General features: G+C 40.6%; 1 protein-coding gene across 1 annotated transcript; it reads right to left on the bottom strand.

Moving 5' to 3' along the window:
* Positions 1-11,713: 11,713 nt before the first annotated feature.
* Positions 11,714-67,512, bottom strand: LAPTM4B (lysosomal protein transmembrane 4 beta). The gene is made up of 7 exons (XM_026060159.1): positions 67,288-67,512; positions 55,907-56,018; positions 48,782-48,855; positions 47,995-48,117; positions 39,166-39,264; positions 31,135-31,230; positions 11,714-11,788 (listed from the first exon to the last, which is right to left on the bottom strand). Exons 1-7 carry the CDS (start codon positions 67,510-67,512, stop codon positions 11,714-11,716), a joined length of 804 nt encoding a protein of 267 aa, XP_025915944.1.
* Between the last annotated feature and the right edge of the window lie 4,577 nt (positions 67,513-72,089).

Genomic DNA, 72,089 nt, shown 5'->3' with positions numbered 1-72,089 from the left:
GGGGCCACGGCAAGCGGTGCCTAGGGAGCCCTGCGCGGGGCTGCGGGAGCCGCCGTGCGCGGAGGCGCTGCAGGGGCAGCGAGATGAACGGCCAGGTGGAGCAGGTCGCCGTTTCTCCARTCACCGCTGCCACTGCACCATCAGTGGTCTAGGTGGAAAAAGCCGGGTGTGGGATTTATATCAACGCAACTTTATTATGCAAGAAAGAAAAATATCTTGCTTTGTTCCAAAGCGATAGTCATTTCTGTTTTCTGGGGGAAAAAAAAGGTAGGAGAAGCAGTTCCAAATGGCAAAGGTGAACCGGGTTAGCCATCGCTTCCAACAAGAAAGGGATAAAATTGCTAAGCCCTGCAAATTCGGGTTACGAGAATGCATGCTGCGTGAAGCGTTGGCGAGTTCAGAGACAGTTCCTAGTACTTCCTAGTTTTACTCAAATGGCGAGCAAACACTGGAAATCAGCAGAGCTAATTTTGGTGATTTTTCTATGGAACAATTCATTGACTACGAGGTGGGTGTGCAAAATCTAATCCCTAAAAAAAGGGATGTAGGTGACTAGTAAATCTCAAAATGAAGGGGGCAGGATTCACCCCACATTTCATGTAGAACACCGGCTCTTCTGTCTCTCCTCTAGCTAGAGGAAAGGAAAAAATTAAAAAGATAGCTAAACGAACTCTATTGATAGGCATTATAGCAAACCCAGCAAAACCCAGTGCAGAACACTTCTCGAGTTCTTTTAACCTCAAGAGTTGACTGCGCTGTGGCCTCATGCACCGAGTTGCTAAAGGAAGATGAAAGGCAGGAAAGAGAGCACTGTAAAAAGAAGATGTCATGAGCACCCAGAGGCTCAGCTTAGGGGCTCCAGCTCCAACTTACACATAAGACGCCCCACTATTAGCTGTCCCTGGAGGCTGTGCAGCCTGCTGTTGTTGGCTGGACACACGCAGGGTATTGCAGCTGAAGATCAGAGGAAGGGGTATGATGGCAGTGAAGCAGCAAGATAAGGCATCTATTTGTTTCACAAGACACAGCTTAGAAGAAGATGGGGAGACGTTTGCTGAACAAGCAGTCGTTGAGAAGAGATGAACAGTGAGCCTCATGTGGGGCACGGTCACATGCCTTCGGTTTTGTGTCTGTGCAACAGATCACACCTTTCACTGCGTGTGTCAAGCTCATGGCATACATCAGAGACTTCTTGCATCTCTCTGTCCCCCCTCCTCAACAAACCCTTGTGTTTCACCTATCTCTGTTTGGAGGGCTGGCTCTCTGCAACATCCCGCTCCCAGCATCAGCAACTGTGTGTGTGCCCACCTTCTCCTCTCTGCCATAAGCCACGGGGTCTCCACAGTCCCTGCACCATTCAAGGCGTTTTCTTCTCCAGATCTTTAAGTTTATGAATTAACTTTGCAATTTATTTAATACAGTATCAGAACTTCTGTGTATTCCCCACATTACAGATTTGCATAGTCTCCTCCCTGCTCTGCTGCTCATCCTTCCTCGAGCAATCAGCCTCTATCCCCTCACTCCCTACTATTCTACTAAAACACCTTAAAAGTAGGTGTTTTAATAGAATAGTAGTGAATGGATTTTGCTCCTGCTGTTAGAGGACAGTTTCAGAATTTCCTGTCTCTGATAGCTAGACACTTTCTACTAGTTTCCAGGCTAAATGAATTCATTACCATTTTATACTCGCATTCTAGTGCCAACATTGTCTTTCAGCCCAAATAGTTCTTTTTATTCTCCAAGGCTTACCTAGCTAGTGTATTTACAGACAGGAATCATATCCCCTCCCAGCCTTCATTCTTGGTTCGCTAAACAAGCAAGCTGTTTTAATAGCCTCATGAAACAGGTTAATTTTTTCCTGGTCGTTCCTAGTTCTTTCTGTGCATGTGCTGAGCTAGTTCCTGCTTCGTGAACATGTGTGATGGATGTGAATGTGGTAGTCCGTATGAGGTCTCACCAGAACTTGTACTTACCTCTCTTTACTGAATATACTTTGTCTGGTGTGGTCTAGGATTTGTCATTTTTTCATGGCTGCGTTACTGTTGATGGCTGATGGTCATCCTTCTGTTCAGTTAATATACCCAGCTGCATCTGGTTTTCAGTGGACGAATCCTAGCTAATACATGATCTTTCATTTTGTACTATGGTATTTCAACCTTCTTCTAGTTCTTCAGTTCTTAAGGTCATCCAGTCCTTTCTGAAAGACATCCCCCTTCTCCTATTAACTCTCCCATGTTTTATCAGAAAACTTCCTCTTCTGTATGAATGAAAATGTTAAATAAGATTCCCAACTTATCCTTTAGAAATCACTAATAGCTTTTCTCTAACTATATTTTCCCTTTTAACACTCTCTCATCCCATTTTCCTAGGTCCATATTTAGCGCACAGTCCTTCTTCTAGTTTCTATTTATACTAGTAATTTCCTCTGTGACAATGGTTTGGTGAAGTGTAAATAGATTAGATCTACTGCATTTCCTTTGCCTAAAAAAAGCAGGTTAGATGAGCACAACCTAATGCTGGGAAGGTAATCCTGCATGTCATTGCTTGTTTATTTTTTGCAACAACTTTAATTATTCTTTGCTTCAAGCTTTGTCCTAAAGTCTTTACATGTTTCTGAATAAAAACTAGGACTGTAATTGTACAAATCAAGTTCCCCCAATGTATTAATTGCTGTTTCTAGGGCACCATTTCTGACCTAATAGAATTGTTAAGAAAATTTGCTATGATACCTGTGCTGTCATTTGGGATGGGAACTGTCTGTTCCCCCTGATGTGACTGTGTTTTAAAGTTCACTTCTCCCTTGCTTGTAGTTGCTGCCATTCTTGCTTATTATCCTGCCTTTAGCTGTGTTGACTATAATAAAATACTTGTTCATAGTAAAGCTTTTAGCATTGGGTAGGCAAGCAGAAACAAGCCAGGTTTCTCAGAGGCCTAGATAAATGTTTTGTTAACTTCTATCACAAACAAAAAATATTTGTGCTCAAAATAGGCACCTAAATTTAATTTCAACTACAACTTAGGCAGAATTTAGGCAGGCTGGATCTTGACTTGGTAACCTAGTGTCTTTAATTATGTTTGTACAGAGCTCTGTAGTTGAAAGGTTAAGAAGGTAACATGGCAGTAACATTTAAATTTTAATGATTTAGGTAGCCAATCCAGCCATAACCCTGGATGCTTTTGTGGGATTATTTGCAGCAGGAATACCAGCTTGACTGATCTATTGTTGTTGTGGCTGCCAACCTGAAATTTACCCTGATTTCATCTTTAATGAAATTAATTGGCTATATCACTACTTTAAAAAAAGAAGCAAACTATGCTGTAGCAGATATCAAGAAAAAGTACTTACACAGTATTCAGTACTTAAAAAAACACACATTATGCCTTTGAATGACCCAGTAGAAATATATTCTGTTAAAAGGCTGTTACGGTAATGCATATTGGTTTGCAGAGAATTGTGGCTTTTATGAACCAGTCTGGTGTGGATTAAATGTTGCACATTGACAGCATCTTTTCATTCATCCCCAGTATAGCTTTGGTGTTGGGCCCTTTTTAAGTTTGGCTAGTGAACCATCTTGAGGAGGTGAACCAATATAGTGTATGTCCACAGGGCCTCATCCAGAAGGCACCAAAACCTGTGCTGAACCTAGATTTAAGGGAGATTACTTATGGTCTTCAAGTTAAGCGTGTGTTCAGCGGCTTTGATGGTTAAGGTCTAAGGGCCACATCTGAAATAGGATTTGACTCCTGAAAGTTTGGCCCTGCAAAACCTTGGCTGTGGCAAAGGCCCCTGGAAAACTCAGTGCTTAACCTTTATAAAGCGCACGAGGAGATGTAGATGCTAATTCCCTTTGTTGCCAATCCTGTTCCATCGCGTGGAAGAGACGACATAGGCAGTGTGGCCCTTGCTGCCAGGGCCATGTCTGGACTCCTTGCTGTGCCAAGYATCCTGAGAGCCTGGAATTAGACATGTAGGTTCTTTTTTTGAACCTTCTGCTTATTAACAGACACAGGATTTCCCTGAATTACTTTGTGAATTGCCATTAAAAAAACATTCCTTTATTACTTAAAAAATTGCCCTTAAGAATTTGTCAAATACGAAGGACAGAAAAGCAGAAAACCAGCTTACTGTTACTCTGATTTTTCTGTCTGCAGCTTTGTATCATTGGGTCCTGTTAAACTTGTGGTGGTTATATTGAAGACACCTTTTATTAATGTTTTGCTCCCTATGTACTCACTTATAGAGTATCCTTAGGTGACCTCTTAAATTTGAGTTATTGAAGACATTGCATTTCTTGAGATTTTCACCTGATGACCTATATTCCAGTTCTCTAATGGTTCTTTCAGCTCTTTGCTAATTCACGCCAATGGTTTTAAACATTCTGCTTTACTTTTACAACCTGCATTACTCACAGGTTTAAGGTATAGGGGAAATATAATCCATTTTTTCCCTTTTATTGATGATTTGTATTTTCTTTGAAGTCAAAGATTAATTTTAAGCATCACAGAGTCAAAAACTGATCCCTGCAGCATTTCTCTTGAAATATACTCACTGAGAATTCTTTGCTTGCATACAGTTGAGATTTATCAGCTTTTTTTGCAATCTATTTAATGTGTGCCATGTTGTTGCTGTATCATTCTAGTTTCCTAGTCAAAACATCATGTTGTATCAAGTCAAATGCCTTAGAAATGTCCAAGTGTATTACACTTATATTCATTGATCCCTTTCATAGCCCTATTTAAAAAAATGAAAAGTCTGACAAAATTTCTTTCTCCCAGAGTTCTGTGTTCTATTATCAGTTTTCTGAGTAATCCACTATATCGCAGAATTATAGAAAAAATTAGGTAGGAAAGAACTTAAAAGATCTCTGAGGATGGTGTCTAGGCTCTCTAAGTTACAGCCAAGTATGATGAATCTTCTATTATATCTAAAGTCTTATAATTGTAAATCAGGAACTCCCCAAAACATTGAAAAGGAAGCAAACTTTGAAAAAGAAATTGTAGTGAAGGGGTATAAGGATAACTATTTAAGGTAATGAAAAACTTCTTGAAAATACCACTATACAGTTGTAGATATATTATATCTTAAATAATTTTATATGTTCCTAGTGATGCCAAAAAATAAGTCCTTGCCGACACCCCACCCATCCCCAAATATCTCAAATTCCATCCAATTTTAAGATTTTAAGATGGTATCTCACAGAAAAAGGCATCAGGCCAAAATCACAGTGAAAGAAAAACTACGGGATGCAAAGGAAGATCTGTAGTAGCCTCTTGGTATACCTTGCAGCTGAGGTAAGCCTGAGGAGGTAGTAAAAGGAAGCTGCAAATAATGTCACTGAAACCAAGGGAGTCCATCCCTTGCCCTATCATTCCATACATGTGAAATCCAACAGTTAGAGTCAAGCTCATCTTTATCTGAGCTTCGTATTTCCCAGGGGGCCTACTTTTCTAGACTCTTGGAGTGTTTGCTGTCTCTGCTCAGCATAATAATACTTTACCTCAATTGTACTTTATTTCTTCAAAGCACTGCACCAGAATTTTTTATCAAGGGTGAAAAATTGAATTGCAAAGGGGTGGAARAAGCAACCAAAAGATAACTGGCAATCTTTGTGTATTATATTGTGCTTTGGGTTTTTTTCCTACAAATTCACAAGAAAAAAAATGCAAAGAAAGTATACCTTTGAAAAGGAAAACAACAAGTTTCTAAGATTAAATTTTTGCCACAGAGTCCTTTATTAAACATCTGTAGTTAAAAGGAAAACAACTGGATTGAAAAGAAGCAGCAAATTTCAGTATTTTTGGAGAAAACAACAAATTGCTATATCAACTACTCTGACTCATTAAAAGCATTTTTAGCTKCTTCTTCAGTTGCTCTTTCTTTACCAAGGCAAAGAAGGGGGATAGCACAATAGCAGGAAATTTAAGCTGGCCTGTGCAACTCATAAAGTTAATTTCATTCTTTGGCTTTAAAGCAGTGAAGGAAATGAAATCCATTCCAATTTTCTAATGGTTTCACAGGGAGAGAAAATCATGATCTGACAAAAGATAAATATATGCAACTAATTGTCTGCTCTCACCTTTGCTTCTTTACTTTTACTTTACTTTTATTGCCCTCATGTGGGTGCATCTGATTGTGTCAGGAATGACTGCATTACTAATATGCTAAAGTTACTAAAATAAACAATACCAACCTCCTTGAGTGTCCCACCAATTTGTTGTTTATCTAGCAGTCTTAAACTGGAGTACTGGTGATATGCAAAATAAAACTGTAACAGTAATTGTCTGGCCAGCCACGTTTTCTCCACAAGAGACAGAACATCTGTTTGTGCTTGCTCCCAGCCCAGAGAAGAGCCCAAAAGAGCTACACATCTGTCTTACTATGATGGTATCTGTATTTGAGAACACCTGGCCCACGCTGTCACTGAACATGTTCAGAAGAATTGATGCTAAAAGCCTACCAAATGCTAGATGTCTGCCTCTAATTGCATTCTTGCCAGTGCTGTCATGAAGGGTCCTGAACTGGGCACTCTGGATGGGAAAACAGTCTCAAAATTACAGGCAATCAACTCCCTAGGGTTTCTGATATTGAAGTAGAAGGAATTCCCCCCCCCCCAAAAAAGAAAAAATCCCCAAACCCCCAAAAGCCACAAGCATTTGGATACTTAGGCATAGTCTATATGAAAACAACAGAAACCTGCTTGTTAGAATTACTAGCAGGATACACCTCTGTCCTGAAACGGAGCTCAGATTCTGGGCTATGAAGCTGTGTGTGGCCCAGCCCTGATATTCCTGGTCATGTTGACCTTAAACAGCAAGTAGAGGACCTCTGAAATGGTTGCAGAAGCTCCTCCATGCCGCAGCTCCCTCTCTCAGAGCAGCTTTGCAGCTCTCCTGTCTCTGCTGGCTAGCAAGCTGCTTCTGTAAGCCAAGTAGCCAGCCCTGCTGCACGCCTGATTCATCTCCTTGCTGTTTGTTCAGCCTTCCAAGTGACTCCGTGTCAGACTAATTAGTTAGTCCAGCCCTTGCTACAAAGGACAGAGACCTTTTATGACTTTCTGAAGACTCTCCTGTTTGAAAGGTTTGAATAATGTGACAGGAAAAAACAAGTTACTTTAAATTTCACTAAGTTCTTTGTTTAAAATAAACAACTGTTTCAGTTCATTGTCTGGGCTCTAATATATGCTTGTAGAACTGCCTTTTTGCTTTGGAGTGTCTTCATATTTGTCGGCTAAGTGACAATGAGATTTTTCACTCCTTTTGCTTTGGTATCCTATTCTGCTGGAGGTAAGATATGGGCTGCAGGCAGAAGGTCACAGATCTGGCTTCCACACCCTGCTGAGCTATTTAGCTGAAAAACTGGCCACATTGCAGAACCATTTTGGGTCAAATCCATGGGTGTGGAGACATAATTTACAAATACCAGAATCTTTCCCCGACAGAACTCTAATCCTGATTTATCAGAGCCAAGCCTCCCTTTAGATACCTATGGCTGCAATTTTGGGTTGCTCAGGGCTGTGAACTGGAACATCTCCTTAGCCAAAAGTCGAGAAGTTTTGCAAGAAATGCTCTGCCATGGTACCTACCTGACTGCAAATTCTGCACCTAATATAGACATATAAATGGGAAGGATGTAACAACCCCAGAGAAGTAGCCACTATATGCTTGGAGCCCTCCATCAAATGAGACAGTTAGGTAGGAATTTAATCAATGCTTCTTCACGTTTAGAAAAATAAATCTGTAGATATCTTAAGTCTTACCACAGGTAAGACCAAGGCATCATCCACTCCAGTGATGAAATTCTGAAACAGAGCTGGTATAACAGCTAACATAACAGGTTACAAGAACAGTATCACATTTCCTCCTGGCCATAGCACAGGAGAAAGAGAGCATATAAATCATCCATGCTTGTAGCAGTGAACTCTATCAATACATCTGTCTCCCTGTGCTATTTAAAGGATACACATGAGCCTTTCCCTCCTGGGCTCTGTTACTATTTCCTCTCTTCTCATTCTCTCCTTACCAGTAGCCATGTCTTCCATCTTGCAGATTTCCATCCAGTGTGCAGATTTCTTGAGATTAGCAAAAATTTGTTAAAACTGTCTGTGGTGTCCCTAATTGCTATGCTTTGGCCAATAGGGTAGTGGTGATGAATGCACCACTTTGAAAGCACAGAATTTGGAATTTGTTTCAGACGAGTTATCTTTCCCTCTGCATCCTTGCCAAGCTTTTCTCTGGCCATAAATGGATCTGATATGGCCTTTGGTAGCATAATGAGTCTGGGCTGTTTTTACAAACTAGAGATTTTCCCATGGGAATACAGACAGGCTAGCACCTAAAATAATGGTTATTGATAATAGTTTTAGAAAAATTAATGTATTTACAAGCACAAGTGACACACTGCTGGGGCACCACTACGCATTCTTCTTTGCTCTCTCTCTTGCTCTCCCACAATGCATGCATGTGTGTATGAGACAGGGAAGCTATATTCCATCAGGAATAAGAAACCATTCATCACAGATGAGAGAAATGATATTTGTGCCTTAGCACATGTTGACTTTGAGAAGCCTGCAAAATCCAATGTCTGATTTTTGAAAAATCAGAAGATTTCAGCAAAAGATCTGCTTATATTTCTGGTACAATCAAGGTTTAGATTCTTATTTGCTGGTTTTGGCCCCATATATCTGATGTTCCATGTCAACATGCCTTGGAAATATTTTCTTTCCATTCTTCAGTTACTAGGCATTATTAATAATGAACTGCCATAATAGAGTTTAAGATAAGAAAAGAAGGACAGAATTTGAGTAAGCACATGTTCCTAGTATCTGGGTGAAAGGAAGAAACGCATTTGGTGGAAGAACAGTGAGAAAAACACTGTTAGGAACAAGCAGTTCCCAAAGCACAGGATCTTAAGAAGCCAGGTTTTTAATGGATTTGTTGTCATAGATGACTGACTTTTGAAATGAATTATAGAAAAGCTGTGGTGTGAATTCACCTGAATTAGACATGGAAATGGAGAATTCAACAACTAAGGGAAAAAACCTTCAGCTRAAGTTTGTATCTCTTCTTGTAACCCAGTGAATGTAGTTCATCTTTGGGAGCGGGGGAACTCATTTCCCATGTGGATTCTCTGATGCCTCAACAGAGTTGAGCTCATGCTACATTTTCTGCTGCCTGTCTACACCGACTGCAGGAATGTCATATTTTTGATACCATAACTTCTCTGCCCCCCCTTTAACTGAAATTGGCCAAAATCCAAAAGATATTAGGAGTACTGGCAGAAAGACATATGCACTCACACTCATACACATATGGTGTGAATGAAAAAAAATCTTCCTTTTTAGCAAGCCAAGCTAAAGTTACAAAAATTACATGTGAATTAGCACAATGTTATCTCCAAGATGATAGGGAGAAAAAGAAGCCACAGCTTTCAGCAGAGAGCCCTGTTCTGTATTATGCACTTCATCAGCACCATGCAATAGGCCTGGGAAACTGTCTGCAATTCTGGACAACAAACCAAAAGCTTGAATTATGTCTTGTTTTTATTGTACAACAAATTACCTGATAAACTTACTATTCTTTTCTGCACTTATACAGTATGGAGGGAAGGTTGGTGAATGGACTGAAAAACTGTTTTTTAGTTCATTTATAGAGAAAATCCTGTCATGTTGGATTGGCTGGACAGGAATTTGTGTAGGCTTGTGCTGGAAAACTAGCAAAAATGAATTCCATAGTCTTGAGGAAACACCCCTTTATTGTAGAGAAGTTTGTATACACAGATGAGATGTATTTACAACCAGCTTTTCTCAAACAGATGACTATTTAAAATCCCTCACAAATCAATCAAGAATGAAAGAAAATGAAGCTCAGAAGCCCAGAAAGCCAGCCTAACCCCCAAATTCAGTTTAATTCTGAAAGCTAATTGCAATGAGACAATAGTACATAGAGTTATCTTGAAGAGAGCAATTTGACTGTGGCGGAGAGCAATGGATAGACTTCGAGATTAGTTCAATCAATCAAAAGCATTGCCAAGTTTGATCTCAGAGTGAGTAAAGCATGGAGTTAAATGTCAGCAGACAGATTGGGACCTGCCTTTTCCCAGGTATGTGGAAGAGACAGGCAGAAAGAGAGCCTTGCCTTTCCTCCCATGGCCTATGCAAGGACAGATCACAGTGGCAACCTCTTTGGAAAGAAGTTTTTGGTCCTGTGTTTCTCTGGAAAACTCTTTTCCAGAAAAAGGCAGGAAAACCTCTTCTTTGGTCTGCACAATGGAGTCAGTGCACAGTGGGCAAGCACATGTGTCCTCCTTAGGAAGGGTGCAGACTCACACGTCAGGCCACTTACAGGAGAGATGGCTTCTCCTGCAGGGACAGTTTCTTCTGGTGTCCCTCCAAACTATGCTTCACCTCTRCACTGCCCTTTGCCTGGCACTGTGTGCAATGGCATCAGTCAGCATGTTTAATCATCCCAAAATGCAGAGGAGGCACTATGGGAGGGGAGTGATGAGAGGTAGAAACACATTATATTTCCTTTCCTAGTTCCTTTTCAGTTAAAAGTAGAACTTTCATCAACAACAAAAAGTTGCATGTGCAGGAGGCACTTCTCAGGGGAAGAAAAAAATACCTTACGCAAACAGTCATGGATGGATGAGTCCCATGAGAAAGATTCTCAGCACAAGCAGTTCAGTCATAGAAAGGAATCTAAAATCCCCATGTTGATGTATATGARAAACACGCAAAAGATATTTGCTAATGCTTGAGGAAGTTACATGCATAAGTTTCCCATAGGCTGGGAAAATATACCTTAGTATCTGCATAATTTACTTCACACTCAAAAGAACATTGCAATATTTACAGGCACATTCCAATGGAAAAACATTTGCATATTGAGTGCCAAAGACACAGCTTTGTCACCAAACCACGTGACTTTAAAAGCATAGGTTTTGTGACTTCCAAAAGCATAGGCTTTGTGACTGTTTGAGAGGTTGCTGGAGAGGAAAAAGCTGTATAGACAGAAAATTACCAGAAGTGGGCAACATTTTTTTTTCCAACCATTAGAATGGTTGCAGGCTGGGATAAAGTGAGTCCATGTATTCCACAGATCCTGGCTTGCTACAGTACATCATAGAGCACTTTGTCTACTCTGATTTCCCATACCCATTTTTCCCAATTAAATGTTTCCTGTTAGCCAGGTTGATGAGAATAGTACCTGTGACTCATTGTTCCTCTTGCAGTCATCATCTTTCATAGCACAATAACTTAACATTTTTTTGTGGAACAGGAATGAAGTAGAATGTCACCTCTTTGGACTTGGTCTGTATTTGCAAGTGGAAAGTGGGCATTTGAGAAACACATTTTAATGCTCTGGAACTTTTATAAATAAAAAAAGGAAAGTTATACTGAACCCGATCGAGACTGCAGAGTTCTGAGTTCTCTAGCACTGCATGTCAGACAGGGTGGAAAAAGCTATTCAGTGATTACTGTAACCTTATCACTACCCAGAATGATTCTGAAACTAGTTCAGCACACTACTGTAGTTGCAGCAAATTATTAAAACTATCTACACAATTTTAATCATACAGTTTAGGTTTCAATATGTCAGCAAAACAGCAATGTATAACTCATAGAGATTATATCCTGGAAGTGAAATTATCACACTATTGCTCCAACATCTGGAAAATAAAGCTATCCTCCCTAGGTCCACAGCACATTCTCACTTAGGCTGACACGTAAGGTGGTGGTGGATCTTTAGCAGCTCCATTCACAGGATCATCATATGGTGGCAACAGCACCTGCAGGAAAGGAAAGAAGGTCATATTTTTTAAAAAGAAATCAGCTGCTAAAATTGTCAGAGAAAAAAATTAAGGCCTTGTCCTAAAAATAGCAGAAGTGAATAAATTAGTAAACAGCAGCTGTCTCAAAAATGAACGTTTAGAAAACAAAACACTGTTAGCTTAATATTCCTCCATTTCAGTTTGTGTGTGTGTTTTCATTATGAAGGAAAAAGTGATTTCTTCTCATTTCTTACTGACTCCAGTGACAGCTGGATTTCAGTCACAGATCACTGACTGCTGGTACCTGAATCTGCTAATTTGGCAGTGACAGTAGCTGCTTTTTCTGCAGCCGTCCTCTTCAAGAGCTCTTAAACCACGTCTCCTGGAAAAGAGCTCAAATTGTTAAGCTAGAGTGAGAGAAGAAAAGTCCCCAAAAGCTCTCTGGCTGAGGTCACACTGGAGTAACTAATAATTATTTTGGAGTGGGGAAAAAGACAGAAAGTGAAGAACAAATTACCCAATGTCTAACTAAATCTCCAATTTAGTGCTTATGGGGCATTCAGCTGTGAGAAGGAAGACCTAGATTCCTGTAAGTGCCCGTCAGTGAACATTTAAATATCCGATAGAAATTAGGACAGGTTTGATCAGACATTGTCCCCATTCATAGCTGGGAGGAAAGACAGCTTCCTGGGACATGGGAGTTGCAATTTTAGGCCACCCAGGGCAGAGGAGGCATTTGAACCACGGTTTCTACTACTTTAAACAAGCATGCTAGCTATCATGCAATGTGTAATGGCACCAGCACTGTCATTATGTAGCTTGGATGTGAAAAGGCACATGGTCTGTGAATCCCAACAGGGACTGAAGGTAAAATAGGTGCCAAATGAAGAATGAATGTACATTCCCTAAAATATCTCAATACTGTATATGAATATCAGTTATGGTGCACTGGCAGAGTTACTTTATGTAGCTGAAGATCAATTTTTCATGATGGAATTTCCAGATTTATCGACATCAATTATGGGTCATTAAAGGGCACATAAAGCTGAACATCTAAACATACATAGGGAAAATCCCAATCCAATTACAGGCAAGGGACATTTTGCCACGAGAAGATTTCATCAATATTCTTAAAGTTGATAGTCTGCCTTCTGCAAAGAAACTTCTGTAATCTTCCCTTTCAGACCTCATCCACAATATAATGAAATCAATGGGATTTTTTTCTATAGATTTAAATAAACTTTGGATCAGGCTCTTGAAGTGCAATTCCAAGAGTGATTCACATTATACTTCTGTGAGTTTACAGACATGCATTGATGAGCATGTGTTCAAGTACATCTGTGCACATGCTTGCTGGATTACAAAACGGATACCTTGGCACCTTCAGTCCTTCGTCAAAAAAACCTTCATTATTTAGAAAAGGAAATTCTAACACATTTGCCAGAATCATCACTCTTTATTAATACCATATGTCTGAGCTTGTAAGTGGAATATACTATGCATGCATCCAGTATAAAATCTAAAAAGCTTTGTATTAAAAAGCATTTAATATATTATGTCAACTTAAAGGGTGCAAACAACTTATGTCAGACTACATATTTAGTGAAATTATAATAACATATAGAACTTTAAATAAATATTATGATAAAAGTCTTAAATATATGGCACAATGTAACCTCGGTAAATCACACTGCTAAAACATGTAAACTATAAATGACACTTGAATTAGGATCCTCTCCCTAGTGCTGATCATTTGTTTAGTAGCAAGGTCTCTAGTAAAATCCTTGTGTTACTAAAAAAGGCACTAGTTTCTGAATTGTACTGAAATGTATTCATTAGTTGATTATGAAGCACTATAATTAGTAATTAAATCTGTTCTGGAGATGAGCCTGAAAATAAATCAAGTACTTTTTATGATGATTTAGCCCTCTTATTGCACTCTTTTAAAGGCTAAGCCCCAAACTGTGGCTTTTTCTTTTCAGATTCAGAGTCTGTTTCCTCAGGGCTGATAAGAAATGAGAGTGGACTTGATCCAAAAAGTTGTCCATTTCCCAAATCTATACATCTCAGATGTGCTCAGATCCTCTTTTAGATCAACGTATCCTAAGACTACTGTAGTTAATCAATATTACTACTTCAGCATTTAGGATACTGTCATTTTCAAGAGGTCTGCTGAAGGGTCTACTGATACAAATGATATTCTTCACTCTCTGAGGCATTCTGCATGAAATGAGGTCCATTAGGTAGGAGAAGAGCCTCCTAGTGAGGCTCTTCCCATGCTCTTGGGAGGTGAACACTCTGCTTTGCTCTATGGACGCTTCACTCACACATGGGTCAATGACCCCAAGGAGCCTCAGAAGACACCTTCAGAAGACACTTTAGCCATTGGCAAAATCCTAAGGCATATGCATTTCTATAGAAATATTCAATATGGGGTATGAATTTCAGAGGTCACTAAAAAGGTTCAGAAAGTTCACAAGAAAATATCTATGTTGGAAGGCTCAAGAGTGGTTGTAAAATGTCCRTAAGGGTAGGGTCACTCTATTGCTAGAAGAGGTTATTTGTCTGAACACTTCTATTACTGATGAGCTTACAGGCTTACTTCCAAACCAGATTATTGGTTATTTAGGTACCCTGATCTTGCATTTCCTTGACATGAACAGGATAGTGAGCTGTAAAATATAACTAATGCAGAAAAAGCAGGATGCAAAATTACTACCTCTGCCTAGCAGTGTTTSAGTTAGACAAAGAAAGTATGGACAGAATATTACACAAAGGTTAGGATGACTGAAGAGGATGGACAACACCTGGAAGAAAGCACTGAAGAGTTTGTGGAATGCATGGGGCCAGCTGTGATGCTAAGTACCTCAGCATAACTTAGTTCAGCGTCCTCATGTCGTTGGAACAGTAAAAGTCCTTTTAACTAATTTAACTGTTTTACTTTCAGTCAGTGTGCTCCTGTTTTACTGTACTTAATTGTTTGCCAACTGCAAGTCAAAATAGTCATTATTAAGTTACCATGACAATTTGAACAGCTCATCAACCAGTCCATAATTACAAATTATTTTTGACTTACACAGAGTTTCATGCCATTACTTTACATTAATACTCTTTCAGTCTTTTCTCAGTTAAGTCCATTTTGGCCAAAGGGTAAAATATGATAAAACCTGAATTATCTCAGCTTTTAACTGTTTACTGTTGAGCTGTTTAACAGTTCAAAAAAATCCCAAGGAAAAGAGAATATCATTAAAATTTTAATCACTGAATTTATACCAGAGATGCTAAGATGAAAATCTGGACCACAATAGTTATCTCTTCTCTTGCATTAATCTTAAATCTCAACATGGTTTAATGGAAGCAGGTAAGTGCCTTGGACAATAAACAGCTTAGCTGCTCAAGCAATACCTTATGCTGTCCAAAGACTATTAAAATAGAAGCCAGTCACTGAGGAGGTGACATTACTCGCTCTTTGTATAGTTGTCTAATGATAAAAGCATTGACCAGAAACTGTGAGACCAGAGCTCTAAGGGGATTCAAACTCACAGCTCCCACTGCTCATATGAATGCCCCAAACACAAGGTTATCAGCTGGGCTGGCAGGGCCATTTTCCACCCTCCTGATGAGGCTGAGAAGAAACTCAGGCACTGTGAAGCCAGGTATGCAAGAATCCACGGGGAGAGAAAGAAAGAAAGAAGAGGAAGTGTGGCTGCATAGCCCCATGGTTAGGGTACTCATGTGGGACAGAGAGTCCTGGGTGCTGAGTCTTGCTCCCAACACCATTTAAGCATTTTGTTATAAGCAGTCTTGTTGTGTAATATACAGAAATAATCCAGAACTCCCCCATGAGAAATCCTGGTCCTGTTTTAACTGATGTCATACAAGTTGTTTGGATAATTGTGTTATGTAAACCTCTCTCTATTATAAAGCACATGATACAGGATGACCTTCTCTGGAAGAAATAATTATGATATGATTTTCCCAAAGGCTATGACATACTCAGTTAATATAAGCATATGTAATATCTTAATTTTTATGTCCTGTTTAATATATTTTGGGAGAATAAACTTTTAAAGATATTGTTTAGAAATATGCCTAAGAAGAAACACGGGCAAATATCTGTACACTAAAACAGTTTGGAATTAATCTTGGCCCCGAGATTTCTTGGCATTTGCATCATTTCAATGATCCTCCCACATTTTTTGCAGCTGTTTCCACATTTACATGAACTTCCAGTAGAAAAATTTCTTTCTTCAACACATGTACAGGTTATCTAGCATTGCTGCATTTTTTCCTGTCTGAACTAAAGATCTTAGGTATATTTGGTTTCTAAAACACAAAATGTATTTAGTTCTGTATGGGTAAACGTAAATATTTGATTAATTTATTATTTCTGCATTCTTAAGGGTCTCAGCAAAAACCCACTGAACTTTATAAATATCTTGCTGTGTCTTCAGAGAGCTTTGGATCACATTTTTCCATAGCCATTTGCATTCTTCACTGAGTGGAATGGTACAATTGTCACATGAAAGCTCCCAGTTCTAAAACAGGATTTTGGCTGGTAGCTGTATGGATTTCTTGTGAGTTTTCATAGCAAAATACCTTGTTGATGTCTTGTTAGAAATGAGCATTGTTAGAACCAACCCTAAAATACTTTTTTTCTAACATTTTCTAGAACAGAAATGCACTTGATGATGCCAAAAAAGCTATAGATTAAAAATTGTAATGGTAAGTGCTGATGGTGGTAGGAAGCATTCAATAGGTTTTCTCARACTTTGTTTTCCAGATGCATCAGTTCTTCAGTCTCCTTTCTATAAATCAAAGATTATTCTATAAATTGTAGAATAAATTTGAAAAATTCCTTCTATGCATCAGAGTATATAAAGAAATCCTAAGACAAACACAAATTTACATCAAAATAATTAAAATTCTGATTTTTGTCATATGAAATAAAGTGGACTGAGCTGCTGGCTAGTGTCTCAAGATTCTTCCTGCAAACATGAATGAGATATTTCTACTTCTCAAAATGAATGGTTTATTCTGGTGCTGGTCTTATGAATTCTCAGCATTTCAACAACTGATGAAGTTGATGAAGTACAGGAGAGATAAGTCATCAGTGAGGCGGACTGAAAACTGCCTGAACTGCTGGGCTCAGAAGGTTGTGATCAGTGGCATGAAGTCCAGCCAGAGGCCAGTCATTAGTGGTGTCCCCCAGGGGTCGACACTGGGGCCAATACTGTTAAACATCTTCATTAATGACCTGGATGATGGGACCCAATGCACCCTCAGCAAGTTTGCTGATGATCCAAAACTAGGAGGACTGGCTGATACACCAGAGGGCTGTGCTGCCATTCAGAGGGACCTCAGCGGGCTGGAGAGATAGGCAGAGAGAAATGTCATGAAGTTCAACAAAGGGAATGGCAAAGTCGTTGCACCTGGGGAGGAATAACCCCATGCACCAGTACAGGCTGCGGGCTGACTGGCTGGAAAACAGCTTGGCAGAGAAGGCTTTGGGGGTGCTGGTGGACAACAAGGTGACCATGAGCCAGCAATATGCCCTTGCAGCAAAGGTGGCCAAAGGTCTGGGCTGCATTAGGCAGCGTGTTTGTTGCCAGCAGGTCAAGGGAGGTGATGCTTTCCCTCTACTCAGCTATGGTGAGACACATCTGGAGTGCTGGGTCCAGTGCTGGGATCCTCAATGCAAGAAAGACTTGGATTTACTGGAGTGAGTTCAGCGAAGGGCCACAAAGATGATTAAGGGACTGGAGCATCTCTYATAGGAGGAGAGGCTGCAAGAGCTGGGACTGTTCAGTCTGGAGAAGAGAAGGCTCAGGGGGGACCTTATCAATATGTATAAATACCTGATGGGAGGGTGTCAAGAGGATGGGGCCAGACTCTTCCCAGGGGTACCCAGTGACAGGATAAGAGGCAATGGGTACAAACTGAAGTACAGAAAACTCCATCTGAACACAAGAAAACCCTTCTTTACTGTGAGGGTTGTTGAACCCTGACGCAGGTTGCCCAGAGAGATTGTGGAGTCTCCATCCTTGGAGATACTCAAAACTGACTAGACATGGTCCTGGGCAACCTGCTGTAGGCGACCCTGCTTGAGCAGGGGGGTTGGACCAGATGATCTTCAGAGGCTCCTTCGGACCCCAACCATTCTGTGATTCAGGCCTTACTCTCTGTTTACCTAAAAAGGGAGGGAGAGTAACCACAAAGTGAATAGTGGTAACCAGATGGAGAGAATAAGCCAAAGCCGTGACAGGAATAGTGGATCTACTGCTGCTCTGTATTGCAGGTAAGAGTGCTGAGCCTCAGGAATTTCTTTGTCCAGGAACTTCTCCAATACGTAGCCCCTGATATGGTGATTGAAAGAATACTAACAGTGCTGAAAGCTGAAATAAAGAGTTACTGCATGTCTTCTCTCTTGTGGCTGGTCTTTTTTTTCTCTCCTTTCATAATTTGGGATAAAGTTTCTCCTTGATGTAGCACAGAGCCGATGCATCAAGTTCAGTGACAATTTAGTTGAAATATGAGGTTTTAAGTAGCACATGCTTAGTTGCACCAATTCTCTACTCGGGGTTCATTTCATCTTGGTGAACACAAGGCCAGCCACCTACTTGTACCAATCTGATGACAGGCATTGCCAAATGTACAGTTGTTACTGTTCTGTTGTTTGGAGTGGTTTTAATGAGTGTACAATCAGATTTACTAATTTCATGTTTACTTCTCTGCTCTCCTGTTATTCACCCAGCCAAAAGGAGTGGAATTTCCTTCCACAGCTGTGGTGCTTTGAGAAGCCTTTAACTGCAACCTAAACTATATTCAGCTGCAAAGAAGCAAGCAGCTAGCCTAAAAACAGCTATAAAAGGAAGGCTGCTGACATGACCACCTGTCCAGTTCAAGATAGTCCCAACAGCCCTCTCATAATGTTGGGATCTTGACTGCACAAATATTAAAAAGATCACCTAGGGAAAAAGAAGATTTCTGTGTTCATAAACAGCTATAGCTTGCTGATTGCTTCACTCTGTATACAGAAAGTGCTGAGAATAATTCTCTCTTTGCAACATTTTCCTGATGAGTTTGACGATGTGTTTTCTTTTTTTTTTCCTGAGAAGTCTGAGATTATAGAGGAAAATGTAAAATTAAAGGTGGGATAACCCAGGGTGATTCTGGGTAGAGTCTACTTAGTAGGGTGGCTGAAAATACCATTTTTGGTATGCAAAAATATTTTGTAAGAAACCCTATCTATTTTTTGCTGAAAAATTTCAGAAATCCAAATCTTCTCAGCGGAGCCCTATTCCAGAGACCTAAAGCACCACGTGGCAGCTATTTCCTTTAATACTATGTATAATGATGAGCACCAGACTGTGTGTAAATATCAGTGACATAATTAACTAACTATTGCATTTTACTTAGAAATAAGCATATTAATATAGCACACATTTTATTTCTTCTACAAATTTACTGAATGTTACTATATATACTGATTTTATTGAGGCAAACTGTTCAAAAGTTTCCAACATTTCAGTACCTATGGTGAGAAGAAGCAAAGCCTAGCATGAATTTCTGAAAAAATGTGTTTTTTTCTAAAATGGGTGCCCAAGAATCCTGAACCCCTGGGACTTTTGAAGTATCTCAGAATAAAGTCACCTGAAGTCTTTTGTTACTTTTAAAAATTCATTTCATAAATTGCAAGTGGAAATCTTCTGGTCATCTGATCTGGTCATCTCTGAGGTAACTTCAGAAAAGTAGGGAGTATTTGGCCTGGAAGAAGAGTAGATCACAGACTCAGATTATCAAGAGAGAGATTGACTGAAACAGTTAGGAAGTATTAAGACTAAATCCATTGGGAACTCAGAGAAAAAGCATTTTAACCCACTAACATGAAGACACATTTTACCCTTGCTGCATGAAAAGACTGATAGCCTTCCGGAGAAAGGGGAGCTTTTTCATCATATTGAGGAAACAGGAAAAATGATAGTAATTCTGTGGTGAGAAGCATTCATTAAATGTTGCATACAAGATAAGCACTGGAGAAAGAATTGTGGATTAGCTTTCATCATACTGCAGCTAAACCTGTGCATGTATGAACAGCTCTACTGGTTCAGGTGAAAGGTCCATCCAGATGACAGTGATCAACGATGGATGTTGAAGAAAGAAAAGTGCAAGAAAGAATAGTCAAAAAAGGGAAGAAAGAGCAGTGTAAGCATATATAGTCCTGACTTGCCCGGAATATTCTCCAGACTATCAGAAATGTACATGTTAAGGATTGTACTGAATTGCTGGTCATGTCTTGGGGAATTTTTCTTTCATTGATTTTTCTAGCCTGTATTTGAACCCATGTAAACTTTTAGCATCCATGATGTCCTCTGGCAAGGAGCTGCACAGTTAATTTGTGTGTTGTGTGAAGAGATACCTTCTTTGGTTGCTATGAAATCTGCCACAAGCTAGTTTCACTGAATGTCCCCTAGTTATTTTGCTAAGACAGTGAGCAGTTGCTCCTCATTTACTTTCTCTCCGCTACTTAAGATTTTAAAGACCTCTATCACGTTCTCTCTTGTTCTGTCCCTCTTCCATCCTCCGTTTAAGCATCCTTGCTTCCCTGCAGTACAGTCACAATTAACTTTGTGATATTAGACAACTTGAGAGTTTGGGGTTCGGGCTGAAAAAAGAGCTCAAAGAGCAGACATGATAGAGAAGCATTACAGTCAGGAGTGGGGCAACTTGCATCCCCAGCTGGGGAGGGAGCTGACCTCTGTCTGAACGAGGTTTACTTCATGCTCAAGAGAGACACGTGCACTGTCAGGCACTTTTGCCCACCTGACTTGCATTAGGTATATTCTTCCAGATGAGATAAACTGCGCCCTAGAAGCAATTCTTTTTCTCTGTTGCTTATAAATATCTACCTCAGAGGTGGCTGTTTACAAAGTAAATCACTGCTCTGGTCAAATGAGTCCAGGCAAAGCAACGATTTCTGAGGAAGTTAGGCGATGTTTACAAAAAAGCTGCCCACTTTTCTTTTTCTCCTCAAATTAAAAAAGTCCTGTATAGGGCAAAGCTTCTTCTCAGAGCCAAATCATTCTCATATCAAATGAGAAATATTTTACTTTTCTTCATGCACAGATGCATTTGCTTGAAGAGTTTGTCTGAAACACACTAGTTAGTTACTATTTGTTTAAGTGTTTCATGATATGTTATCTGTCAAATAAATCCCAGGAAACCTTCCTCTCAACATGGACAGGAAGTATTTTCATGTTTATATGTATGCATTTCCATTAGAAACCACACTAGAATGATTACAGATGGAATAACTGGAAGCAGAATGACTCTGAGATAATTTATAACCCCCAGTCAGTGAAAAAGTAGGCCTCAGTGCTGCAAAATCATCTGTGCAGAGTTATAGTTGGTATGTTTTGTTTTCCTTTGACAAAACTCCTCATTTTTTTCAAAGCCACCAGCTCTCTAAAACATTATTTAGGAAATGTTACTTGAGCTTATGGATTTCTATAATGAAACAACAGAATGTTTTCAGCGCTCCAGATAGATGAATAAGTGTATAGATTACAAGAACACAGCAATATTTAGGGACAGATTGTGATTGCTCTTGTGTGGGAGGAAAATTGGATTCAGGAAGCTATTGTCTTTTCCCCTCATGTGCAATCTCATAAAAGTCATCCAGAATAATGGTTTAATTACTCTCTACATTCAAAGGGATGGAGGGATAGTTCACCTCAGGCCACAAAAGTCTTTCCTGTATCTTGGCCAGGACTCCTCTGCTTCATCTCTTGTTGTGCATCATGATCTTGTATGGACAGAACACATCCTTCAAGCTTTCAAAATGAGCATTTGCTGAACGAGCATGTGCTTTCTCAGGGAGTACTTGCCTGCGGGTCACCAGCACTGGTGACTTGGAAGATGTATACTCTGTGCAGAGGAATGGTTGATGTGCGTTGTTCTGACTGCAAAGACTATAACAGAGCACTAATCTTTTGATGATCTTTTTAATTACCAACCTGCATCTCTGTATAACGATACTCATAGCAAACTTGTCTGCTCTTACAATTTTATATCGCACTCAAAAGTCAACCAACACAAGAACTTATTAACAGCTCACACAGGGCAGCCAGATTGTTTAATAGGAATGGTCACCTCCCAGGAGTACTCTTATCACATCCGTGCTTGCGTTATGGATAATGCACTGCTTATTCAATTGTAATTGTTAGCTTGCATGACTGGACTTAATCTTACCAGATGGACCGTTTTCCCTCTCTATATGCCTAGGAATATGGGGTGACTCAATATAGGTCTTTGGGCACTACAAGACAAATGGGCCATTTGTAAAATTTGGAGGTAGATTTTGAAACCTCATTCTAATGTTTGGGAGTGGTTAAATCTGAAACTTTGAGTTGACCAGTCTCTGGTTCTGTCTTCCATAAGTATTTTGCACTAATTACTATTTTTTCTACAACTATTTTTTTATATTGTTATTAAAAAGTAAAGTATATTATTGCCATATAAACTCTAATTTTTATTGCACATTGCACTTAGGCATTTCCTAGTGAAAGCTGAAGGAAAGCCTTTGTTTATAAAAGAATTTTTATAATACTGTTTTAAAATGACAAAGCTCTAGTGTCATGAAAGGTGATGAACTGACAGCTTGAGGAAAAAATCCTATGTTTATGTAAATCCTTTTAATGTTAATAAATTACATTTGTATAGCACCTGCCAACCAGAAACTCTCATGAATTTTGCAAATCTTCTAAGTTTGGCACATGAATGACAATTCAGCTTGTTTCTTCTAAAATTAAGCAGAATTTGTCATGGAGTTCATTAAAGCATATTTCATTTTCCCCACTGCTCATAAGATAGAGGACCCTAGCTAGAAGTGCAGTGCAGCCCTGGACAGGGCACAGCAGAGGAAGTCCTATGTCCATAAGAAGTCCTGAAGGCAGTTTGGGAAAAAAGCAGTTGTTCCACTGCATTTGATACTATGCTTAGCACTGGTTTAAAGCAATCTCTAAGAGAACAATGCCACCTACTGAAGCACCAGCAACAACGTCTTCCTCTAAGTTACAGCTGCTATTATTTCTGCTTCTGCACAGACTATGATATTGGGTAAGTTTAGGCACAGAGGCTCAGGGCTGGAGGAACTGGGATATGCAAGGAGTTACTCCACCACTTGGCAATGGCCAGGTTTGCACTATGTACAGGGACATTGTGCAAAGATACCAGATGGCACTAGCTTTGGAGCTGAAAGCAGGATTGCAGCACAGCACAGCGCTGTCTCTGGCTAGAGCAGCTTTGCGGAAGGGCAGGGCTTGCGAGCATGGGCCAACTTCATGGCTATATAGTCACAGCGTGGCTAACTGCTGCCAGGACTTGGCATCTTTGCACCCTGCTGCATTGCACTGCTTGAACAATACCAGCTTGAGTGAATTCAGGCCTCTTCACCCCATGCTTCATTGCACAGTAGAGTTATGACTTGACCTGACCTGGAAAAGCCACACCTGGCTCAGTTTATACACCTGTCTATCCTTGGCAACAARGATTTAAGTTGTCATCAGCTTTTGCTGCACTGATACATATCCTTGGAATTATACTGAAGACTTCAACTCATTTCTGAAGCCCACAAAACAGCAGCTGTCRGATGGTAAGGAATCAACCCTGTTAGAAAAAAGGGTCTATAAAGGAATACTGCAACTTTATAAACACTCTATTTTTTCCTACATTGCAACACTTCCAATTACTGAATCCAAAAAGATTTGAAAGATTTAATTTACCCATCCCCATTTCAAGTCTTATTTTTAATCTAATTATGAACAATGAGAACAGATTTATCTCTTTCTATTGCAAATCTCTCACTATTTTTCACATATTAGAATAATTCCAGTTTTTGAATTGCAAACATAACTAGAGATTTTTTTTGTTTAAAATAAAATTCTACTGTGGGAAATAGATAAAACCCATATTTTGATCCAAATTTAACCTGTATATAAGTACAGGTTATGTAACCTGCACATAACCCCATACATAATTATGTAACCTGTACATAAATGTACACTGAGATGACAAGTGAAAATGTTTTGGAAGTCTTACTTTTAGACTTCACTGGGCATTTGCCCTAAATCATCATCATTAATAGCCTGTCCCAAACAGCACAGCTGGCTTCTGGGAACAGCCACCTAGTAATAGGTGAAACCTGTTACAAGACGTTAGATTAACAAATAGCACGAAGCAACAGAGCAAACATGAAGCAATACAGACCACAGGGAATGCTGCATTTTCAGACAAAATCCTTGCATAAACAAGGAAGTAGTGGAAGCAAGAGTTGAGTATAGCTGATAAGATGGGAAAGGAAAAGAAAACAAGAAGAAAGAAGAAACACTAACTATTAATTAAGGTTAAAGGAGAAGGAACAAGGGGTGAGACATTACTGCAGGTAGAATGTGAAATGCTGGAACAGCCAAATAGGTGTTTGTTGACAGAAGCAGACTGTCACAATATTTTTCTGCAACCCAAAATCAAACCGAAGAAGAGGAAATGCATATACATATTAGACACAAGTCTGGCATCCCTGTGGAACTTGAGCCCATTGAAGATTCTCTAATTAAAGACATTGCTTTGGGAATGTGCAAGTCCAGCTTATAAGAGCAATGCTGCAGAAAACCAGATCCAGTCTTACAGCAACACTTCTGGGTCCCATGCAGACTATTACATGCGGCTAATAACTAATCACTCCCTTTACTTCAAGTGCTGTGTAGTTCTGCTCATATACCTTTTGGGTTTTTTTTTCCTGCTGCTGCTGCTGCTGCTTCTTCTCTGCCTTCCATTTTACCAGCTTTCTCTTTTGCAGATTTTATCATACTGTTTCCACAAGGGGAGGTTGGAGCTCCTCTGCCTGGACTCAGATGGAGACTTTGAGAAGGGCTCAGGGTGTGAGTCATGCCAGGGTATTCATTTGTGGTGTTAGCTCACTTTAAAGTATGTTCACAGTTACCACTCACTGGAAAAAGATGCCTCTGGTCTAGTGGCCTAGTAATAAAACTTGCATACAAACTACCACCCAAGACTTCAGCTACCTGGTGCATGTTGCCAAGTTTCTAGTATTTCTCTGCAACAGTATGGAAAATATCTTTAAAGCAGGATTTTTCTTGAAGTTATCCTCCACTTGGGCATGTACCATCTCAGAACTGGGTCAATATTTAGAAATCACAGGTCCCGCAGAACCCATCAGAAATAAGAAGTGCATGGTCTGTCTGCCTCTGGGCTGCTTCTCACACTTTTGTCTATTCAACTGGCACAAGCCTAAGGATCCTTCTCTCCCACACCCAAACTGATCRACTTCCATACACATAGAATAACGCAAAGAATGGCTTTTCCAACCTTACCACGAATATTCCTTCCTCTGCTCAAGGAATCATCCAGCAGCAATGAAAGACCTAACTCTGCATTTCTCAAACAGGTCTTCTGTAACTTTGAGAAAAGGAGAACAAACGAAAGGGAAGTGTTGGCAGATTAATTACAGACTAGTTATTTGCTGTCATGCCCACAGAAGGAATGTAGCCCGACTGCAAAACCAGAGAACTTATTTAGCTCTTGTGGATAAATGTGATGTCTCAAAGGACCCACTGGAGCGATTTGGCCAAGTACATAAGGATCTAAATCCCACTTTGAAGGGAGATTTACGGCTTTACATTTTATCCTCACTGGCAGTATGACCAGAGATGAAACTTCCATTCGATTGGCTACTGTGAGAGTTAAAAATAAACAAAATGAAATTCCCTGGCTGCCCAAGAGCATGAAGATGCCCCTCCTATTATTCAGAGCAAAATGTGTAACTACAGGTTACCTTCTGCATTCATTTCTAGGCTGGCAGTTTTTCCAGATTGGACTAGCATTTCCATGGCCCTGCTGTGAGAGTTTAAATTAGTGCAGAAAACTGATCTTCATCCATGATGTGCTCAAAGGAGTTGGTAGGAAAAAGAAATACCAGATTGGAAAAGTGGAAAAATAAGCTTCAGGTGACCGTGGTTCACTGTGGGGGAGCCACTTTACTGCCCATGCCAAAATCTCCCTATACAGCTACCTCCAGAAATGGACGGGAGGGAAGTACTGGGAAAAATTGAAAGAAGGGAGATGACAACATATCTGTGAGTGACTTTGGGGCTGCTGTGACTAAACTATACAGCTGGACCCCAAGGTCTTGGCATTATCCACTTTCAGAGCATAAAAGGGTCACTTCTTCCCATGGGGTCAGGCACCAGTTGGTCCCTCTGTCCCATATCATAGCCCATTCCTGGAGCCACACCAGATACATTCATAAAGAGTCATACCTAGATCAAGGGCCACAGAGGGAGAACCTCTCACTTATAAGGGATAATGGGAATATTGCATTCACGGCATGCAGTGGGAAAGAAATTCATGTTCCAGACGGCACACTTGCAAAAAGTATGGCTTAAATCACTTACACTGAGTGACAAAAATCAGATTATCTGGGAGCTGAAAACTCTATTTGTCAGGTTAGTTACAGTTCAGACGTATGGGTGTTATTTATAATAGAACCAGTTTGATCGGGGGGAAGCTAACTGGCAGTTTCTGTGCTGGAAGTTTTTACGCCAAACAACTAAGACAATCCACACTTCAGATGTACAGCAGCCTGGTGTTTTTCCGAGGTATGAAAATTAGACAGCTAGTAGGAAGGAAGTGAGGCAACTGACTGTTTTTTAAAATGAAGTATTACTGATAATAATAATTATTGGGGGCTGTAACAGAGAAAGATCTGTAGTGCGGATCTCACAAGGAGCTATGAGAGAATGAAGTCCAATAGATGTAGGAAAGTTACAGTGACAGGAGTTGGCAGAGCAATTCTTTATGCAGCTAAAAACCACAAAAGCTCATCTCTTGGAAGGCCATTCCTGTAGCTTTTTACTACCTGGCAAGCCAAGGAAAAGATAGAGGAACATTGCTGTTGAGACCTATACACTCTTAACATGAATTAACAAATCATGATGGATTTCCCATAGATAGAAACAGGGGAAACTAATTGTGAGAGCAGTCAAGGACTTCTTGAATCCACAGAACTGAGGAACAAATCAGTAACAAGAAGTAGACCCACATACTGTGCTTAAGAAATTACCCATGCTCCTAATTGAGTTTGGATATAAAGTTTAAGTGTGCTTATGCACTTTGCCAGTGGTAAATTAAGAAATACAGTAAGATTAAAGATTATCTGATTGTTATTTACAAAACAATCTTCTGCTTTTGAGAACCAATTATATACAGTCACAATGCCTTTCTCTTTTGAACCAAATTTTAACGCTGTATATTAAAGAAGTTTCTTTTTTTCCTAAGAAAGGGACCTGCAATCCAAACATTTGAGAAAGGCTCACAGATGCTGCAGCCAGGTAATAACTACGGACCTTTCCTCCCTCTAATGGTGTAGCATCCCAGTCAGTATGGATTTGAGTGTTTTTCTCTAGAAAAGCTCAGTCATTAATGCCATATTTCCATTTAAATTGGAAGTTTTAGATATATTTTCAAGATTGCTGAGGAGGTAAAACAGGCAATCCTAGTTCAAAACTTAAAAGAGGGAAGACAATGATCTTGGTAAAGCCATAGGTAAATTCGTATTTATGGTACATCCAAGAATTTCATTTTGTCAAAATTTCAATAGACCAGAAACCAGATAATTATTGTAACCAAAATGTCTCATCTTACATCACACATGGGTCTCTCTTTTAAAATGGAATACAATAATCAACAAGTAATCATAACAGCTACAGTTCAAGCATTTTTTATGACAACTTAATGATCAATAATAAGAGCTATTAGAGAACATGAGTTTACCTATCTCCTTCCATTTTCCATGCAAGTCTTGCCAGTATACAGCATTTTGAACTCAATGAAAAATGCAGTGTCTGCCCCTGATGATGTGTTATTGAAGGCACAGAGATTTCTTACTGGTACCTTTTTTTTCCCTGAGTGCATATTATGATGGAAATAAGATACAAATTTCATTTTTTGGATTTTTTTCCAAGACTGCACTCCTGAAAAATTGTAAGACACAGTAATAAAATGTTTGCAGTACTAAATATCTTAGCTTTTTTGAAAACATTCATGTAACTACAGAAAGATTTTGAATTCCTAACCATCCCAATTCATAAACCAGATCTTTTGAATTTAGCAGTAAACTAACCATACTCCAGCCTGTATCTAAACTCCACACTAAATGTTTTTAGTAGTACAGTATCTTGGATATCTAATAATTTTTTTAGATCTCCTGCTGCTGAGTGAAGGTAAGAGTCATTACTTACTACGCAGTACAAAAGATAGTAGCAGGTAACAGCTGGGCTGATCTGTAGATTTTGGAGGTATTGGGATATACTTAAACTTTCTTATTCTGAATTGCAGCTATTGTGTCCAGTCTCATATTTAAGCTTAGATTTTCACTTTCAGTTGCAGAAATTTTTGCGTATTCTTTCAGTTAATTCTATATATCAAAACAACCATCCCTGAAGATGAGAATATGCCCAACAGGTATGACCTACAACTCAGCTGGAATTCAGGTAGCAGATTTGATTCTAAAAAATGACACATTTCTTTGAAAGCAGAGGGCAAAGATTGGCCCACATTTTTTAAGAAACATGTAGTTTATAATTTAAAGACATGTCAGGGTGAAGCAGCTCTGCCTGTAGAAGTTTCCCAGCATCAAAGAGAATGAAAACCCATCGTTTTAATACATAAGTACACTTGAGTGTTGGGGGAATATTATACACTTCAACAGTGTACTACAGCAGTGACCTATCTGGATATTTCAAAATTTCATGTGTTTTCTTCAAGGGTCCTAAACTCTCAAGGGTCTTCAGCACTCAACTTTCAAAGCCCTATTCTTCCACACTTCATTTTGAAACCACTTTTATCCAATTCTATTGAGTTTATSTTTTAAAATCATGTGAATAGGTATTTTTGCTGATCTCTCTCAACCTAGACATAGAAAAAAGATCTTTTTCAGTCTGTGCTTTGAGGGGTGAAAAGAGGGAAGAAGAATCTTCTGTTTCACAATGGAAAATAACTGGGATTTAACCCGACAAGCTGTCGTTCCTAACTGAAGCTCAGCAATGAGCAGCAGAAAGAAAGGGGCCTGCTGCGGAGCACGTCGGCTCCTCCATCTCGTCCCTGACTGCAATGCGCTGGCTGGAGAGAGGCAGTCAGACAAGGGTTTGAGTCTGGCTTGCCTCTATCCTGAATAAGTCATTCAAAAAACAGGCCATTTGTGTCTGTCTCTCCTCCTGCTTCTCCCTGGCTTTCTCATCCGGCTCTGGGCCTGAGGAGCTCTCCCCCAGCAGCACCTTCCTGTCCTGATGAACAAGCGTTTTCTGGTGAAGTTAGCTGCGAAATTCCAGAAGAGCTCTTTCTAGGGAACCTGCTCTAACGGCATCATACTGACCTTGCTGATAAAGAACAAACAACAAATCCATCACACCTGAAAGCATGACATTCTGACCATATTCACATTAACAGAATGCAAATATTGAGGAAGGAGAGTCCAATGGTCAGGACACTAGGTAGGAATTCAGAATGTTTCTCAAAGCCTGCCTCTCTGCCATAGCAATCTTGTAAGATAAAGATAAGCATAGTTAAACTCTCAGTGCAAGAATGTCTCATCTGTAAAAAAGGATAATACGACTTCCTTTCCTCACAGAAGCACTTATAAACGCTTTAAGGATGATGAGGCAGCTGAGGTCACTTTGGTAATTAATAAATACAAAAGTACCAAGGAGATTTTCAGTAACCAGGCGTCTCTGAAAACCAGAGACTTCTGCTTTACAAAGGCAACAGTGGGATAGGTGGTTTTACAGAAACTTTCAAAAACATTGTTAACTTTAGTTTCATAAATAAATCAGCTGACAATCTCCCACAACCAAGCCTGCCAATTCTGTGGATTATAAAGTTAACAGTGTTTGAAACTGTTACGACTACGTATGGGCTGAACAAAAGAGCTGTCAAAATTATTTCACATAAAACTCCTGGTTTTACTCAAAGTAGATTCCAGTAAAGAAAGTAGTATTTCTTTCAGTTAGCTTTCAATAAACCCATATTTTTATACTTAAATGTCCTGGTTGCCAGCCCTGATCATAGTCTGCAAAACTTCTGATGCTTTTCTTAAAGCTGCAGGTACTGAGGACAAATAGCTATGTGAGAGTTACAATTTTTATGTAAAAAAAGTAGTGGTTGTCTAATCCTCGTGGTTGGACAGGAATCATTCATTATAATGGGTTTAAAGTTGGTGCTCTAATACCTCAACATGCAGAGGCCACCCATGCTTTTGGAAAGCCTGAGGCATGCAGTCCTGAAATTTCACCCAGACGATCTAAAGGACTAAGTTCATGCTGCTGTAATTCTGTTATGTAAATTATATAAAGCTCCTCTTTACATAAACCAGGGGTGTCACCCCAAGGATTAATCTGGCGTAGTGCTCTCAGTGCAGGGCTTCGGTGGACCTGAGTATGCGTAGCAGCTCTGCAGAGGTATCACTGCAAACAGAACCAGCACTTTCCAGGGACTCTTTCTTTTTGTATTGCCTTCTACAATGAGCAAGACATGGCCTAGTAGTAGTGCCCTCTAAATATTCATGTCAGAGCTAAATTACTGTGAAGTGAACTGACGCCTTCCCATTCCTTGTGGTCAAAATCTGTTGATTCGTTCCTTCATGCTGAACTTTGTTTCGTTCTGTCTCCTTACTGTGCAAAAAACGTCATGTGCTGGGAGATGAATCACTGACTTTGCATTGGTTTAAACCTACTTTAGACCCTCTCTGTGATGATGTAAAACACTACACCAATTGCTGAGTGTACTACTAAATCACAGTCTCTGCAACTAAATCCACATTTCACAGCAGGTGTGGACGATGGCATGCCCTGGTCCTAATCAGTCCTGGTACTGTCCGTATCATAGCTCCACCTGGGACATGTCATGGGATGGTCTCCCAGTCTAAATGATCAGGGTTTGCTCCTCACAGCAGTGGGGAGACTGTGCCAGCTCATGGCTTGACTTGGGATTATCATGTACCTGGGAAGCTCAGAGCTGAAGGTCATTCCTGGATCCACTAGATTAGCTGTAGTTTATGTTTAACACAGATTCTTTATCAGACTATATGCATAAAATAAAACCAGTATTTTGGCAATAGATGCCATTTGTAACCACTGCACACTACATTGTTGAATGTCAGGTTTAAACACACCCAACAGATGAGGACTCTCAAGGGAATTAAGATGATTAAGGGGTCAGAACTGAATAGAAAATAAAGATATTAAATGCAAACTATTAGACATAATGTTTGCTCTGCATCCTAACATCCTTACCGCAGTGTCATTGGTGGTAATGTAAACCAACACATCCGAATTGTTTCTACTGTTAATGTATCGGTAACAGTTCCACACACAGCTTATCAAGTAACCCTGCAAAGAAAAGAGATTTATTATTATGTGCAGAAAATAAACCATATAGATTTTTCTGCTATAGCTTTGTAAATTATCGAACCTGGGCTGGTTAAAAGTCCTGGTTTGACAGTAAGAACAGAAGGAAAGCACAATTACTGCATGTTCCATACAAAATCTCCCCTCCTTCCCCCCCAAAAAATAGTTATTAGGGAAAAAGGGTACATATGATTATTAAATTATTCCTTTTGCTAGAGAAATCTCAGTTTCTTACTCTTTATTCCATGCCTTTAATGAAAGGCCATATCACAAAGATAGCTTTCCATGATGCAATGTAAATTGTGTGCTTGCCTAAATCTCTTGTGATGTTAAGTGATAGAAGGAACAGGCAGAGCAGTGCGGCGTGCAGAGCAGAGTAACATGCTCTTCAGAGCTCCTTTTAGGAACCAGTGTAGTTAAACAGTAAAGTACAGATATAAATAAGAATATGCGTCTGACAGAAACACAGGATAGTGACTTTGCTTGTTACAGTTGACTGTAAGGATGTGTAGTGATTCACTAAGTATTCTGATACCCTACCTCTTACTGAGCAGGAGTTTATGGAGAATGTGTTGGACTAAGTGTTACTCAGTTTAGGTAGATACTATAATCTACACCTATCTGAGTGAAGTTTACTATTCCAGATATTTAATACTACAGCATATTCAGTAGTATATTCAATTTAGCATAGACTAATTGCTTTGAAAACAAACGGCAATTTCTTTCATCCTGAATATAGCCAAAGTAACACCTTTTTGTGTATATAAGGTCTGTTTTGCTCAAATGAGCAGGTCATGTATGCTAGCTTTCTTTTTTACTCCTTTCTATAAATACAGAGAGATGCGAGTTCAATCAGAGGTCTCATTACTGTGCATAGGATACTGCACACCAATAGGGGGGTAGTTTCACAATATAAAACAAAGTATAAGTCAGACCATGACAAACAGAAGAAGGTGCTGCAGACGCAGAATGTCTCAGGAAAGAAGGTAAAAAGTAAACAGAAACCAATTTTGAGAAAGTGGAAGCAAATCTCAGTAAAAAGAACACAAGCAAGGTAGGAACTGAAGAACCATCAACCAAGTCACAGGAACCCCTGCCTTTCCTCGTGAGTGGAAGGCTGGCCAGTGACTGTGATTAAGAAGCTGACAATCCCATATATCATGTGCATTGTTTTGCTACTCTGTTTCACTTAATCAGGCAGTAATTCAATGTATTCTATATGACTGGAATGCTCTGGTGTCTGACTATTTGTGCCTGACCAGAGAAAATTGCCTGCGTAACAGTTTTTATTGAAATCTGAAATTATTTCTGACCTTTTAATCATTATTACAAATACTTTTTTCAGTATAACGCACAAAAGTTGTTATTGAAGCAGTAATCCAATTATAGGACCATAAACTTCACTGTTTTTGTTCTTGGAGCTCACTTGGCTCAGGATAGGGTTGCTGCCTGGCAATGAACTAGTAGCCTCCATTTTTTTTAACTGATTAAGCAAAATGTTCATATCCATCATCTCCTCTGCCAGCAGGAGGGGCTCCAGCCTGGCCAGCAGAGACGAACAGAGAGGCTGGAAGGTAGACAGGAGGCAGGAACACATGTGGAGGAGCAGGAGTCAGATCCTCAGCATGCCAGGGACAAAGCTGGTGGGACTAAGCAAGTGGGTCACTCTGGTGCTTTCTGCTTCTCCACCCAAGAAAGTGACAGAGAGAGAAATGCACTTTGATAGTGCCCAACTTATCTTTTTAATTAGTAGTTTCTGCATAGCAGTTCTTTCACAGACATAGTGTGTGCAAATTAAACTGCCAGTGCTGATTGGATTTGCATGTGTATCTCAGAGTGAGTCATATTTTTGTGACTCACTTGCACTGATGACCTTCCAAAAGCCTCTTATCCTCTTTAGCTGCCCTGTGTTTCCACCCRCTCCAGAGCTGTCACACAGGAGCTGTGTTTTTCAGGATGCACATGACTCACTGATTGCTTCCTTGCAGATCAGGAAGCAGTTTTTCCACTGGGGCTGAACTGGCTGAAATCTAGTAAGTTTGCTTCCTCTTCTTTATGGCGTCTTACAGGTCCTGGATGAGTTGTGTCACCGACTTTGACAATACTTTTACCACCAAATGGAGAGGACAAAAGACTTCTGGAGTGAACTGAGCCCTAAGGGAAGGTTAGACTGGCTCTACACCCCAAATTACGGGCTATAAAAGCCTGCCATAGGCTACTGAAACAACTGGTGTAAAGGCATATAAATGAGGAATTGAATCTTTTGTAGAATCAAATGCCATTGCTGTTAATTATATATAATAGTAAGTAGTTCAACAGCTTTCAGTGCTCAGATACTATTCACTGAGAAAGGCATAAGAGCTAGAGACAACGGAGCACTGAATACAGTAGACTTCTGTGGAGACACTGAACCCATTTTTATAAGAAACCCTTGTCCATTAAGGCTACCAATTTGCAAACAAATTTCTGTATTTCTTTTGTTAAAATCCGGTTTTAGAGGTGGTCAGTTTCAGATAATATAGGCTTCTGGGAGAAGCTAACATGAGATTTATTTTTTAATTCTCTCATTCTGTTTTACGTGGTAAATAAAACATGTTTAACGCCACAATATACATGTGCAGCTGTTCCATCCCTGAGCTCTAGCTCTGGTCTGCCCTGCTGCCTGAATGCAAGGGCTGTTTTTCAGTGGGTGAGGTCTATTTTAGCCCTTGAATTAAAGAGGTCACCGGTTAGCACACAGCAAGCATTTGGCTCCAGGACACTGACCTGCRTACATCTGAGAATAGAGGCAGCTCAGAGCATTTCACTGTCCAAGTACTTTGGACRTGTGTTCCTGGCCTGCTAATCACAACTCATGGAAACTCATTTTGCTCAAGATGTAATGATAACCCTATAACTTTTTCTTTAAACTTGTTCCTAATCACTGTCTTATAGTGATGCTGCTGCATCATTACATGGAATTGCTGATTTAGTTACAAAATTTTTTCCTCAAAGACTTGGGTGGGGCTTCAAATACTGCTTTAAAATGTGTGGCTGGACAGCACAGTAAAATGGTCTTCTCTAGGGAGACCAATGTTCACATTTGGAATAGGCCCTAAAAGGCATTAAATGACCTCAGTCTTACCCTTAGTGGTATTCATGACTACCACACCACAGGCTGCAGACAGACTCATTTTGGGGTGGCAGCCTTTATTCCAGAGGAGCACAATGAAGTAGTGACCACTTGAAAGGACGGGTGCATGAGAAGGGCTTAGTGTGGAAACAGGCACCATGCCTACTTCTGTCAGCTTTCAATCTTTCCATTTCAAAGGCAGTAAATAACTTTAGCCTCTATGGAACTGAAACCCACAAAATTTTATAACCCTGCCTCTCACAACAGTTATTTCATATGCACTTGTTAAGCGTGTATAACAATACTAATGTACTGCACAATTCCTACTCATCAGACATGTGCCTGACCAGCTGCTGACCAACAGGTTTGCRGAAATTAGAGGTTCCTGTATCCTGCCATTTCTTGCAACACAGCAAGGAAGAACCTCGGATGATCTGGGTCGCAGCAGCCCTCTGGGCAGTTCCTTAGTTAGCAGCCAAGCACAGGGCAAATGCCATGGATCTGACAGAAGGTGCTCAGAGTCAGGGTTGTCTGCAGAGAGTACTATTTTAGACTCCATTTATTCTGAATCTTCTGTCTATTCACAAAACTCGGCTGGTCTTTATTACTGATAAAAATGAGATAAAGATTGCTACACAAACTGAAATTTATCATGAAGGTCTCAGAGGGGTGCTAACGAGAGACCAGTTAGCCATTCATATTTCTCATTTCAATGTTGCAGGAGAAGAAACAACACAGATTTATGAAATTGCTATACTGATGAAATCTGCAATTAAATCTACCTTGTCAGCACAATAGAAAGTATTCCTTGTGAGTATGAAAAGGCTGCTGAACAAGAACCATTCTTTAAAACTGCAAAGAAATGCTGCACTGATTGAAAAAGAATTAATATAAAACCAAACCACTGGCCCACAAGTTTTTAAATAGCAGCTTATATGGGCCAGGGCATCATCTGCTATCTCACAATCTCACATATTTGGGGTATGTAACTTAAAACTAGTGACCCATGCTTTAGAGAGGCTTCCTGCATCTTTTGTAAGTACTCTGCTGCCAGCAGGCCCAGTGCTGGGACCTCTAGCAGCCTTTTGTCAAGAGGGTGGCAACATCTCCTGGCTTGGTGCTGGCTGCTCCTGGGTGCAGGAATCAGAGCTTGGCCACTGGAGCCCTGTGTTCACAGTCATGATTGCTGCTCCACTTGCCAGGGCAATGTGCCACAGGCCAGGGTTAGCCCTGCCAGCAGGATCCCACCACACTAAGATAGTAAATCTCTCAGGATGAGCACAAAACTTCATTCTGCGTCACACCTTCTTCTTTGCTGAGGACACCAGGACACACAGAGTGGTCACATACCCATGCTCAACAGTTCGTTCATGCAGCCTATAAGCATATTACAGAGACCAGTGTACTATTCATTGTGCTGGAGGTCAGCTTGCTTCCCAGAACTGGAATACCTTTGGGCTGCCTCCCTGGCAACCACCTCTTCCAGAAAAAGAAAGAAGGAAAAAGAACAGAAGAGAGGCCATATTCTGCAGCCGAGGAACACTCAGGGCAGCTTGGGGAAGGGTTTATTATAGCTGTGTTTGTGCTCACCTGAGTCTGGTCCATTTGTGCACTGGGGGCTTTGCCCTGGCTGGGAGGGGAGGTTGAAGCCTCACCCTTTCTATCCTGGCGGCTGGGGACGGCCAAAGGAAGCCGTGGCCCTGCTCCCCAAACCAGCTGCAGACAAGGGTGCGATTCAAAAGCCACTGTGTTGGTTATATGCCATCCAAGTTCCTTGTACATATATACAAATACATTTATGCTGCTGAATGTCCTCCCTCAGCCACACAGGAAACACCTATATTTCATGGTATGTAACTCTGGTTCAGTTTCTAGACAAACACAGTAAGTGATATAACATATTTTGGTCCACTCTGTTTTCAAAAAGATTCTGCTTGGTGAAAGCACCTGAAATATCCATTAGCTGCTTGGGATCCAAGTGAGTAACTAAGATTAAAAAGACAAGTGCTTCTGCGTGGTTAGCTGGCTTTAATTTTTACTATCTATCTCCTCCTCCCTGCCCTTTTTACAATGCCATGATTGCAAAGCACAAAGTCACCATCTAATACATCTGTATCTTGATTTCTGCTCAGTATTGCTTTCCTTTGTATGTAGCCAGTCCTGAAATAAAGTGTCATGATGCCAAATATTTTTGATGAATTATGTGATTCTGTTTCATATTTCCCACCAACTGAATACAGCTTTTCCTAAAGTAGCTTTTCCTAGGTTACAGTGTTTTGGTTCCTCTCTTTATTTCTGGTCAAAATCCAGAGGGAGCTCAAGCATATTTTTATGCACAGTACCTTTCCAGTTTCAGTATATAAACCTGGAGCTATCTGTTAAATCTATCAGTGATAAAGTGTGATGCATCTAATAGTACCCAGCTTTCTTTTCATGTAGCAGATTCCATAAATCTGCATAGCAGCTCTTCTGGAAACACAAGAAATTCAAATTCAAATGCCAGTGCTAACTGGAGTTTAGTGGCTGTTTCTGTGTGAGTCATAGTTTTTGTGACTCATTTGCACGATAATATGGTGCTAGAATGAGTATTAAGAAAAGCAAGAGTCTGTAATAACACTGGCTGTAAAGAGTTCAAATGAATAAAAGAATGGGATATCAATTAATACTTCAATCAACTAGCTACTTGTGTTTTTGGAAATAAGAATATGAATATGTGCTAGCAACTTTAAAACAGAATAACTTTTGTGCTATCAATTTCTTAGGTTTTCTTTGTTTCCGTAATAAGCATTTTTGCCATTTCAATTTTAGTTGCATTTCTTTACAAGCTTGAGACAACCTTGTCATATTTATCCAGTGAAATATCAGACTCATTTGGGATAAACAGGAGGTAATCCTTGCACATGAGAATTTTAAGGAAAATGTCACTTGTGTCATCTGACAGGTCTATTACACTTATAAATATTTCTTAAAGGTGCAAACAAAATCAACTGTACTGCTGTGCACATACATTTCACGCAAAGCCAGCAGGCTAAATTATATTTCTAAGCCATAAGAAAAAAGTGAGTGTCACTTTCAACGGCATCTTAAAATACCCTATCTTTTGTTTTCTATTTCAAAGCAGTTTCAATAATTTAATCTACCTTTTTTGTCACAATAACTTTCCCTTCAAATGTTGTCAAGTCTGTTGTTTGTAAGCAACATCCCAGCTGTCATCCTGCCACTTCTGGACTTCTCTAACCTAAAGCATAATTGCTCTGCAGATTATGATTTAGGGCAATAACTATTCTGAAAAAAAAAAACCAACACAAGTAATACAAGACTGATGGCACTGTGCCAGAGCAAAGGTAGATGCAGTGCGGTACCCTGTCTCTGACAGTGACCGCTATAAGAAACTTGTGGAAGAGCATGAGACTACTAGGATACTTTCCAGAGGCCCAAAGCTCGGGGACTACTTGAGCCGTAGGCGATGTTTTTTTCATATGTGAATTTGTCTAATCTTATTTTAAGCTCCTTTTGGGCTTCTGGCCTGCACAGCAGGTGGGGCCGACCTTGCTGTGCTGTGAACCTGGTGCGGGGGTTTCCCACGAGCCCTTTCCGGCTGCGCTGGGCAAAGCTGCACCTCCCCTCGCCTGGAACCTGCCGCTTCCACCCCCACCCTTGAGTTTCACCTGACAGCAAATAAATCGCTCCCTATTCCCCTTAGCCATCCTGTGTGATAGTCCTGTATGTTCTCCCTCCCAGGAGGGACAATCTGAATCTATCTAGCTGTTCCTCATACAGAAACTGTTGCCTACTTCTGATCATTTTTGCTTCTGTCTCTGCAGACAGGGCCTGCAACTCCACAGCATCCTTTTTGAGCTGGGGCAACCAACCAGGAGTGAACTTTTGCTTCGAAACATCAGTGCACTGCAGACATCAAAACTGGCATAGTAATGACTTCTGGTTTGTTTTCTATTCCTTTTCTGATATTCTTAACATTTGCTTTACTTGTTTGACCATGACTGAGCACTAACCTGATATTTTTACAGGTCTATCTATTATAACTACAAGATCCCTTTTTAGAGTGGTCATGCTTAGTTCAGAGTCCACTGTAGTGTGTGTGAAACAAGGATTGTATTTCCCCTATGCCATCACTTAGAATTTGTCATCATAGAGTTTCATCTGCCATTTTATTGCTCAGTCACTCAGTGCCATGATACCCTTCTGTGATGTTTTCTGGGCTGTTTCTTTTCCCTATTTTGAATGTTATTGCAAAGAATGTTGTCACTTTATCTTCATCCCCTTTCCCAGATCATTTATGAATATATATACATAAAATATATATATATACACATACACACACACTCTGCATGGGTCTCACTGTTGTAAAGACTGATAATTTATCCTTACCCCCTATTTCCTAGCTACAGTCTAGGAAAGGACCTTCCTGCTTATCCCTACACATCTTTTTTTTTTTTTAAGGTTTTGATGAAAGACTCTGCCAAAAGTCTTTTGAAAAAACAGGAAGACCATATCCACAGGCTCTCTCTTGTCCACAGGATCCTCCACTCCTTAAAAGGCTTGTGTGGCATTAGCTCCCTATGCAAGAGCCACGCTGACCTTCCCCATTATGGCATATATGTTCATGTGTTTGTCCATGAGATTTTTTTTTTAAACCTGTTCTTTTTTTAGTGTCTATCACTTTGCTTTGTAAAGCTCTCAGACTGCCTGGTCTGTAGTTCCCTAGGTCCCTTCTGGAGCCAGGTCTCCCAGCAGGGGACATTTCACCCATGACCAGAAGTAAATATACACAGTAATGCACTTACCTTAAAAGCCAAAATGATACTTATGAAAAGAAGTATAATCACAACCAGACAGGTCGGGTTCACAGACATGATCTCTTCCTTGTAGGGAAAATTGGTGGGCTGCAAAAGCAAAAACAAGGAAAACACTGTAAGTTAATCTCAGGAGTCATTTAAGAGCCATTCAATTAATGCACTCTGTAATTAATAGCTCACAAGACTTGTGATGTACTAAATCAAGAGCCCTTTGCCCAATGACCAGTTTCTGAAAGCCTGGCTGGTGTAGGCAGTACAGGGGCAAAGGCTCAGCCTGCCCAGCGTTCACTGGAGGGCTGAGGGATTTGCTTTTTGCTTGGTATAGATTGTGGGTTTTTTTTCCTTTGTGCACATTTGTTTTGTGCCTCAGGTTCTTCTGTTATCTCATACATGAAATGGAAGTGACAAAATTCTTCTTCCTTCTTAGAACAGGCTCCAGTGATTTACAATTGTGAAGCACTTCAGGATCACTGTCTGAAAAGCAACCTCTAACAATATTTTACTATATTCTTTATGGCTCAAAGAAAATCATGCCATAGCTGTCCCTCTAAAATGAGTGTTCCAGATTGTTGTGAAATATTGCAATGCACAACTTTCTGTTTCAGTTAGAATAAATTATAGTGCATAGATAAAGCTGTTCTCCACAAAAGATAACTTCACTGCAACACTAGTTCATTATAGATGAATGCATTAGCCCCTTCTATACGCAGCTCCTTTGTCTTTACAGATCTAATTAATTAATCAGGTCTGCTCTGCATCCTTCTCTGGACAATTAACTAGAGGAAGCTATAACTGTGTTCTCAGCTATGGTGGTGTAAATCCAGAGCAACTCCTGAATACCACTTATACCAGAACTTCGCCCAGTGCATCAGGAAATTCTCTTTTTTGACAGCTGTTAGTGAGAATCGTTCTTTAGTGCTTCCATGAGCTGTTATGACTGGTTAACATCAACAGCTGCTGTAACCATTTGAAGCTAAATGTTACATAAGCACATTTTCTGTTTCTTGACAGCAATGTTTCTGTTCTTGTATTGAATTTCATGACTCAAGTTTTTATCACTTTATCTTCTTTGTCAAGGTACAGTATTGTAGGCATCTAGCTTGCTATAATTCATTGAGTTACTTCTTTTTTCACACAAAAAGTTTATTGCTAAACATAGTGGATGCAGTCACCCAGAGACCAAGAAAGCAAGAGCGTATGTCAATGAAAGATGCACCGAAAAATAAACACAAGCATTATATGTGGAAAATTTAAGAATTAATGCCATAGCTGACCCTGCTGCTTGCAATAGTGGGGTCACGTATTTGGTTAGTACAGTCAGTCACAATAAAACTGCTCAAATACAATTTCATTTAGTGCTGACCTACTATTAAAAAATCAGTCAAACTGGTTTGTGAATGGAATAAAAACTCCTAGTGAGGCTTTGGCTCTGTTTCAGTCCAGTTTTGGGGAACCTGAGGGAACCTGTCACCAGTTTAAGATGGGACAACGGACCTGCTGGTGCTCTGTTCAGAGCCTCATGGCCTGTTTCCAGACCCAGCTCAACGGGGATGTACACGGAGGCAAGAAGAGGGTGGGAAAATGACCAGTACAGTTCCTGCTGCCCTAAAGAGCAGGAGCGCCTGCTGGGTCCATGGCCCCGAGGTGGCCAAGCCCGGAGCAGCACATGCTGCTGAGCGGCTCCGGGCTCTCCCTTGCGCCCGCTGGGTTTCAGCTGCAAGGATGGTAACTCAGCCTCGAGAGCAACAAGTCAGGCGAGGACGCGAGGAGTGAGCACTGCGGTTTGCGTCGTTCAAGCTCGGCTGGCTGTTTTTCTTTCCCAAAGAGATCTGCCCTGAAGGGAAGCCTCCACAAGGCTTCCCCTGGTCCCCCACGGCGGTGGTCTGGGAGCCTGCGCGGCAGCTGCCCCCGCCGCCAGGCTGCGGGCAGCATATGGTGAAGAGTGTGAAGACCAATGTCAGTCCCTCCTGGGTGCTTCCCATCTTGCCGCGTGACAGGAGAAGCCTGCTGGGGTTCACTGAAGAGCGTAGGGCCAGCGGGTCAATGGGGAAGAAGCTCCCCTTGCTTCCTAGCATGGTTGGTGGCTCCCTGGCACTGTGGCCTCGGTGTCCTGACGGCTGCCGGGGAGGTTCACTGCACACCAACGGGCACCGTTCCTCGGGTGGCCACTGTGCTGCGGAAATGTGTTATACAAGGGGTACGGTGAAGGCCTGAATTAATGTTAGGAGGAGAAATTATGGCTGGAGCAGGCAGCAGGGAGACAAGAGGATGCCAGGGGTGCAGCCCCGGGGGCTCGGTGTGCTCCTGCGGGCAGACAGCGAGGCGACCTCGGCCTCTGGCACAACCGGAGCTGTCCCACCAGATGCGCGGCACCCGATGCACCCCGTCAGGCTAAGGCATCATCCCACTTGTTGGTGGGACACGTCYCACCTGGATGTGCAGAACCTGACGCATCCCAGTGGGCTAAGGCACCGTCCCACCCGTCAGCGGGACACGTCCCACCACGGGGAGCAGTTTGCAGCATCTGCTCTGACTGGCTCCTTCTAAGCAGCAGAAGTTTAACACTCTTCTGCCCTCCATTTCAGATCAAAGTAGGTACCAAAAATGGTTCAGACAGTTCATTCTCTAAAAACACCCATTGCCCTCCCCGATGCTGTTTTGACCTCAGGTATGGAGGTAGGTGTATGCAGTGGGAAGGGACAAATTTCACTCCCTGCTGCCGTGCTGGAGGTTTGTCCCCCATGGTGAAATCAGGAGGTGAAATCCTGCTGGGGGAAAGGCCCGGGCACAGGGCTCAGCATGAGCACGCAGCGAGGGCACCGGTGCTGCAACTCCATGGGCAAGCTCCATGTTAATTGTTGGGCAAGATTTCATGAAGCTGAGACAGAAATCCAGCTGGGTGGGGAAAATCAAGCCCGTCATTAGACATACACAAGTGATTTTGCAGCGGGACATTATGCAATTTTATACATGAACAAAGAAGTAGTTGTAATGGTGTGGGACCAGCATGCTAAAATCATCATTAAAGTGTCATTCGTCATATTGTCATGAACACTGAGAGTGCTACAGACATAATAATTAACCTGGTGAACTTTCAACTTAAAAAAATTACTGCTCACACATAGCAAAGTTCTGGTATTCACTTAAAAAGAATCTAAAACTTACATGGAAAGGATATTTCTTTTATATTGTACAAATCCACAACAAAAACAAAAAACCCAAGCCTCTAGCCCCATTGCATTCTCTCAATCTGTTTGCATAACCTTTCATATTTTCCTTCTGCTTGGAACACAAAAATGCACTTTAAAACATGGCATGGATTCTCATTCAACAGTTATAATCCTCTGAGCATTAAAATCTTATAGAACCTAAAGAAAACAATGTTTCTGTAGAATTTTTTAAGCCGAGCTATGAATTTAATCGTACTCCTACTTTGAAATTATAAAATGATATTAAAAAATGTCAGAAAGGATATTCCCTATTTAAGATATAGTTCATAGGAATAATTTATTTAAGTTTATTCTCTTTTACATTCTATAGAAGTTTCCCCTAGAATTTAAAAGCAAGACTGATACAACCTTAACTGTTAGACAGTAGTACTCCAGTTAGTTTCATAGTAAAGCTATCTAATATACTTTGAAATTTTCTTTAAATGAACTGCAATAGTTCAGTACTTTAATAAAAAACAAGTTTGCATATGTCAGCTGCAGACTAGCCTGTTCTGCACCTCTGGTTTAATTCTTTATGTATACTGTATCAGATGATAGAAGATTAAGTGCTTAATTCTAAGGTTTTAGAAAGCACATATGTGAAAGATTTAGTCGGGATAAAGAATTGTGCTTTAGGTCAAACTACTTTAGACCCTACTGCTCCAAGAAACAAAGTAATTTTTGTTTTATACATGCAGTATTTACTGTAAGGGAAGAGTTTTTGCCCTTATAGTGACAGTCATAACTTTACAAAGTTTTATGACATGTCATTGCCGTACAACATTTCAAATGCTGGATTTGTAACAGCTACTTACTTTACGTGACTCTTCATGTTGAGATGTTCTTGAAATTTATGGGTATTGTGACACACCTGTGCGCAACTAGATATTAGAAGGTAACAAAAAGTTTCCAAAGACACTTGCCGCTCTGAAAGCAGCAGCCAGCATAGGCTGACATTACAAAATAGCCTGCAGACATAATGTTCTGTATTTCAGAATTGCACCATTTTTAGCTAGAGCTCAGCTTACACTATTGATAGGTACTTTATTTATCGCCCTGCTGAAAGTACATGGAGCATTCTACAGAAGCTCCCAACTCACCACCAATAGACCTAAACCTGTGCACCAAAGTGGACAGATAAAATAATAATTCCAGATACTAGCATGGGGGAGTAGAAAAGGTTAAAAACATGGGGTTTTGACCTTAGAGTGACCATTGGCATTGTAAGAAAATATGGACTGAATTTTTACTAAAGTTCCTTCATGACAGCCAAAAATACTCCATTACCAAATGCATACATTCTTCCAGCTATTCAATAATGGATTTGCAAAATGACTGGGATTTTTCATTTCCTTGATGGAGCTGTGTCCCCTAAAATATCACTCCCCAAATTCACAGCAATTTTAGATGAAAAAACACTGTAAGAATGCCAGGAAGAAACACAACCCAGTCCTGTTCTTTCTGCCTACMTTGGCAGGCCTCTGCAAAGGGCATGTGTGCAAGATGTCTCTAGGGCTTATTTATAAGTCATTGAGAGTCATCCTGCCCAATTTGCATGACTAAGATCTCACCCCTGGGAACAAGGGTATTAATTACAGTCTTGTTCTAAGCATAGTGCTTAAGACTACAAACATATCTAGCACAAACATTATTAAAAGAGGGAAACAAATCTGCGGTACAAAGCTTCTTCAACAGTATTTGGGTTCTAGCACTGCATTGCTGGCATTGTTATTAACCAGAAAGGCTTGTTTTCAGTTTTGTCTTGTTCTGTATCTGAATATCTGATGCCAGCAGATGTGATCTTCACCTGTACCTTTTGCTCCTGCCCTCTCAAACAGAGTGTGTTTGCTCTGGACCAAATGTGATGTCCTTCTGCTGACTGATGTGGACCTTATGAAGAAGTGTCCGAACAGATTCCTGCTGAACTACTTGGGCTTGAGGCCACAGCTAAGACAGAAGAGGGGTAAACAGCTTCAAAGAAAGTTATATAAGATAATCAAGACTATTGTACATCAGCTGAAATTAACTACAAAATTCACCACAGCTCTTTGTAGTTTTTGCCAATCACTAATTTCCACTGTGTCCAGTGAAATAAAAACAGGTTCTTGTTTCTAACTGAACTTGACCTGGATTAGTTTTTAACTACTCATTCTCATTATGTTTCTCCTCTAATTTAAAGAGCCTTTCAATACCTAGTTATTCTGCACACGAAAACTGTAACGACATCAACTCTCAGTCTCCTTTCTTGACAAGCTAAGCAAGAAAAGTTGATTGTCTCTCATCATACAACATTGTATCTAATTTTCACAGAGTTTTCAGAGGAACTTTTTTGCATATTCTCTAACTTTTCAACATTGTTCTTAATGCCCAGACACCAGAAATAGACAGATGCAACCAATGACACCAACACAAAAGGAAAGTATCCTATTATTGCTCCTATTTTTTCATGTCCACAAATCCCATGAACAGTTTTTGCAAATAGCAAAAAAAGAATTGGACGCTCCTGTTTAGTTACTCCTTAGATTGCCTCCAGAGTCACTGCAYCCCAGGTACAGTTGCCATACAATAAGATCATCTGTATTCCTCATTCTCAAAAGCATTTCTTTATGTTAGCAGTGTAACACACTGCTGAATGGACTCAGGTCCCAGTCTGTCTAGTTCACTCCGAGTAATGGCTCTGTCCTTAGCGTTATTTACTTCTCCATCAGTCTCTGTGTCAGCTACAGATTTTATTAGAACTGATTTTGCTGGGAAGAGTCACAAGTACTTACTCTGGGCAATGCAGGGATAAAATCTTTCTGAGAGTGATGCAGAATAGCTAGATTAGGTTCCTGGCTGAACCTCCTTCTGGAGGACTTGATTCATCTAGACAGTGAGCCTAGCAAAGCTCTCCTGAGGCTGAAGTGAGCCTTTGTGAACAGCCTCATGTGTACCAAGATTACTAACGGAAATAAGAAAGAACATGAAACCAAGGGTCAATTCCCGGAGACCTTCCTCCACCCATGAGAAAGACCCATTGGAAGATGCTTGACTTGACCATTACCCTTTGCAGTCTACCAGCTAACCTGTTCTAATACATTTATATATCCTTTATTGATCTAGTGCTTTATTGTTGCTCTGAATAACATGCTGCAAAGTCAAACATCTTACAAAAGTCCATTATGCCAGYGCCCATCTTTATTGACTAACCTAGTAATCTTGTCAGTGAGAGAAAATGAGTTTGCCTGCAGGACTGATTTTCCATAAAACTGTGCTGACAGTCATTAATCATATTCCTCTGTTCTAATCCTTTATCAATTGAATCTCATCTCAGCACTTCTGTTACTCTGCTTGGTAGTGATGTCAGGCTAATCAGCCTATAATCACCCTGGAATTTCCCCTTGTTCTTTTGAGCACTGACAGTTCAGCACTCAGGCAGTCTTGTGGAATTTCATTACCAATCCAGAAAGAGATTTACATCAGTAAGACACAGATCTGTGCAACCAGGCATTTTAATGCTCAAGAGTGCAAATTATCTTGACCTGCTCATTTAAAAATTAAGTATTCAGAGTAAAAACTGTCTAAAATGTTCCTTGACTGTCAGTGAATGGAAAGTACTTCAATACCCCATGCAATATAAACATGCTATATTGCTTATTTCCAAATGCAGAACAGAAATAGCTAGTGAGCACTTTTTCCTTTTCTGAATCAATAATTTCATTGCCTCTGCCCAGTAATGGCCTCTCCTTGGATTAGGGTTTTTTTTCCTTTTTTACTTCTAATATCCTTATGCTAACTAGTAACCTTTTGTCCTTTCCAGCTATAGATTTTTCTCTGAGGTGTTTAGATTTGTCAATTATTTTTTACTTCTTGTAACTTCTAAAGAAGGTTTCATTAATTTCAACTAGCCAGAAATAAAGCATCTCAACAGCATGGCAAATTCTTAAAAGGAGATTAGGAAATATCCACCTTTCTGCAAGTCAAACAGTAGGACCCAGCTCTGTGCCTCAGCATACCACAGAAAAAGCTTCCATGGACGGATGCGGACAGCAGACGGTGGCTACACTGGATGGGAGGGAAAAACATGTCCTTCTTGGAGTTATCAGTAAAACATTGGAGTTACCTTTAGAAATGTAGGTCRAAGTAGCAACATGGCTCAAAAAACATTCTTCTACACAGTTTGAAATATCTTGCAAGGTGTGCTCCTTATATTTCTGCTGTGGAAGGGTTGTAAACTACAGGAATGACAATGATATTTCAAAAAACTTTTTGAGAGAATCATCTCTTCTTTCTCCTCCTTTGTGCAAATCCCAGCTGTGGCACCAGACAATGGGTTTTCTGCAGAATAGCAGTAACTTTTCTGTGTGCAACTCTCAGCCTGTTCCTGTCCCCAGGCTGCTGCTTTCCCCCTTACATTCTTGCACAGTGACCAAGACAGAGTTAAACCTGGTTACAACTAACCCTCTGGGAAGGGGGGAGAGTTAGCTCCAGAGCCCCAGTTCATCGTGCAAGCATACAGACGTTTGTGCTGCCCCAAGTGAGGGGCTGGCACTGAGTTAGAAATGAGGGACCGCAGGCAAAGGACAGACAGGTGGGCTCCTTCTGGTGGCAGTGCACTTAAAGCACTCACCAAGCTATGACCTTAATTTGCTGTTTTCCACTCGTATCTCTGGGTATCTTTTGAATTATTCCTCTGCTTCTCTTCCAATGAAACATCCTCTGTGAACACAGGAGGGTGTTAAATAAGGCAAAGGATAACACAGGCCCTGATACACTCAGCTCCCGCTGGCTTGACACATTGCCACTTCCCACAGATCTGTGAGTGACTGCTTATCTGCCTACTGTTTCTCATTACCTGCTATTTATACTTCCCTAGTTTTCTATCCCCATAACAAAGTTCATAGCCAAGCTAATCTGAATTCAAGTTCTCAGGGCAGATTTTCAGAGACAGTTGCAGCATTAGCTGCTCCCAGAGCTCTGTAACTCCATCTGAACGCACAGGCCAAGGTCCTGTGATGAGAAGGAGGTCAATAAATTTTTGTCTTCACTGTAGGTGGTTGCAATCACATCATGTAAGCTCACACGATCATGACTATGGTTGTTTGGCCAAAGTAGATCATGGCAAGAAGGGAGCCTGTAATTGTTCCTAAGAAAGAATTTGATAATATTTTCTAGCAAAACCAAACCTATCTTGAATCAAACTCCTGCCTAATGAAATCTGTGCTAAAGTCACCAAATTAATTCAAAGGAGCAACAAAACATCCTTGAAATAGTACCAAAACTAAGCCACTAACTGATCAACTCTGTATATCAACACAATAACTCTGAATCCAAAAGCAATCACTTACTGATCTGTGTCTTGAAATACAGTTCTCATTCTAAATGAAATGGTGCTTAGAGCTTTCACAACACTGCCAAACTCCAAAGCTCTGCACAAATATTGTAACAAGTTAATAATGCAACCTCACAAGGAGGTTGAATACAGACAAGCAAGCTCCATCTGAGAGGACTTTTCAAGGACTGCATAGGAAGTCAACAGTAAACCATTGGCTGGAAATAAAGGACAAACTATGCATTGTTTCAGTTTTCCCTAAAGCCCCAAAAGATTTTTGAACATCAATTGATTTACCAGCTGGCGGAGGTAGTCCTGAACTGTGCTGGGATAGACAAGTACGCTGATGGCAACCAATGTGTTGAGAGCAAAGTCAAAGATCTGGTAACAGAAGAAAGGAATGATCCAAGCTGCATGTTGCTAAAAAGGAAATAAAATAAAAACTCATCAGCCACAAGCTAAAAATGAAGGAGATATTTCTTTCTGCACTAAAATCTAAAGAATATTTGACAGAATGCAGTGTTACACTTCATGAAACCAAAACAGAAAATAACTCTTTAAATGAGCTAAAAGAAACATGACATTCAGCCAAAAGAGTTGGCCAAGCCAACTTGGCTGCTAAACTGCTATAATATGGATGGTGTAAGTCCCATGATTCATTTAACTGTGACATGTAGAAACCACTTAACACCACCCTCACTTTCTTGGACATCAGTCTCTCTCTTTTTTTTTTTAAATTAATGGGATTAATATTGGTACAAACCCCAGGTTTGAGAGGTGAATGGGAAAAAATTCCCTTAACTTTTATAGGAACAAGATTCAGATCTCTGAAATCAGAACTTGCCTGGAGCTTACTCATATTTGAAACTGTAGACAGTAAACGTAACTGGGCAGTCTTCCTGCCTTCAGAATGGGGCCGCGAGATATCACAGATTTAAACAATCAGTTCTATCTCTATTTTTTTTTTGCTGTTTTCAACTAAACAACAACTAAAGAAATTGTTAGGAAGTAGTTTTCTTAATTTTGTTTCTACAGAGTTTTATAAGTCACTTGATGCATACCTTTACTGACTATAATGAATTACCTTATATGCTCCATATGTAGCCATTGCACAGATCAGAATCATAAGGAGGGAAATTGCCGTAGCTATGCACATATCTGGAAGAGAAATACATCAAAATGACTGCAGATAAATACAGAGTTCAGTTCTGTTATTTTGCCATCTGCCCAGTGCAGTGCATCTGGAAGAGCAAGATGGTAAAGTGAGGTGGAGATGGGGGCAAGTAGAACATTCACCCTACATTGGATGAAATCTCTGGCTCCTGTGGGAAACCTCCCAAACAAAATGAGAAACAAAGAGCAACAGCTGATGAACACATCACACTGCACAAGCATCTGCAACTTCTACCAGGCTGGGGAGATGCCATGAATATTTTCATTTTCTGAGTATTTTCAATAGTCAGGGGAAGACTTGACTAGAAGACTATTTTTGCCTGTGATGATGACATATGCATCTGCAAAGTGTCTGAACTGTAGTGAAAAAGTGACCATCGCAGATAAATCTGAGCTTACCAGACCCACATGAAGCTCAGCAGGAGCCAGCTGCCTGGCTATTACCCACCCCCTCTGGTACATTTACAAGCTGCATCAAACTCTGTCTGCTGTGACACATCTCCCAGTATCAGCACAGCTCATGTGGGTCAGCAGGAACTACTGTCACATCTTTGACCACCATTGTGGACATGTCTCTCAGTCTAAAAAAATTCACAGCCTTAAAAGTGATGTCCATATTGATCTAAATAGCTAAGTTCAAATTAACCTTAGCAAGACCGGGATCTTCTCATTATTGCCATTCTTACTCTGTGACTAACCCAAAGGATGGCCAAGCTAAAATGGATCTGGAAACAAACAAAAAGAGAATAAACACCATAGCTTGTTTTTGCACTAATAGCTGCTGTGCACCATTGCTCACATATCTCTAAAATCTTCAGAAAAGCAGAAAGGAATTTTTAAAAGGAAAACTGGACAAGGCAGGAAAAGGCATCTTAGAGTAGAAATCCTGGAAACTTTAATTTCAACTGAGAATAATACAGAGTTGTACTGTTTATTAATAATATAAATTCATGACTGTCTGGAAAGGTAAAGTAGTATGAAAAGCAAAATACTCTTCAAGGTTTTGATTGGAGCAATTACAGGAGTCCTTTATTTTTCTTCCATGGCCACTGAGCTTTCAATTAACTTCTCATTACATTTTAGGAGATCCTAAGCCATGAACTGCTGGAAGGAGATCCTGGGGGAAAAAATAACATTTGGTCTTTTCCTGTAGACCTCCATGGATACCATTACTGGCTGTAGTCAGAATGCCAGAAGAAAGACAGTATTTCTGAGCCTGACGTTGCATTATTTGGGAATGCAACAAAACACTGCATCTACTTTTCAGAGGCTAAGAGAGCATACAAAGAGAAAAGAGGATGCAAGGTATATGGGACATAATCTCTAGAATTCTCAGCTGGCCTGTGAGATATCTGCTGCTTACAGCTCTGTTACCAGGTGCTTTTAAACTACCTTCCCTGATGAAGCATCAGGTAGAACTGGGTTACACTGAAGTACAAGACAGATATTCAGACAGTTCACTATCCATCATTGCCTGACTCTGGAGGCATTTAAGGTGCTAAAATGCCTCCAYTTGATCACAGAGTTGCCATGGCATCTAAATATGAATTCCAGCACATGATGAGAAGCATCCCATAGCTAAGGGATGCCTCCCTGGCTGCAGCAAAATGTGGTTCTGTGTAGGTGCCCTTAAGCCTGCAGTGAAGTCCCTCAAAGGGCCTGGCTTTAGCCATAGTGCAAACACTTGAATCTTTATATTATTATCAAAATAAATAACTTGTGCCACGGTCGAATCTCATCCAGGACAGAGGCACCCAGCACTCAGCCCTGAGTTTAGCTGCACCCCAACACTCAGTGTTTCCTACCAGGTGGCTTTAAGCAGCTCATTTTGTGGATGCTGGGAACTGCCGTATGGAGGCACGTGGGCTCCCTGCTTGTGATTCAGAAGGGGCTGACACCTCCTTAGAGCATCCCAAATTGCTCTTTGGAGGAACCTCCTTCTCCTCACTGATTGTATAGGGAATACCAATATGCAGCTTAGGCATCTGAGTTATATTGCCATGACCAGTCTCTAGCTTTTTAGGTGCTGTAATAGCTGTAATAGCTGTGCCTATTACAGGTAAGCTGAATTCTGCCCTCAGGAGAGAGAAGCACCTAAAAAACAAGCCTGTGCTAATAAAAGTTGCCACAGTCTCCCCACACTCTTATTTATGCTGTCAGTTACTCTGATTGCCCCGTATGCATCATGTGAAATCAAAATGATTTTGAATAGACCAGGTATGATCAAGATAATGAAAGAAAAGAAGTGGAAATGGTTGCTTACAGCCACTGACCCAACTGAAGCTCTCAATAAAGATACTCTTGGATCAATTTTGTTATTTTAAGTCATCAGTTTGAAGGTACTGCTCATTTATTTATTCCAACCATTCTTAACCCCAGTCACCTATTCACTGTTTCCAAGGGGAAGCTGCTTTCATTGTCAGTGATGGCAGATGCAGCAGGTTACAGGCCTTGCTTTACTTATGATCATGGCAGTACGAAGCCAGAGCCTAGTAAATTGTTATAAACTTGACATTCAGGCTTTGTTCTGATACACTCATGTTCCCAGTCTTTTCTGCCTCTCTAGCTGTGCTCTGCTATGCCAAGTCCAACTTGGCTTAAGCTGGTTCTTTCTCATTTAAGACTTCACTGGGTTTATTGAGCTGTGTTGGCTTAAATTAATGAGAATGAAACTAGATATGCAGCACACTAAATGAGAAGCTGACAGGGGTGTGGGGGTTTTTTTGTAGCAACTGCTCTTGCTGTACTTTCCATGGTATTCATGACTAGAAGAACTGTATTTGGACTACTACAGTATTTTTATACCCTACTGGTTTTGATGGCTTTTTGAGTTTTTTGTTTTGTTTTAAGGAAACCAGTGAATTTTTTTCCTCTTACATTTTGCAGTGAGATCATACCTTCTTGCCTGTGAGGACTCCTGTTTCCTACTTCAGGGAGAAGACATTGCCGGCGCTGGGCAGAGCTCCTGCCATGTCACACTGACTTGCATGGAGCAGCTCAATACACCCAGACAGTGCAATGCTGGGAGCAGGACCTGATGGAGGGGTGGGAGAGCAAGGCTGAGAGCACCCCTGCCAGAAGTGTGAGCCTCCCATTGAGGCCAACACAGGAGGCATCCCACCGCAGGAGTTCCCTACTGGCCCCTCTTGCGGATGCATTTCCCTGCCTGCGAGAGCTGCCTTCCTCCCTGCGTCTCTCCCCGAGGAGGGTGGTGGCAGCTGCTGCAGCAGTGGGGAAACAGTGAGGAGCAGCCAGGGGGGCCAGTCGCCAAGCCRGGACAAGCACAGAGCAAGAGAGATGTCGCTTCTCCAGCTCATCGCCTTCCCCAGCCCTGGAGTTCATTGCTGGCTCGTAGCTCCTATGGCAGAGGCTAAAAAGCTCCTGATCAGCAGCCTACAGTCCTCAGACAGTTTTGATCCCCCCCAGCCTTATTTACCCAGTAGCCTGGTCTCTTTCCAGCTAGCTAAGGATTATTTGTTCGCTCGGCGTATCCTCCAAGCTGCCGTGCAAGCTCTGTGCCTCTCCTCCCGGCGGCTGTGGGCCCGATGGCATTGCTGCCCCAGAGCAAGCCGTGCATCGGTGGCATTTTCTCTCCAGGACGGGAGGGAGGCCAGTGGGAAGGAAAGAGCTTTCCTCACCTTTGAGTCCAGCTCATTTCCTCCAGAGGATGAGGCTAGCCAGGAAGATGGAGCCCTGAACAGGCTAAGCTGGGGCAGGGATATGTTTTTTTCCTCTCCCCATGTCATGGGGCTTATGCTACATTGGAGATGCTGATGGAGAGGGGCAGGAGGGTACCTGCTCTACAGTTTCCCTTCACTCCCAACAGAAATCCAAACCTGCTATCTGCAGGCTTCCTTAGAAACATATTTGTATTTGAATTAATCTTTTTAGGTCCCAGATGCATGTCACATTCTCCAAAGAGACCATCAATCAGCGTACGCTGCCTTTCGTTCCCCTGGGCCCTGCACAGTCCCCTCAGTTGTCTCATTCACATGTCGCTGGGCAGGGACGCTGGCTGATTTTGGCCTCATTCACTAACACTGGGGTTGAAGTTCTCATCAATTTCTGCAGGGCATACAGAGAATTTCAGTCCTAGTTTTCATATGGTTTTTGAAGTATCACATACATCTGCGACACTGTGGAGGTAGTAAATAAAAACAAGCAACACAGCTGCTGGGCTGTTAAAATGTCAGGATCATGGTCTGTATATCTGGACAAGCGGAGCAGGAGTCTCAGGTGAAACCCTCAGGAAAGTCAAGATGATTTATAGGGCTTTTCCATCTTCTGCACAGAGATTATTAGTCTTTTAATAGCAGAGGTATTACCAGCTAACACATTTCTAGTGTTTCCTAGTGCAGCTTCTAGCTCATAAACTCCCTCAGGCCCTAAGGAAATAACTGGACTAGCGGAATATCCAGTAGAGTAGGAAGCCTGGAGTTCTCCCTAGTTCCCAGATGTAAGCGAGTCAGCCAAACCACACACACTGGTGTCCTCACAGTACATCCATCTGCCACATGGCAAATCTTGGTGCTTTTTTTTTTTGTGTCATTGTTTCCTTTCTAAAATAGAAGGGAAAAGCTATAATTTACAGCTGTTTATAAGTGCTCAGGTAAATATTTCCTCTGCTTAGTAAAACAGTCATTTCAGACCCTATGGTAATGCTATAGGAACCATGCTAAATCCTGAAATTATGGATGAGCAGTCATTTGCAGAAGAACTGATGCTGCATTGGCATTTTCAAACATATTGCACTAGACTGGCTCTGCTTCTCTGCATGTGACAGGAATTTTTCCCACTGCAGTAACAGAAGTTTGAAAATACTCCATAAACCAGGCCTGTGCACACTTATAAATAAATATGAATATAAATATTAAGGGAATCCTGCTTTCTTGAAAGTCAAAGGCAAATCTGTCATTAACTTCATGTGAGCCGTAATTCCACTACTATGACTCAGTTGATAAGTTTATTTTCAGATGATATTTTCAGATGATATGTCAAAGAGCCTATCTGAAGAGGGATGGAAAGGGAGTGACAATTTTGCATGCAAAGTCTGTGTCTACTTTTTTTTTGTTTGCTATTGATAGAGTAGTATTGAGAATAATGGCTACTAATATTTCTGTCATTATTATTTGTCAGCACAAGTACATATAGTTAACAACTCTGGGACCTCCATTAGCATAAAAGTTGGTGTATCCTGTAGCCTTAACTTATTGCATTTTGCATACATGGTTTCACATAAGAATTTCAGTACATGTGACAAACCTAGGGAACATTTCTTCAGAAAAAGACAAATAAAAACAGAACATGAGAAGAACATGTGAAAGTTTGTCTGATGTTTTATCTCAAAAAGAAAATGCTTCTTTAGATCTGAACAAATGTAATCATACTGCAGAAAAAAAACCCCAAACTAATTCTCTCTTGGCAGCTATTTCCAGTAACTATAAAAGCCAGTAGCCTGATTCAGCTGCCTTTACTCAGTAAGGCATTAAACCTGAGGGAGTCAAAGAATAAAAGGAGACATGAATTCAGATGTTCATTCGTAATTTAACTGCCTGGGAAATGTTCTCTTTACCAAATGGAAATGAGGTTGCTTGGCCCACAAGCCATCCTTTTACTGTCTTTCAGGGTTCACTTAAGAAGCCTCAATAAAAAATACAGAAAATACAATTTTCAAATGTAGATGGAAATCCCCAATGTACTTGATCTGACAGCTATAGCCTTACAAAACAGAATTACTATTTTAAAGCCTTGGGCACCTGCAGGCCTCTGATGTCAGCTATATAAAACCACACTGACAGACAGTCATTACCAAGGTTAATCTCTGAGAATTAGGACAAGGCAGTCAGTTTTAATATGTCAGAAGCAGCTAGGAGCCCATCTGTATCTACTATGGTCCTTACTTTCTTAAACCCAGTTATATAAAAAGATTTTTACTCAGAAGCTATAGCTGCTTTCAGTCAAGACAAGTAAAGTAGCAATTGCCCCTATGCCCTCAAGTTATTCCTTAACTGATGCCCAGGAGCTCTGACACACCATGGTCATAATTATTTTTCTCATGTTTGAAGCTATTCCTTCTCCTACTGATATTTTTATGGACTTTAGTAGGAATAATGAAAGGACTTAAAACCTTTTGCCGTGGATGTGTGTCATTCTGAGCCGCAAGACACCGCTATAACTAGTACGAGACCTTATTTCAGATTACAGTGAGAAATGTTGAATGTATCAGTCTTACAGCAGAACTGCAGATGAACAGGCATTTTTATCAAAATCACATAGAGGAGAAAGTTTTCTAGATACTACTCAAAAATTTAAAACAGATGAACAAGCAAACAAACCAAAGCACCATCAAATCATTTAAAACAGTCATGGAAGAAAGAAGTATTTTTCCTCACAAGGGACAGCAAGTTTTTGTAGGAGACATAGATGGGCCTAAATCACCCTTCCCTGAAACTTTATTGGAGCTTTGCTACATCCTTTGGCAAGCGAAGGAAGCAGCTCTGTATTATCGCTAATACATCTATGACTGTATGGTTAATATTTATTCTTGCATCTGTTACAACAGGCTTGCACAAGTCATGCCATATGCACGAGGGGTGTGTAAATATACGCAATGGCAATGAACACTTTCAGACGATTATATAAATAGCAGCATGTATCTTTATGCATGTGCGGGCACTAAAGGACGTGCTGCATGGAGGTCCAGAGACTCCACATCACCCTGTGTCCCGCAAAATCCCACTGGGGGGTTCCAGCATCACTTGAGGGATAACATCTCCATGTCAAGGAGATGTCAAGGTTCTGTCCTCACCTAGTCAGATAACAGCATAGCAGATAAGATATTACTAATATAACAGACAAGGTTACTAATACGTAACCTTTTTGAACTGTGCCATAAATACACCTTTCACAATAAAAATGTAACTATAAGATATCAAGGTGAAGAAATAATTAAAGCATAATAATTACTGAAATGATAGAATAGCTACATAAATGCTGGAGAGCAATGAGTGCTAGTAGTTAAACATTATGTACTTACTGGCATCATCCATAAATTCAAATTCGCCCCCTAACTCAGCACTCGTTAAGTGGTACTGGTCAGGATCAGTCAGGGCGCTCAGCAGGATCAGCAATACCACCRAATTGATAATCTACAGAGAGGAAGAAGGAAAAGGGTCAGGCTGTGAAAGTACCCTGGAAAAGATATGCCCACAGCAGGCTACGCTAACTATGGCAGAGGCTGTGTTTTGACTGCAAAACTGTAAGTATTTAACTGACACTTTAATTAGTTTCTCTGGGTTTGCATAAACAGGATATATTTCTTCCCCAAGTGGCAGGAGAATGAAGCACAGCATAGATTACCCCTTTTCCTTCAGACTCCCTCCCCACAACATTGGACAATTTACCACTGCCCTTTCAGGTTGTAAAACATGTTAAAACATCCATTTCAGTTTGTTCTGTTGCAAAAACTAAAATCAATTAAAAAACAATCATTTTGAGATTATTATAAATGAGCACTGTAGTCAACAATTATTAGCGTGGCAGAGCTGGAATTGATGACATGTCTTGTTAAATTGCTAGGTGATCAAAGAGGAGCTGATTTGCTGGAAGAGACTGAATTTTAAGAGAGGCTGTGGGAGATGAGCTGATTCACACGAACCTCCTAAATCATGTCACATGCCACAGACAGAAATTCACATACACTAAGACTTTGTATATGAGATGCAATAAGTGCACAAAAAGCAAGAAAATAATACAGAGAAAATCAGTAGAAACTAATTGCCAAGTATCAGACATTAGAGGAATGCAGAGGTAGCCAAGACCTGTATTTTAAAACAGATCTGAACAAAATGCTCATATCACATTGAGGTGAGTAGGACTAATTGTAGAAAAAAAGATTGCTCAGTATGAAATAACACAACCTGGCTAAAAGATTATTCTCCAGAACTAGGAAGATAACTGATCAACAGGAAAACTATTAAAAAAAAAGCTGATAATGGAGTATGCTGGGAAAGCTAGATTTTTATTGCTTTGGTTCTCACTTTGAAGTCATCCCAATCTGATCACAGGTTACTAACAGCAGCAAAAAGGGGTAAAAACACAGGCTATAATAAGACATGAACAAGCTATCTTGGGTGAGATAAATGCTTTCTGATGGGTAAGTTCCATCAAGTTCAGCCAATTTCAGCTCTGTTAGCAATGATCTTTGAAAAACAGTTGAGAATAGATCAGATTCACAAGACACGGAAAGGGCAAGCACAGTGTGTGCTTTAAAAAGAAGAAAGGCCACACAAAGAATTGCTTGCTGGATTGTGAGATTTAAGAATAAAGGAGCCCAAGAACAAATAAACAAGCAGTCTCCTTGATGGCACTCAGAATTGGTATGGTCAGAAGCAACAACCAGCATGGATTTGTCAAGGGCAAACCATGTTAAACCATCCTATCCTCCTTCTCTGACAGGCTAACAGGCCTTATAGATGGGAAAAGTGGCAGATATCATCTCTTTCCATTTTAGCAGGGCTTTTGACATTATCCTTTGTGAGATTCTCATAAGTGAGCTTGGAAAACATCGCTTGGTTGGAAGTGCAGGCAGGTGAGCGCTCAGCCAGGTGGGCAGCTGTGATGAAAGAATAGTTCTCATGGATTCACAGTCAACATAGAAAATATATTGAATGGGGTTCTCCAGTACTGTTGAAATACTCAGTACTGTCACTTGTGACTTGTATCTTTGTTTAATTTGCAGCCAATGCCTTGCAACTGTAAGCACTTTAGGAGATGCAATTAAAAAGATTTTGATCAACTTTAGCAGAAGCCTGAGATAAATAGAGCATAATTCCATAAGGGCAAGTGCAAAGCATCACATTTGTGACAAACAACTGCAGATGTACAAGAGGAAAAATAACTGAATAGGTGATAGTTCTTCAAAGAGGGGTCTGGGTATGACAGTGAATAAACTCTGACTGTGACTCAGTGCCATCCTGTTAGCYCCTCTCTGCAGCTGCATCATTCTGGGCAGTATGGCAGGAACATGAGCGTTAGACCTGCATGGCATCCTTCCCTTTGCGGGACCACAGYATCCCCCTCAGAGGGCTTCAGGAACTTACCTAGAAGGACCCTGGGGAGGATCCAACCACGAGAACAGAAGGTCATTGGGCTTGCAAAAAGCATGACTGGTGGAGAAAATAACTGCGGTTGTCTAGTGAAGATTAGATGGAGGGAGGTGGAGGGATGATGGAGTCTTTCATATGCAGGAAGGCAAGGAAAAGAAGGTAATAAACACTTCTCCAGATACACTGGGAGATGAGCAAAATAACACATTTAAATTACAGCAAAGGGAGATTTAGGTTAGACAACTTGCTGAGCAATAAGAATAACCAGGCAGCAGCAAAGATTGTCTAAGGGTGTTAAGGAGTCTTCATCATTGCATTTTTTTATAGAACACCTAGATAATTTTGTGTTGGGAGCGCTGTAACCATAGAAGGTCTTGTCTTGGCATTGAAGATGGATCAGATGATCTTCAAGATCCAAACTTATATTCTATAAGTCCTCTCAATTTTTAACATTATTTATAACTTTATACTGCAATCCAGTTATTACTTTATATTCTTTTGTAGGATGATAGAGGACAGATGCCAGAAATAAATGTTACTTAAGAGAAGAGAAGTACTCAAAATAGTCGTGCAATCAGGAATTACAAATGTATATAATGCTGATATTTTAAAGGCGTACAAGTTTAATCTTTTATACAGATACAGACAGAAAGATTCATAAAATACTGATCTAGGCACTCTACTTTCTCCATTTGGATACGTCCAGATTCAGATTACGTGTTTGTCAGCGCAGTCTTTGTGTCTCTCTCTAAAACACAGGATGTGTTTGCTTGATCTAAACCCTTCTGCAGTCAATGGGAATCTCTCTAATGCTATTAGTGCAACACTTTTCTTTTCTATCAGGTTTTTATCCTGAGCTCCTCATAACGGTCTCTGAGCACCTTCCAACTGTACTGTCATCAGGGCAAGTGAAAAGCACCATGCATTTATTCTCTCAACTTCTTTCTCAGAGAAAGGGTGCACAGTTGGATGAATTGTATTTGGTTTTTGTTTTGAAAGTGATGCAACCATAGAATTTTGAATAATGTTTTAACACAGAAATTTAGTATGCCTAGAAACTTACTGATGTAACAACTTCCTAGGAGACATAATCAAGCAAAAGAGCATAAAGTAATTCCCTGCTGATGTATGCAGTTGGTAGGAGGCTTGAAATCTCTGTTCTAGGAAAAGCAAAGTAGGTTTTGCTCTTCTCTCAGTAGGGCCAAGATTTCCTTCAAGATATTTTATATTACTTCAATAACAAATAATGTAATGACTAATCAACATTATGCAATGTTTCAGGAAGAAACTAATCCCTATGCCTCCCCTATGAGACATGTTGTCCTCCTTTTACAGATGGAAAAATAGAAATATGTTCATGAACATGCATCAGGTTGGTGTTCAGCAGTGAGAATAAAATGCAAGATTTTCCACTCTCAACTCAGAACAGTGACCAGTTGGTCCTACTGCTGCTTATGGCCACAGTGCCACCCAGAGTGACAGGACAGGGCCCCGAGGGCACCGACAGCCCTCACTGTCGCTGCCGCCCCCCGGGCTCCCCCACCTTGCCCTGGCCCAGGCCTCCATTTCAGCCCAGCCCAGAGCCCTCAGTCCCTGCCCTGCGACGCTGCAGCATTGCTGGCTCCAGCCCCGGCTCCTGGGTGGACCTCTCAGACGCACACTGGAGCTTGTCTCCAGGCCCGCCTCTGGCCCTGTCCCCTTTTGCTGCTGGATGGCCCCTGGCCCTGGTTCAGCGCTTGTGTCAGGGGCTGTCGATGGACCCCATTGCCAGCCCCCGGCTCAGCCCCCTGGGACGGCACCCATTGGTGCTGGCACAGCCCGTGCAGGTCACCCCCATCCCGGCTCGTCCCCTGTGGGAGTGGCCCCACTCCTGCTGCTCCCTGACAAGATTTTTCTAAGAAAAAGGAAAAATTCAGCCCTTTTTTGGGAGGGTCCCTGAAAAGGAACAAGTGAAAAGATGCTACCCTCTCAAGGCCTTGCTCTCTGGCTCTGCTTGTGGACAACTTAGCACAAATGTGACTGAGAACAAAAATGTGAAATTATATTACAGCTAAGCACTGCATTCTGCATAAAAACAAACAGGGGAGAGCAAAGTTGTTATGGATCATGTTGTGAGACAGGGTGACTTATCTCAGGCTGAAGAAATAGCTCTCGAGAGGGACCGAAAGTGTCCTAACAAGAGACTACACATGGGAGGCAGCTCACACAGAGTCGTAAAAGCGCCTAACTGTCCTCTTGCCCTAATACAGGCAGAAAAAAAATTTTGCTGCTCTGGCAAACAGATGAAATATATACACCTTCTTGTCAATGTAGAGGAGGAAAAGAACATGGTGCTTTTGCACAGAGCCCAAGACGTTTAATGAAAAGAGAACAATGGATTTTTCCCACTATGTACAACAGGAAGTATTCTGGAAGAGACAGCTGGTCCAAATAATGAAGCATTACTTGGATTTCCTATTTTGGTCTTATAAAACACGATTTCAAATTTGACTACAAGACATTTTAAATAGCACCAACCATGTGTGAGAATGTGCACACAGGCATGAGAGAGAAAGGCAGCCTGTGCTGAGAGCAGGACTGGCACCGCCAGCCACTCGTACTGCTTTCACTTCTGCAGCGATACAGACCTAGAGCTCGGCAGCTGTGTCTGACCCCAGGGAGCTCTGCCTGAGGGAGCGTGCAGTGTTTTGGAGGCAGCATCCAGAGCTTATAAACTACATAATGCACTAAAATTTCAGACCTCTGCCACCGCAGAGTTAGTTGTCTTCTCTGCCATATCATTTGCTTCAGAGATCAGCAGTAAACTATGGGGGCCCGCAGAGATAAAATACAGGAGAAAGATGGTGTCAGGAACCTGTGTATCAAAGGGGGATGCGAGAATGAAAAACACTGTATCATTTCAGATTCTTCACAGAACTGCATGGTATTCATCCCCTCTTATCTAAAATTAAACTAGTTCCAGTAGCTCCTAGGAACATACCATTAATACAGATCTTTTTCTGTTTCCTAACTCAAAATAAAAGGGAGAAACATTCAAGCCAGTGGCTTAGGTATAACTCCATAAATACTAAAAGAATTGTCAGGAGTTACATTAGGCAAATTTCTTGCCACTTCCATCCAGCTTACAGTCAAGTGTTGAAATAAAACGGCTCTGATAAAGGAGTTTATAACAGGAAATATTAAACATACTTTAATTTGACATGTTGCATTAAAAATACACCAATGTTTCTGTTAAACTCCACAGGGTCTGTTGCACAAATATTCTACTACAGTTCTCTCAACAATTTCCAATGTGGTGAAGAGAGTTCCTTATATTTATAGGAAAAAACAAGAAAGAACTAGCTTTATTTGTACTGAGAATTCAATTTATTTGTATTGAGAATTCAACTGGATCCATGTATGCAACGTTCCGAACATTGTCTCTTTGGTGGAGAGATTTATGCACACATTTAATTCTGTGGCTGCCTTCAGCCTCACTGAACTCACGAGAGATCAGCTGAAGCTCCTTCCTTGAATCTCCGCTGTGGGGGAGCACCACCCCGTGCCTGTGTTCCTGGCCGGCGGGGTCCTTTACAGCTCTAGAGAGCTGGTCCGAGTTACCTGGTTTAATGACAACAAACACCCCAATAATCTGTAGGTAGAAAACCATTCGTTTAGATGAGGGAAGAAAAATAGAAAACTGGAAAAGGAAACTTTGCCGTTACGACATAGAAAATAACGAAAAGTTAGATTTAATGAAAACAGTCATTCTGGATTAACCTCCCCAACTTTCTGTAATCCGTATTAGTGAATTAAAATTGATTGATACAGGGGGCTAATTACCATAAACATCACCACAGTTGAGTCCATAGTCCTCTACCTGACACAGTATTACCTACCAGATACAAGAGGAGATGGCATTTATGAACAAAAGTGGTTGTGACTGAGCAGTGAATAAGAGCAGATTTCTACAAAGATTTTGAATAGTGGACCATCTCTGGGATTGCTAACCAAAACACCTAAACCTTGGCTACATTTTGAATTAGCAAATACAATTCTAGCAGACATTAAAAAAACACAAAACTGAAGGATTTAGTTTGCTATCTCTACAGAGATATCACTGAAGGAAACCAGTTATTACATTAATTTTGCTAGTAAGATATCCTAAATGTTTTTAATAAAAGTGAAGAAACTCTCAAGCAAAACCCCATATACTCTGTCCCCTCCAAAAAACTCTAGGTAATTTTATGGCTGTAAGTATCCATCTGCTATAGAAGCAAAACACCACTCTTAAATTTTTTTGCTCCTTGAACCTAAGTTAAGTATTTTATACTACTATATAGTACAGTAAGTATCTTATACTACTGTAACTATTTTATCCTACTTGGATATTTGAAGTCAGTATTACTATTAAAAAAAGTGAGAATTTATAGAAAATATATAGTTAAGGTAATCTGAACATCCTTAATTCTGCTCCATTTAACTTTTGCCTCCCATTTGGCATGTTCTTTGCATTTTTCTTGCAAGGAAATGTTTAACATAAAAGACATTAATAAAAACAAGAACACCTTTTTCCATTAAGAGGACACACAATCCTACAGCAGAAAAAACCTTTTCACATTCAGGTTTTAACTCAACAGTCAGGCAAAGCATATATATTTTTAATTCTAATTAAAAAGAAAACAAGGATGCAATTTTAGGAATAACATTTTTACAGCTGTCTGACCACTGTGGATAGGAGGGAAATGGTGTGAGAAGGAACAAGCTGTGTCTCCTATCTGCCCAGGTTTCTTTACAGATCTTACGACAACGATTCATCATCTGCCTCAGAGCGCGTAGGATCCAGGAGCTGTATGTGAGCACATGTCCTTTAGTGGTTTGAACTCCGAAGGAAAGAAGGAGCAGGAGAATTCTGGCTGTCAGAGCAGATCCTTCTTGCTTCATTTCTCTGCTATGGAGGCCTTCTGCCTCACGCTACTTAAAATGTATCTATTCTCCAATGCAGAGGGTAGGGACAAGCTACAGATATGTTAGTGATACATGAAATAATGAAATGGTACAAGGAAGAAAACCCAGCCACATTTAGTTACCTTTTTACCTAATGAAAGCATAACGCTCTGAAGGGAAGCAGAAAGATGGCCATGCAAAGATAGGTTAAAAGGAAATCCTTCATGCCATTTACTAGTGGAACTCATTATCAGACATTATTACTGAAGCCAAAAGGTTGGAGGAATACAGAAAAGGATGAGCTGTTTATTCAGAAAATGTATGTGCTTAGTCATATTACAAATCATCTTAAAAAACAAAATATAAGCCCTAATGCTTCAGGCTATTGACCAACCTTAAAAAATAATAGGGGAATAAAAGAAAATGCTTTCCCTGCACAAGTCATTCTTTCTTACTACCCTGTGTGGCTTCTTAAAGCATATGTTTCTGGCTGCTATCTGAAATACTGCACTGCAATAGAGAGAACATTAGTCAGATCAGCAGTAGCAATTAAGTTTTTATGTTCTTTAATCTGGAGAAGACGGTTGTGTCTGGAATTCTTTGGCTTATTTTTTTTCATATTACTCATGAGAAGTTAAAGAACGGTCCAGGCAGGCTCAGACTAGCATATTATAGAGAGCATATTTTAGAGAGCTGCCTAAAATCAGACTTTATATATAACATCAACTTTGATTATTGTAATGACACTAAGCATTGAATTTTAAAGTCTATGCTGATTAAATTGATATAGGAAGTCCAGCACAATTTATCAGCACTCTTCTATACAAATGACTCAACTAATGCCTACTGCCAGCCTTTTAACAGTCCTAAAACCCCAACCACAAGAGGCCTTTCACTAATGAAATATGGTAATGACTAAATTTGTAAAGGAAAAATTAGATGGACAGACTGTGCAGGATGCACACTAGAGATTTCTGCCTCCCTAGAGATACAGTTTAATTTGTTATATAGTTAATCTTAGTTCTTTCACGGTTTAAGGAAATAGGATATTTGTATTCAAATTTATTGGTGGAGTCTTCGTTATTTTTACATTGTACTTCCTGAAAGTTAAACGTGTGTCTGAGCAAGGTCCTGCAAATGACTGCTGAGGCCTTCTGCTCGGACTGGGGGAAATATAATCGTATTCCCATGTTCATATTGTAACATTGACAGACTCGCTCACAGTTTTTACTAAAGCACATCTTGGTTCAGGATGCTGTGGAGAGCTAGCAAAGAACCAGTAAGTATTAAAATCTATTTAGAAAAAGAGTTGTTGAAACCATCAGTTGGGATTTGTTTGGTTTCTGCATTTGTTCTTTATTTCCAGAAATGGATTGTTGAGTTTTGCAGGTGACTTGGGAAGACTGAGGGCAGACCTGTCAAAATGTTGTCATTGGTGAGAGTTATGGCAGCTCCCAGGGGTCGTAACCTGAATTTGGACTTGTGACAGAGGATGGCCCAGCCCGCACAGCTGTAACTGGGCAGCTGAGGGTGCAGATGGCATTGCCAGAGGCAACTGGCCCTGGCTAGCAGCTCGCGTGCCCCAACCGTGTCCCTGGAGCTGCCCGTGCTCAGGCTGACCTGCAGCCTCCTTGGACAGGCATTGCTGTCCTGAGGACAGAAGTGTGCCCAAACTTTTGACACCAAGCCACATTCTCTTAATTAGAAAAAACATCAAAACTTTGATCAGTTATTCTTATGTAATCACCATAAGCAATACCCACGGAAAGCATGTAAGGGTTCAGGCCTCTCGGTAGTAAACACATCACATCACTCTGCAGCCCAGCACAGCAAATTAGTTACGTGAGGAAGAAGGGAGGATGCCACAATGAATGGTATGGTTGACTAGAACCAGATAATTCCTAAAAGAGTAAACAACATGGTTGCATTTACCTGACCTGTCTGGGCACAGCTGTTCCACAGCTGGAAAATGCACCTTCACAAGGTGAAAATCTCCCACAAATCTGTATTTCTGCCAAAAGCATTTGTCTTGTCCATTTTAAGTAGCTTAATATATCTCCTGACAGAACAGACCTTGTTCAGCATAAGCCAGAAGTGAAGTGAAAAACAGCCACAGCACTTTAAAAAGCTCTTTGAAGCCAGAGGACTAAAATCACTGTAGTCATAGCTGACTGCAGACATATGAAAGAGAGCAGACCCAGAGGGGGTCCAGGAACAGTGCACTGGGCGCAAGCCCAAATCATTTCTTCATTGATGCCTTGCTGGCAGATTCAATATGTCTGATCGACCAGGACCACTTCCTTGCTCCCTCAGCTATGAGGTTGATTTTTCTTTATTCTAGATTTTTTTTTTTTTTTTATCCTGCTGTTTGGAGATTTGGGGCTATAACCTCACATTCAGCTGCAGAACAACACAAAAACTTGCCTGCCCGCTTTCAAGCCTTAGTAACTTTAAACTTTCATAGTTTTACAGTCAAAAGATGACCCTAACAATAAAATAGAGAAAAAGAAAGCAATAGAGGAAACTAATCACTGGCTATTTTGCAAYATCCGTTCCATATGTCCAGGAATACATAAGACTAATTGCATTTTCACTGACGTCAGCCTAATCAACAATCAGTTTACGAAGCTTAATGTATCCACCTCTGGGTCACTAGGAGATACATATTAACCTTCAACGGAACTTCTAAACACATTTTACTTGATTAATGTAATACATCCCCTCCTTTCTATAAATATATTCATGGTGTTCATATGACATCTTATAGAAAACAAGTGTAAATACAGTGTATTGTACTCTTAGTGTGTTTATTTTCTTTAAGAAGCATTTATGTAAACTTTCCTCCTCTTACAACCAACCATCTGTTTTCTCACAGGAGGGAGACAACTGTTCCTTATAATCCCAGTGAATTTATTACCCCAATTGAAGGGCTTACTTAAAAAAGGGGTATATTTTAAAAAAAGTTTTCATTTTCTGAATTGGTAACAATATTAACTGGAAGAGACAACACTGTGTTATTATCCTGGACAGCTGATGCAGATTATCAGCTGTAGCTGCATGATTCATATACTGCGTGAAAAATCTTGGTGTGGTATTTGGGGATATAAGAAAATGTGGATACGCCCAGTGGTAAGTGCTTAAAGAAGTTTACAGAAATCCTCATGTTGTGTTACAGGCTAAGAAACAGTTTGGTAAAATCATGTTTCAAAAGACACTTACAGAGAATTTTAGCCCTCCAATGCCTTAAAAAAGCTTTTAAAATAAAAACATAGATACACTGATACGTGACAAAATCCAGTAAGAGTGACAAAATGCTGTTTCTGCTCTTTTGTGCAACACAACAAACACACGAACCTGGTTATTTTCACTGAGAAAAGAAAACACAGGTAACTTGGTATACCATGTGGACCCATGAATCCATCCTTTTTTCAAATAATCTTTCTGGCCTCTTCACAGTTTGAATCTGTCAGCCACAGGTGAATGAGTAGGATCCTTGCAAGCAGACTTATTGATTCTACACTTTTAATTTCTCCCAGATGGTACTTTATTTTGTAATTTAACTGAAAAGGCCCTCAAGCATGAATTGGAGTGAGGAAGAAAGGAGGTGGAACAAGGTCCTACATTACAGACACTAACCTGGGTTTGTGCGTGGGGGGCTCTTTAAGGAGTTCTCCTTCATGAAGCAGACAATTAACTATTATGTTATTTAAAACTGTTTCTCTATGTAAGTTACAGAAGGTAGTTATTTAGAAGGTCCTCCAGAGCAGATACATTTTGTTCATGCTAATGATCAGTGCTGGTCTTTACTCCTTGCTGTATCATGTCTAAAATGTATATATATATTTTCAGTTTCTTATGAAGGTGCCATACATGTCTTGATTAGGTATTTGAGTGCAGGATTATTCATGTATTTCCCACTTCTCTTGAAGATAATGAAATGGATGTATCCATTGTATGGATGTATCCATAAATACTCTGAATCTCCTCTGATATCAGTCTCAGCTGGATATTCAACATGTAATCAATCATACAGGGAAACCTTTGAAAGCAGTATTCTTCTTTTTCTTTATTCATAATAAATTCCAGTTTTCCTCCCCACTTTCCTCAGGAGCAGGCCTGTACAGAAAGCAGGAACTCTCCCTGAATTACTGGGGAATATTACTGGTTTTTTTCAAGATGTCAGCTTTCATTTCATGAAAGGAAGCACAGACAACAAAGAAATTATAGATCGTTTTATAGACGTGGAACTTGGAATATAAATTTTTACTCACTGCAGCCATCTCCACAACAAGAATCAGGAACCTCAAGTCACTTCAGATCAGATCAAGACCCCTTGCCCTGCCAGCAGGGAAATGTCACTAGCTGCTGACACTACATCTCCTACCAAGGGACGAGAATTGCCCATCTCACTGGCACCACCCAGCTCTGTCCCACTCAGGTCTGGGCCGGTGACCTGGCAAACCCACAGCGAGCCTCGGTCTGCAAAACCCCTTTCAGCAGCGCCCTCAGGGTGGGACTTGCGGTGGAGCTGGTGCAGGCAGTGGTGCCTGCGGGAGTAACCCGCCACAGCACCCAGCTGCGTCACACTGCCTGACAGGGGCAGTCGCATCCCTGGCTGGCATGAAGGGACAGAGCCTTGAGGGGGCTGGCTGAAGCACTATGACCATTCATATCTAGGAAAAAAAAATTTTTTAAATCTTTATTCTAAGCCAATTTCATTTCATATAAAAACAAAGAAATCCGGACTTTTAAATAAAACACAAGGCCTCAAACCTGTATTCATGCAAGCTCCTGCAGCCCCACACTGGGATGCATCTGCAATGACAAAGCTTCCAATCGCCTCACACGTCGAGCTTTCCAATGGTGTAATTTCCCCCCTTTTCACTATTTCAGTTCTTTTTTCCAGTTTTCAAAATTTCCTCATTCTCACAGGTTTGAAAATAAGTGATAAATTAACATTTTCATCTTAAGATTTCTTTTTATTCGTTCTCCTTGAGAGGGCCTCTTAGAAGGCCCCATGCTTACAACCCTTTACGGGTGTGAGCAGCTCTATTAAACCAAGCAGGACTAGCAGGCATTAGCTGCGTTAGGTTTGCAGGAGTGGGGCTAGAGGAGCTTGTAAGGACCTCCAGTATAGGCATATTTTATTTACGTGAGCAGCCAATGCAGACCTCTGCTCCTTGCCACATAAGCCAGCATTTTCAGTTCTCTGTAAAACTACCACAGGTATCTCCTAACTGGTATTTAAGCACGTTGCCATAAGTGTTGTTTTGCACCTGTGCTTGAAAAAGTTAAGGAAGTAAGTGTGGCTCAGTCCCAAAACGCATACCTTGATCTGCCTTTTGACATCAAGTCAAGCGCACTCTACTGACCTCAGCAGGGTGTTCAACTTGAAAATCAATTGTACAGTGAGACCTTAGTAAGCAATACTTTTCTTTTGCTTTACAATATAAAAAGGCTACTACCAGGACATTTTTACTCCATTAGGATTCAGCCATGTTATTAAAAAACAAGTGGGATCTAGACAGAAATTACACAAGTTTTAATAGCAATATCTTGAGTAAAATCCAGAACCGAAATGTCAACACTAGCAATTTATTGAACTTTCCCTAAATAGCAGCTCAAATGCTGAATCCATCCTGGCTAAAGACTTAGGCTTGTTCTACTTACGTCCTTACCACGCGTCCTTCAGAGGGTACCTGAACACCTTGATAACCCTCAGTTATAAAAGGCTCTTATTCTTCCATTAGCTTTTATTTCAGTCTCTCTTTCCCAGGGCCCCTGGGAGCACGGAGGCGTGCTGAGCTGTGGGATGGCTCTGCTGGTGCCAGGCAGCTCCCRGGTCCCTGGGGCGAACCCTGAGAGGGGCCACCCTGGTAGTCCCCCCGCCCCGGGCAGCGCTGCAGCAACGCGGTAGGCAGAAGGCACTCTGGCACACATTCACTCAAAAGTTAAAGCTCCTTCTTGATGTTTTTTTCTGAACCATGTCTTTCAAGTTTTATCTTTTCCCTCCACCCAAGTCAATGGAAAATAATTCCTGTTGTCCTGGATGGGGCCAGTGGAGCCTCGGTGTGTGCATAACCCCCCCTCGCAGTGTGTCGAGGCAATGGAAAATCCCTCAGTAACACGGTCAGCACCCCTGCCATTGTTCCTGCTTTGTTTTTTAAAAAAAGAAAGTGAAATCCAGTTACTCAGGAAGATGACATGCTGTGTGTATAAATGCTGCTAAAGAGCTTACCAAGAGGGTATTATTTCTGACCCAGCAATACTAACGGGATCACTCAGAACTTACAAAGATGTCAGCTTTTGCTTGCCCTCCAGTTCCAGGGAGATTTCAGAACCAAATTTGGCTCATTTCAGTGGTGTCACTGCCTTGAACAGCACACCAATACAAGTGGCTAAAAGAAAAGGAAGCAACTGGAAGTGATTTTCTCATTTTCCTTCTTTTATTTTCAAAGTATGACACTTGCAAGAGTTTTGTGCCCAGAATAAATGTTTCTGTGTTATTACTTGTGACCTCTGATTTCATGCTTGGTACTATACAGAGAGGCGTGAAGTCCAGGCCAGGGGAAGAAAAAGCTAAAATAACCAACTGAATTGAACTGGTCCCCAGTTTTGGAACAAATATTACTGGTTTTTGGAATGAATACTACCCCTCAGCCAGCCATATTACTGCCATTTTTATCTTCGACACATTGTTTGTACACAACATTGTGACACTCCCCTTAAGCTTTCCTCCTCAAGACAGCAAATCAGCTCCTGAAGTGGAGGCTGTTTTGCAGCCGTATTTGACCTTGTTTTCAGGAATTTACTGAAATCAGAATCTTACTGATACTGGGCTGCCCCATTCTTTCTTTAGAAGCTACATTTGGCACTGAAGTACCTGAGTGCTGTGTGATAGTATGTATATTATATATACAACACTGGAATACTATACAATGCTGTATTACATTATATTATTTTAGATGTAGTGCCTATGGCTCTACCAGGAAGAAACCACTGAAACACCATAGCTAAGGAAACATTAGCATTCTGAGAGCCATTATGTTCTAAAATAGCACAAAGTTAAATATTTATTTCCTAGCTGTTGATACATTATGAGACTACTGTAAGTGTGCATGGCCGCCGGGTCTGTGCGTTGGAAATGCAGTGTTCCTTCCTTGCACCTATGGGGCAAAGTGCTCTGATAGTGCAGCCACCTGCACTCAGCTCCCCACTCTCTCTGCTATTTGTAGAGTCCCAAACCTCCAACTAAAACTAAAGAGCTAAAACATTATCCCAGAGAAATAGACTGTTTTTCCACATTTACTCTGACATGACATTCTGCCTCCAGAAATTATCCTAGCTCAAAACCAGTTCAACATGTGAAAATGTTTTTTCTAAAGCCTGGCAAAACTTACAAGCTACCATTTTTCTTCCTTGAGAAGCCTATTCAACTGAATCACAGTATTAACAGTCACAGAATTAATAAAACTTATACTTCACAGGTAGTGATATATGAAAAAATGACAGGAAAATTATTCATTCTCTAGAGGGATTTTTTTCTTCAAGTCATTTCCTGTAAAGCATAATGGCAAACAGTGTACAGAATACATATTTGTGTGTTGAAAAAAATCAAGGGTTTTTTTTGCTTGTTTGAACTTTATTTGAGATAATATTCATAGCTCACTTGTGGTTTTGAGTAACACAACACTCAAAATGCATGCAAAGAAAAAGATTACCACCAAAACATCACCTATTTTTACATATACCTAACCTCAATAGCATATGGTATCAGGTCATAATTGATCTTCTGAGATAAATCCACATTTTGATACATGATTTCATATATGCTTCTGTGAACCAGGGCCCTTCAACTATGGTTGCTATTGACTCAAGGAGCTACCCCCTACTCACTTAATACTTTATATCTTTTTAAAGATAACAAAAAGGTTTAGGGTTTATTATCAACATGCATCCACGTTTCTATTTTTAATAGTCTCCAACCTTAAAATTAAAAGGTTTGCAATATAGGAAGAGCAGAAAGAAATCTGTACCATGACATGTTATGAGTTATTGACAGTTTGAAGTCATTCAGAAATCTACCTTGAAAAAAGTTATGGAAAATAAAAGAAACAAAGTAGGAAGACATGTAAATCAGGAAATATCTGCCAGTTAGAATAGAAAATTTTAAATCAGATTTTGCAGAAAAATACTGTGTCAATTTGGGTCAGTAATATTTAAACGTTGGCAATACAATAGGTAACTAAGCCTAACATATAGCCAGGTTTTTCTTTGTATCCAAGGCTAGTTGATGCATTTAATTCCCTCTTCCTCAAATATCTTTAGGTTCATTAAAAGGCTAAAAGATCTGTATCCCTGTCTTTGTTGAGCCAATACAAAAAGGTTTCATTCAACTGAAGACAGAATGAAATAATAAGCATCTTGGAAGAAACATTCAAAAGCTTTCAGGTCATCATATTAAAACTTACTGAAACTCCATTGTAGCTAGACAAAGAAGGATGTCTTTTTCAACATTACAAGGATCCCAGATACCACAGGCTGCAGATATTTCATTTAACTATATTGTATCAAATGAAGAACAATAAATAGCTCAACTGATGTACCATTTTCTCAGTGCTGAAACACGTATTTTATAGGACATAGACCATTTTATATGATTTCTAGGACATTAATGTCAACTTAGCCTTTTAATTATGCCCATTGAATTTATTTAACAAGATGCCCTATAATGGAGGACAGCCCTGCATTTTTCATTTGCTTCTGAAGCGAGTTTCAGTAGTTAGCAAAGAAGCCTGGGTCTAATCTGCTTCCGTTTGCAATCATTTGAAAAATGATGCTTGGCAGACAGCTCTGCACGGCCTTGGCATCAGATGGAGACTTATTTCTCATACCAAGAGACACTGAAGACTAAACAGGCTGAGAAGTGCATCTACATAATCTAAAGTGACAAACCAGCTCTTTTTACTGTTGAGACACACGTTTGCAAACCCTGCGACTACGTCAGGGCAGGCTTTGGGAAAGCTGCTTTCCCTGCATTGCTGCCCAAGGGATTGAGGAAGGATTGTCAGAGACAGAAGGGGAACCAAGGGCTTGATGCACCTCCTCCTGCAGGAGTCTTTGCCCTGGCTGAACAACTGGGTGTCGAATGGCCTCTGGGACAGAGGGTAACCATGAAAGTCATGC

Source organism: Apteryx rowi, unplaced genomic scaffold (assembly GCF_003343035.1).
Source record: "Apteryx rowi isolate R43461 unplaced genomic scaffold, aptRow1 scaffold_165, whole genome shotgun sequence".
NCBI lineage: Eukaryota > Metazoa > Chordata > Aves > Apterygiformes > Apterygidae > Apteryx > Apteryx rowi.
The sequence above is the reverse complement of the archived record's forward strand: the minus strand, read 5'-3'. Positions and strand labels throughout refer to the sequence as shown.